At 53.9% G+C, this 68,914-nt stretch overlaps 4 protein-coding genes across 11 annotated transcripts in view; 2 read left to right on the forward strand and 2 right to left on the reverse strand.

The window, feature by feature from the left end:
* ADPRHL2 (ADP-ribosylhydrolase like 2) overlaps window positions 1-317 on the forward strand; it is a 5,643-nt gene extending 5,326 nt beyond the window's left edge. The window contains exon 6 of the mRNA XM_025405620.1: window positions 1-317. This exon is cut by the window's left edge and continues 515 nt beyond it. The gene's annotated coding sequence lies outside the window, so the exon portion shown is untranslated.
* A 1,326-nt stretch (window positions 318-1,643) lies between these two features.
* On the reverse strand, window positions 1,644-34,529 carry COL8A2 (collagen type VIII alpha 2 chain). Of its 2 annotated transcripts, none has more exons than XM_025363860.1 (4): window positions 34,243-34,529; window positions 23,229-23,273; window positions 6,562-6,625; window positions 1,644-5,874 (listed from the first exon to the last, which is right to left on the reverse strand). In XM_025363860.1, the coding sequence occupies exon 4, from the start codon at window positions 5,870-5,872 to the stop codon at window positions 3,956-3,958; it is 1,917 nt and encodes a 638-aa protein (XP_025219645.1). In that variant the 5' UTR covers window positions 5,873-5,874; window positions 6,562-6,625; window positions 23,229-23,273; window positions 34,243-34,529; the 3' UTR covers window positions 1,644-3,955. The 2 variants fall into 2 exon arrangements, with proteins under 2 accessions (XP_025219645.1, XP_025219637.1); XM_025363852.1 differs by having other exon boundaries at window positions 6,423-6,625; window positions 34,243-34,527.
* An 11,664-nt stretch (window positions 34,530-46,193) lies between these two features.
* Window positions 46,194-62,393, reverse strand: TRAPPC3 (trafficking protein particle complex 3). 5 transcript variants are annotated; one of them, XM_025380306.1, is made up of 5 exons: window positions 62,232-62,393; window positions 49,659-49,756; window positions 49,310-49,409; window positions 47,411-47,593; window positions 46,194-46,944 (listed from the first exon to the last, which is right to left on the reverse strand). In XM_025380306.1, coding segments are annotated over exons 2-5 (405 nt in total). In that variant the 5' UTR covers window positions 49,661-49,756; window positions 62,232-62,393; the 3' UTR covers window positions 46,194-46,824. The 5 variants fall into 5 exon arrangements, with proteins under 5 accessions (XP_025236091.1, XP_025236082.1, XP_025236074.1 ...); XM_025380297.1 differs by lacking the exon at window positions 62,232-62,393 and adding an exon at window positions 55,450-55,627; XM_025380289.1 differs by lacking the exon at window positions 62,232-62,393 and adding an exon at window positions 55,450-55,627 and having other exon boundaries at window positions 49,310-49,433.
* MAP7D1 (MAP7 domain containing 1) overlaps window positions 62,314-68,914 on the forward strand; it is a 26,609-nt gene continuing 20,008 nt past the window's right edge. For all 3 annotated transcript variants that reach the window (XM_025380259.1, XM_025380276.1, XM_025380283.1), the window contains exon 1: window positions 62,314-62,793. In XM_025380259.1, the coding sequence (XP_025236044.1) occupies window positions 62,748-62,793 (46 nt within the window). In that variant the 5' untranslated portion in view covers window positions 62,314-62,747. The remainder of the gene's footprint in view (window positions 62,794-68,914) is intronic.

Genomic DNA, 68,914 nt, shown 5'->3' on the forward strand with positions numbered 1-68,914 from the left:
GGCACTCCCAGCTCCTCAGCAGGACGGAGGGACCCAGGCGGGTTTATTTTGGGGTACTTGTGCCATTTTCCTGTATTGTCTTGGACATGGGATGTGGGGAGGTGGAAATGATGAGCAGTAGCATCATTCCTCCCTGTTGGGTTTTAGCCAGTTTGCCAGCAAGCACATCCTAGCAGGGCCCCCGAGCAGCAGGTTGTGTGGATGAAGGGACAGCACTTGCATCCAGCTGATCTAGGTCACACCTGGCTCTTGGCTGCCATGTGGCTTATTAACAGCTTCCAGTGGAAGTCGCAATAAACAGTTTCTGGTAAATCTCACCATTGTTTCCTGTTTCTCCTGCCCTGAATGGACTCTCCCCTGGCAGCCTGATCTCTGAAGACTAGTGACTCTGGTGCGCTGTACCATCGTAGGAGCTGGGGCCCCACGGCCATGAGCTGCTGTGTTGCCAGACACTCCAGCTGGCTTCGTGTTCAGCCAGGAAGGGCACAGGCATGGTTTGGTGGCTTTTCCTGTTGGAGATCACTCAGAGGGGCCCAGGCTGCTGGGCTGAGTGCTTTGCCAGAGTCAGCGGGTAGGAACAAGCCAGATTTTTCTGTTCTCAGAGCCTGACTTCCCCCAAACAGGAGCTAGGCCCAGCTGGGCCAGGAACAGGAACCCTGTAGAAGGATCCGGAGGGCCCTTCTGTCGTCAGACTACCAACCTTTGGGTGAGGAGGGCACCATCACAGGCCCCAGGTGGGTGAGTGCCGAGTGCCTCCTCCTGTGTCTTGGGACCAGTCAAAAGCCTTTCCCTGCAAGGAAGTTTCACACAGCATGTTTTTAGAGATGGGGTCTCACTCTATTGCACAGGCTGGTCTCAAACTCCTGGGCTCAGGCGATCCTCCCACCTTAGCCTCCCAAGTATCTGGGACTGGCATCCATTCTGAAGAAAAGAAAATTGAAAGGGAGAAGATGCCTCCCCTCAAATTCCAGGGACATTCTCTGAGCATCCAGCCTTAGTGGCTAGCCAAGCATGCGGAGTCTGCAGCTGGCCTGCGGTTTCAGCACTGTCGGGCACATCTGTTTCAGTGAAGATGGGGTTCTGACCAGGCTGAGGACTCTTCAAAACATGGATTGCTTCAGGTCCACCACCCAGAGCCCCAGCGCCAGGGACAGATCTTTCATGGCTGAGCGTGGCAGGCTGTGAGCAGGTGCTTTCCGCCCAGGACAGCTCCCCCAACCTGTCTTCGGCACTGGGCCTGGCACTAGCCCGGCCCTTAGGAGCAAAGATTCATGATTTCATTCATAATTTGTATCAGATGTTGAAACTTGGCCCTTGGACTATTGAGCCAGCTGTCATGCTCTACTACCCCTGAGCGCCTGCAAGAATATTCCAGTAAAGATTGAACCATCGCCCCCAGCTCCAGCCACTACCTGCCTTTGGTTTCTTAAAATGCCTCTTGGCATTTGCCTGGTCACGGCCTTGGCAGCTTATGCGCATCAGGCACTTCTGATGTGGTGGTGACAGAAATCCAGGTTAGGGAGCTGGTGAGGAGTGCACGATCCTTAAGAGCAGGCACATGAGCCCCAGAGAGCTTCCTGGACGCCTTACAGAACCCAGAGGCTTGAGATACCTCTGTGTCAGTACCAGTTTCAGCAAAGTGCTGTTTTATACAACAGGTTTTATTGAGGTTGTGTCAATATAGTTAACACGGTTGCTTGTCTTTTCAAAAAGAAGTTCCATTTTCTTTGATTCCCAAGTGCATTTTTCCTGAATCTTCTGTGATACAGGGCACATGATAGGTATATAGAGAGCTAAGCTTCCTATACCAAATTAGAAGTGAAATGACTAGTGGAAAACATTTAAACTTTAATCTTAAAAAAAAAATAGGAATCAGAATATAAAAATGCACAAGGTAATGTCGTTTTCATAGTTAAAATCTGACATTGTTTATCAAAGCTAGTCAGTTAAGTGGACACCTGCAACTCAAATCCCATAAACATTTTAGAAACGCCAACCACCCCTCCTGAAAGGCTTGAGGAATGAAATTCGGCAGAAGCTCAGCTCTGTGAAATAGCTCCCATTTTTTTTCTTGGGACCCTACTTAGTTCCCTGGGCTCCCATTGGGAGCTGATTAATTTCTGCCAATCAGAACCCATCCCTAACACATCAGATGATAGTGGCTTTGACCTAGGGAAGAAGAGGTTGAGCAAAGAACCTCCAACAGGTATGGTTTGAGAGTCCTTAGTTGGTTCTCTTGGGCGTTAGGTAGTAAGAAATCCACCAGGAACCCCAGACAAAACCTTTTCAAGTGTCACTTGGGCAGATTTGGGTTTTCATTTCTCCTTTTGAAGAAGTGAGCAGTCAAACAGCCTGCTTTGTTGGGAGAAATTGTGGGCAGGGGAGGAGGGGCGGCAAGGAGCCTGAGGGAACCCACTGCTCAGCCAGTCAGAAGTCAGCAGCCATCCTTCATTTCAACATGGACCGCCTGGACATGGCCAGACTTGGAGCAGTGCAACAAGATCACAGACCGAAAGACCCCAGGTCACACTTGGTACAGGGAGTGGGGCTGGCCTGGCGAGGGCCGAGCGCGAGGCCCTGAAGTTTCGGGGAAAGTGGCCATCTTTGCACGGGCAGGAATGTCTACCATGCCCAGCGCTAATCTCAGCTTTATCCACTCAGCTTGAACAAGGGACTGAGGGGTTGGGAGGGGCATCCTGCCTGTTTCCTGCAGAGGAGCTCCGATTGGGGAAAATGGCAGAAACGTCCAGAGCCAACTCATTCCAAAGCGACCTGTTGGCACCCTTTCTCTCCAAGCCTTAGCCTCCTGGGCCCTAGTCCTGCTTAGAACAGGAAATTGGAACCGGAGGGTGGAAGGAGAGGAAGCCCCCAAAGATGAACCCACCATATGGTTCTTATCAAGGAAAAGCAAGTGGGAGCTGCCCATCCCCCAGCTCGCACGCACTTGTTGAGAGGGCCAAACGAGGGCTCTGCCTTGGGGACACCTGGCTGGGGTGGCAAAGATCCTCTTAACGATGTTGTATGAGAAAACGAGCCCGGCCCGCAGCAGGTGGAAGGGGAGAAAGGGAGGAGTGCTCATGTTTGGTCGTGGTCGATTCCGCCTCTGCCACCATCTGTGCTAGACACTTCTAGACACTTCACAGAGGGTGATCTTTCTGGCCCGTAGGTGTCCCAGGGGCCTCTGTGCTGCCCTCAAGCTAAACAGCCAAAGCTGGTGGGGGCAGCCCAGGAGAAACGGGGATGGATGTGAAGAGCTGCCTCCTGCCCCAGGTCTGTGCCCCGAGCCCTCACAAACCGCCTTCCCCATGGCTGCCACTGGAGCAGTGAAAGGGGGTTGCCCTTTCCCAGGGCAACAGGCACTGTGCCCGCCACGGACATGTCTGATGCCACAGCATCACCATGGGGGCTGCAGTCCTGGCAGGGCGTCCACACTCATCACCTCAATGGTCCCCTCTTCTCCCTTTCCCTTGGAGGGAAACCCCACAGTCCTTAGTCCACTGTTATATGCTGGAGGTCCCACGGGGAGCTGGAGGAGTCCCAGCCAAGGGCTGTGAGGGAGGCCGTGCCCCATTCCTCCAGCAGGTGCCATCAGGGAGCCAGTGGGAAGGGCCATCTCCCCAGGTGGCGGGGTGGGGAGCTGAGCTCCCTCTCAGCTCGTTCAGGGCCCAGCAGAGGCCAGGACTCACAAGGGGCTGGGCTGTGTACCCCAGGGCCCATGGGGTGCAACCCTGACACTGCACAGACATTTGGGGGAAAGAAACTCAGGCCAGCCCCTTCCAGAAACAATCTCAACCTGCATGCAGGGAGAAAGCAAGTCACTCTCCTCGGGCCAAGGCCACGGCTGCCTCTGTTCAGCTTTTGTTTTTTTTTTTCTTTAAATGGAGGTTCTTTGTAACTGAAAAGGTCGCTCTACCACTAAAGAGGAGGAGGCCAGGGCAGCAGGGCCCCCCGCGGGTTATGTGGGGCAGAGCAAGAATCCTGAAAAGGAGGAGTGGATGTACTCTGTGGAGTAGAGGCCGTTGGCCTGGTCCGACGGCATCTGCACCCAGACCTGGTCGTTGGGCCGCAGCTGGAGCACGGCCCCGCCAGATGCCTGGTCCAGGTAGCCCTTCTTGTATTCATCGTAGGTATAGGTGGCCGGCACGTTGTTCTTGTACAGGGCCACCCACACGTTGGTGCCCTTGACGTGCACATGGTAAGCAAAGTAGTAGACGCCGCCCACAGGGCAGGTGAAGATGCCAGTGGCTGGGTTGTAGCCGCTGTGGCCATTGTAGAGAGTCCGGTCAAATTTCACAGGCATGCCCGAGGCGGGGAAGGGCGAGGTGAGCACTGCAGTGAAGGCCGGTGTGGCATGGGCAGACAGCTCGCCCAGCCCAAATTGTGGCTTGCCCCCCTTGCCCAGCACGGCGCCCTCCACACCGCCATTGGGCAGGTGCAAGCCTGCAATGCCAGTCTCATCGAAGGCCCCAGGGGCACCAGGGGGTCCCGGAGGCCCGGGAGGCCCAGGAGGGCCTGTGATTCCAGGGGAGCCAGGGAGCCCTGGGGGCCCCGTGGGCCCAGCCGTGCCAGGTTCCCCTGCTTTCCCCTCTCCAGGGGGCCCTGGCAGGCCTGGTTCACCCTTCAGGCCTGGCAGACCTTGAGGCCCAATAGGGCCAGCTGGACCCTGGAGTCCTGGGATTCCTGAGGGACCCCTCAGGCCAGGCTGCCCAGGGAGCCCCAAGTCACCTTTCTGCCCCAGGGCTCCTGCCACCCCTGGTCCTCCAGGGCGGCCTGTGAAACCCGGCTCACCCTTGGGCCCAGTTGGTCCAGGGGGTCCATGGGCCCCAGGAAGTCCCCTCTCACCTGGGAGCCCTGGTTTCCCAGCCAGGCCACTAGGCCCCTGGTCACCTCGAATGCCAGGCACTCCTGGGGGTCCTCCAGGCCCTGCCTCACCCTTAGGCCCAGGGGGGCCACGTCTGCCAGGAAGCCCTGCAGACCCAGGAAGTCCAGGGGGACCCCCAAGACCCTGTGGGCCCTGCTCCCCTGGCTCCCCATCCTCCCCTGGCTCACCCCTGTCCCCCAAGAGCCCTGGGACCCCAGCTGGGCCCCTGTCCCCCTTGGGGCCTGGCAGTCCTGGCATCCCATAGCCAGTGGGGCCTATCAGCCCAGGGGGGCCCCGGGTCCCTGGTTCCCCTTTGGCCCCTGATGGGCCCTGTGGCCCTGGCAACCCTGCTGCCCCTGGGACCCCCACACCATCTACTCCAGGGGGTCCTTTTGGGCCCACAGCCCCTGGCTCCCCCCTGGGGCCTGGAACTCCAGGAGGCCCAGACTCACCCTTGTCTCCTGGGGCCCCAGGAAGCCCATCCAAACCGGGTTTGCCTAGGCCAGCTGCACCAGGGAGGCCCGGGGGGCCAGGGGCACCCCCCTGCCCTGGGGCCCCAGGCAGCCCGGGCTGGCCCACTCCATGATCCCCCTTGAGGCCTCGATCACCTGGGGGCCCAGGCTCCCCCTGGGGCCCTGGCTCCCCCTGGAATCCTGGGGGCCCTGGCACCCCCTGGGCACCTGGTTTTCCAGGGATAGTAATGCCTGAGGGGCCCGGGAGGCCAGGGGGTCCTGGGGGCCCCCGGAGGCCCTGGTCCCCTCGTATTCCTGGCTCCCCCCGAAGCCCCGGCTGCCCTGGTGGTCCGACCTTGCCAGGGAGCCCTGGGGGACCAGCCTTGCCCATCCGGGAGAAGCCAGGGGGGCCAGCAGGGCCAGGCTGCCCATGGAGTCCTGGCTTTCCCGTGCCTGGTTTTCCTGGGAAGCCAGGGGGACCAGGGGGACCCCGAGGCCCAGGCTTCCCGGGGGGGCCAGGCTCTCCCTTCAGGTCCATTGGCAGCAGCGGTAGAGGCATTTCTGAAAAAGAAAGAGAAGGGGACAGTCAGGGGCCTGAACTGTGGGGACAGGGGACCCCATCTACCCCTTCCCCATTCCAGTATGAGGTACGCGGGAGAGGAAGAATGGGGCTGCCCCTCCTTGCTCTCATGGAAGACAGGCTTTGGGGGTGGTTGGGGGCGACAGGGTGTCCTCACCAAGGGCTCCTAACACCCAACCTACCCAGGCTGGGCCTCCTCCATGAGCCTGGCTGATTCTCACCTCTCATCCCTGCATGACCTGAAGGTGGAGTGGCCACCAGGTGGCACCAGCAGCCCACCTTAGAGCCGGTGGGAGCAGAGCCCCACCTCCCAACTTCCCAGTTCATCTGCCCCTGGGAAGACCACCTGTGCCAGCCAACTGCACCCGTTTCCAGGCCCTCTGGGGTATTAGGAAAAACAGTGGAGGTGGGAAGATTGGTGAGGAATGAGGGGCTGTGGGGGGCACCTGAGATCTGATGGCTGTCAGGGAGGCAGGGGATTCGGGGGTTGGGAGCGATTTGAGGCACTGTGGGGTGAGGAGGCTCTCACCCAGGTACTGGCCTTTGCCCTCACGGAAGGGCGGTCCCACAGGTCCTTTCTGCATGGGCTGGATGTACTTCACCGGGGCATAGCCTGCTGCCCCGCCGGCCCCGCCACCAGAGGACGTCCGCGGCCCACACCCCAGCACCAGTAGCAGCAGCAGCAGCGAAGACAGGGGTGTCAGAGTCCCCCGCATGGCGTCCGCGGACGTGCTGCAGAGAAGAACAGAGAAAGTCATCAAGCCAGCCCTCGGTGGTTTGGCACCAGACCCGGGGTCACCAAAAGATCAGAATTTAGAGATTACACTCCATAGTCAAAAGACTGAGAAGCAATTCCGAATTTAGATATTATTCACAAGCAATTTCCAAAGTCGTGGGGGTCTCCCTAAGCCACCTCCTAAACTTCTTCAGACCATGCCTGTGGCTGTGCATCTCCCCAACCATCTCCGAGGGCCCAGCCTCCCCAGGACAGCGCCTCCTCAAAACCAGCCAGTCACTCTGCAGCCAGGCGTGCCTTCTAGAGCAGTCTGACCTCCCCTGCTAAAAGCTCTTGGATGTCAACACCCATTTCCATTGCTGGGCCAGCTGTCTGCCAGGCACTAGGCTGAGCTCTTAGGGACATGAACTCACTTAATGCTCAAAACACTTTAACAAAGTATTATTATTGTCATCTCCATTTTCCAGATGATAAAACTAAAGCAAAGGCCTTGAGGAAGCAGAGCTAGGATTTGTCTTAGGTCTGTCTGACTCTACCTTCTGCTGATGCTCTTCTGGACTGCCTGCCACACACCTTTGGGATCAAGTCTATGGTGCTTACTATAGCATTCAAGGCTTTTTTTTTTTTTTCTGAGACATAATTTTGCTCTCCCAGTGCAATGTGCAATGGCACCATCCTGGCTCACTGCAACATCCGCCTCCCAGGTTCAAGTGATTCTCATGCCTTAGCCTCCCAAGTAGCTGGAATTATAGGCGTGTGCCACCACGCCTGGCTTTTTTTTTTTTTTTTTTTTTTTTTTGAGATGGAATCTCACTCTGTCACCCAGACTGGAGTGCAGTGGCGCCATCTCGGCTCACTGCAAGTTCCGCCTCCCAGGTTCACGCCATTCTCCTGCCTCAGCCTCCTGAGTAGCTGGGACTACAGGCGCCCGCCACCACGCCCGTCTCCTTTCTTTTGTATTTTTAGTAGAGACGGGGTTTCACCGTGTTAGCCAGGATGGTCTCCATCTTCTGACCTTGTGATCCACCCGCCTCGGCCTCCCAAACTGCTGGGATTACAGGCGTGAGCCACCGTGCCCGGCCAATTTTTGTATTCTTAATAGAGATGGGGTTTCGCCATGTTGTCCAGGCTGGTCTCGAACTCCTGACCTCAGGTGATCTGGTTGCCTCAGCCTCCCAAAGTGTTAGGGTTACAGGCATGAGCCACCGCGCCCAGCCTGCATTCAAGGCCTTTCTAACCTACTCTGTGCCTGTGTCTCCAACTCTATTGCCTGCTATCCCTTTCTTTACCCCTCACCTCCCCACACCTCCACCCAGTAAACCAGAACTTGAAGTTCCCAGGCACCGGGCACCTTAATAGTTCTGGCCTTTGCGCCTGCTATTTCTCTGCCTGCGATGTTATCTTCCTCCCCTACTCATCTTTTATGGCCCTAGGAAGCTGTCATCCCTTCCTCTATAAAGCCTCGCTTCTTTGTGCCCTGACCTATGCTTGTCACAGCATTTGGCTCAACTCAGAGAACAAAGCTTGGGTGGGGAAGAAGCACAGACTCCGGAACCGGCCAGGCAGTCTTCCCCTTCCCCTTCCCAGCTGCGGGAGCCTGGGCAGGAGGTCTCCTCATCCGTGAAATGAGAGAGGATGTCCACACAATAACCTGTATGTGAATGTGCATAAGAGCCATATTCACAGCAGCCAAAAGTAGAGACAATGCAAATGTCCATGGACAAAGAAAATGTGGTACTGCCATACAATGGAATATTACTCAGCAATGAAAATGAATGAAGTACAGGCTGGGCATGGTGGTGTGCACCTGCAGTAGTCCCAGCTACTCGGGAGGCTGAGGTGGGAGGATTGCTTGAGCCCTGAATTTAAAACCAGCCTAGGCAACATAGCAAGACCCCAGATTTAAAAATATATCTATAAATAGGCTAAGCACAGTAGCTCATGCCTGTAATCCCAGTATGTTAGGAGGCAGAGGCGGGTGAATTGCTTAAGCCCAGGAGTTTGAGACTAGTCTGGGCAACCTGGTGAAACCCCATCTCTACAAAAAACAAACAAAAAATTAGCCAAGTGTGGGCGTGCTGTGGTCCCAGCTACTCAGGGGCTGAAGAGGGAGGATCACTTGAACCCAGGAGGTGGAGATTGCAGTGAGCTGCACTCCAGCCTGGGCGACAGAGTGAGACCTCGTCTCAAAAAATATATATATAAGAGGAAGGAAGTCTTGACACCTGCTACAACACAGATGAGTCTTGAAAACAGTGAAAAGTGAGATATGGAATGCACATGTTGTGTGATTCCATCTCTATGAAATGGCCAGAATAGGCAAATCCATAGAGACAGGAATTGGATCAGTGGCTGCCTAAGGCCGGGGGAGGAGGAGATGGGAAGTGACGACTAATGGGCCCAGGGTTTCTTTTAGGGGAGATGAAAATGTTCAAAAAATCATTGTGGTGATAGTTGCACAGCTCTATGAACACAGTAAAAAAAACACTGCAGTGTACACTGAATGGGCCAATTGTATGATGTGTGAATTGTATCTCTATAAAGCTGGGGTTTTTTTGTTTTGTTTTTTTGTTGTTGTTGTTGTTGTTTTTGAGATGGAGTCTTGTTCTGTCGCCTAGGCTGGAGTGCAGTGGTGCCATCTCTGCTCACTGTAAGCTCTCCCTCCTGGGTTCAAGAGATTCTCCTGCCTCAGCTTCCTGAGTAGCTGGGATTACAGGGGTACAAAGGCCTGCCACCATGCCCAGCTAATTTTTTGTATTTATAGTAGAGATAGAGTTTCACTGTGGTCTCGATCTCCTGACCCTGTGATCCGCCCACCTCGGCCTCCCAAAGTGCTGGGATTACAGGCGTGAGCCACCATGCCCGGCCTGTTGGATCTTTATATACATTTACTTATTGATTCCTCACAATAACCCTATGAGGTATGTGCCTTCACTCTTGCCATTTTACAGATGAGGGAACAAAAGGTTGTATGCAGGTGGGGTGCAGTGGCTAATGCCTGTAATCCCAGGCAGTGTCTTGGACAACATAAGACCAAAAAACAGTTGTGTGAGGTAATCAAAGCTACACAGTTACTAAGTGCCAGAGCCAAGGTTTCAACTCCAGTAATCCAGCTCTGGATCTATGCTCTTAAATACACCACACAGCCTCTCACCGAGGCAGTAATTTAAGTCCTCAGAATTGATGTGATTTATTTCAGAATTGTGAGTCAGAAGGGCAAATGATCATCCTCAGGAATACCAGCATCTAGCCCGGTGTGGTGGCTCACACCTGTAATCCCAACACTTTGGGTGGCTGAGGTGGGTGAATCACTTGAGGTCAGGAGTTTGTGACCAGCCTGGTCAACATGGTGGAAACCCAGTCTCTACTAAAAATACAAAAATTAGCCGGGCGTGGTGGCGTGAACCTATAATCCCAGCTACTTGGGAGGCTGAGGCAGGAAAATTGCTTGAACCCAGGAGGCAGAAGCTGCAGTGAGCCGAGATTGTCCCACTGCACTCCAGCCTGGGGGACAGAGTGAGATCCGTCTCAGGAAAAAAAAAAAAAGGGGGCATCTAAAGCCAAGGTGGCAAACAGGTGGCTCAGGGGGTGAATTCTGCTCTCTTTTTCTTTTTTGAGATGGAGTCTCAGTCTTTCGTGCAGTCTAGAGCACAGTGGCGTGATCTCAGTTCACAGCAACCTCCACCTCCCGGGTTCAAATGATTCTCCTGCCTCAGCCTCCGGAGTAGCTGGAATTATAGGCATGTGCCACCACGCCTGGTTAATTTTTGTATTTTTTAGTAGAGACAGGGTCTTACCATGTTGGCCAGGCTGGTCTTGAACTCCTGACCTCTAGTGATCAGCTTGCCTCAGCCTCCCAAAGAGCAGGAATTACAGGCGTGAGCCACTGCACCTGGCCTAAAGCTGTTATTTTATTTCGTTTTTGGATACGCAGTGTCACTCTGTTGCCCAGACTGGAATACAGTTGGCACAATCATGGCTCACTGCAGCCACCGCCTCCCAGGCTCAAGCAATCTTCCCACCTCAGCCTCCCAAGTAGCTGGGACCACAGGCACGTGCCACCATGCCTGGCTAATTTTTTCTATTTTACGTAAAGACAGGGTCTCACTGTGTTGCCCAGGCTGGTCTCAATCCCCTGGGCTCAAGCAGTTCTCCCACTTTGGCCTCCAAAATTTCTGGGATTATAAGCATGAGCCACCATGCCCAGCCAGAAAGTTTTTTTGATTTTGTTTTCTGAGACAGGGTCTTGCTCTGTTGCCCAGGCTGGAGTACAGAGGCAGAATCACAGTTCACTGAATCCTCGACTTCCTGGGCTCAAGCGATCCTCTCATCTCAGCCTCCAGAGGAGCCGGAACTACAGGCATACGCCACCAGGTTCAGCTATAAAAAGAAATTTTTTTGTACAGACGAGGTCTCACTTTGTTGCCCAGGCTGGTCTCAACCTCCCAGGCTCAAGTGCTCCTCCCGCCTCAGCCTCCAGAGTAGCTGGGGCCACAGGCATGTGCCACCATACCTGGCTAATTTTTTCTATTTTTCGTAGAGACAGGGTTTCACCATGTTGTCCAAGCTGGTCTCGAACTCCTGGGCTCAAGCGATCCTCTCACCTCAACCTCCCAAAGTGTTGGGATTACAGGCGTGAGCCACAGCAACACACCTGGTTTTTGTTTGTTTGTTTGTTTGTTTTTGAGATGGAGTCTCGCTCTGTTGCCCAGGCTGGAGTGCAGTGATGTGATCTTGGCTCACTGCAAGCTCTGCCTCCCGGGTTCACGCCATTCTCCTGCCTCAGCCTCCCAAGTAGCTGAGACTACAGGTGCCCACCACCACACCCAACTAACTTTTTGTATTTTTAGTAGAGATGGGGTTTCAACGTGTTAGCCAGGATGGTCCTGATCTCCTGACCTTGTGATCCGCCCGCCTCAGCCTCCCAAAGTGCTGAGATTACAGGTATGGACCACCACACCAGACCCGCATCTGTTTTTTTTTTTTCTTTTCTTTTCTTTTTTTTTTTTGAGACAGAGTTTCGCTGCTGTCACCCAGGCTGGAATGCAATGGCACAATCTCGGCTCACTGCAACCTCTGCCTCCTGGGCTCAAGCTATTCTCCTGCCTCTGCCTCCAGAGTAGCTGGGATTACAGGCGCACACCACCACGCCGGGCTAATTTTTGTACTTTTAGTAGAGAGGGGGTTTCACTGTGTTGGCCAGGCTGGTCTCAAACTCCTGACCTCAGGTAATCCACCCACCTCAGCCTCCCAAAATGCTGGGATTACAGGCGTGAGCCACCACACCCAGGTCCCACCTGTTATTTTTTCAAAGTGGGTTAACCAGGCACTGTGGCTCATGACTGTAATCCCAGCACTTTGGGAGGCTGAGGCAGGCAGATCACCTGAGGTCAGGAGTTCAGGACCAGCCTGGCCAACATGATGAAACTCCATCTCCACTAAAAATACAAAAAATGGCCCGGCAGGGCAGCAGGCACCTGTAATCCCAGTTTCTTGGGAGGCTGCAGCAGGAGAATTGCTTGAACCCGGGAGGCGGAGCTTGAGGTGAACCGAGATTGTGCCATTGTACTCCAACCTGGGTGACAAGAGCAAAACTCCGCCTCAAAAAATAAAAAATAGGCCGGGCACAGTGGCTCATGCCTGTAAATCTCAGCACTTTGGGAGGCTGAGGTGAGTGGATCACCTGAGGTCAGGAGATCGAGACCATCCTGGCCAACATGGTGAACCCTCATCTCTACTAAAAATACAAAAATTAGCTGGACGTGGTGGCATGCACCTGTAGTCCCAGCTACTCAGGAGGCTGAGGCAGAAGAATCGCTTGAACCAGGGAGGTGGAGTTTGCAATGAGCCGAGATCGTGCCACTGCACTCCAGCCTGGTAACAGAATGAGACTCTGCCTCAAAATAAATAAATAAATACATTAATTAATTAATTAAAAATAAAGTGGGTTAAAACCTGCTTCTTGGAACTGCTGTGACAGGTAGAGATTTCACGCCTGGCTCAGAGTGGGCTCCCATTATTCGAAGGCGGTTCCATTTGGTGTTTTTCACACCCGAGGAAAGTCCCACTTCCCCTCCAATTCCTGCTCTGGGTTCCCCTCACCCTCTGCAGGGACCTCTCTGCACCTGTGCCTGGCAACAAGCGGAGTTCGAGGGTGGGTTGTGCGCGTCTGGGGATGTGTGCGGGGAGAAGGCCTCCCTCGGGCCAGGCTGGGTCTGGGCTTGAGGTCCCTGTTCCTCCGAGACCAGGATCACATGGAGCTTTGCGGGAATGAATGCAGGGCTCCAGAGAAGATCCACGGACCTGTCAGCTCTCATGTTCGAATCCCAGTTCTACCACCAACCCACTCTGTAACCTCAGGTGAGTCATTTAACCTTCCTGAGCTTCGGCATCATAGTAATACCTGACACATCTGTCCCTGTGTGCCAAGGAGTGATCCAGGCCTCAAAGGCCACAGCTCACTTTAATCCCCTCAACGAACCCATGAAGATCCTGCAGTTATTACCCCCATTTTACAGAGGAAGGAATGGAAGCTCCAACTATAAGAGTCTAAGTGTCAGCTGAGGCCTCGCCCAGAGCCTCCCCTCAGCATAGGCCGCCCACCTCACCTTGCTCTGATTGATGGCAGAACCCATCAAGGCCATGTTACACAGGCCTGACCCACTGGGGAATGCTGCTGGGGCACCTTGCCAGGCACTGGCCTCATGCTTTACATGGAATCCTCATACAAGCCTGTGAGATATGTTATCCCTGTTTTAGAGATGAGGAAACTGGTCAGGCATGGTGGCTCACACTTGTAATCCTAACACTTTGGGAGGTCTAGGCAGGAAGATCACTTGAGCCCAAGACTTTGAGATCACTCTGGGCACATAGTGAAACCCTGTCTCTACCAAAAAAATTAAAAAGTTAGCCAGACATGGTGGCGCGGGTCTGTAGTCCTGGCTACTCAGGAGGCTGAGGCAGGAAGATCACTTGAGCCCAGGAGGTAGAGGCTGCAGTGAGCCATGTTTGTGCCACTGCACTCCAGCCTGAGCAGCAGCAAGACCCTGTCTCACAAAAAAAAAAAAAAAATAGAGACAGAGAGAGATGAGGAGGCAGGGCGCAGTGGCTCACCTGTAATCCCAGCACGTTGGGAAGCCGAGGCAGGCGGATCACCTGAGGTCAGGAGTTCAAGACCAGCCTGGCCAACATTGTGAAACTCCGTCTCTACTAAAAATACAAAAAATTAGCCAGGCATGGTGGACAGACGCCTGTAGTCCCAGCTACTCGGGAGGCTGAGGCAGGAGAATGGCGTGAACCTGGGAGGCAGAGCTTGCAGTGACCCGAGATCACGCCACTGCACTCCAGCCTGGGCGACAGAGCGAGACTCCATCTCAAACACAAAAAACAAAAAACAAAAACAATATAAGCCAAGCATGGTGGCTGTAATTCCAGCTACTCGGGAGGCTGAGGCTGGAGAATCACTTGAACCCAGGAGGCAGAGGTTGCAGTGAGCTGAGATGGCACCGCTGCACTCCAGCTTGGGTGACAGAGAGAGACTCTGTCTCAAAAAATAAAAAATAAATTACAAAATAAAAAAAAAACAAGAGATGAGGAAACCGCCTGAGGGGGCCACTCGCCAAAAGCATCACAGTGAGAGCCTAAGGTCAGGCAGTCCGAGTCCTGAGTTCCAGCCCCTAACCACCACACCATGCCCACTCTCCTGTGCAGGGGAAGGCCCTCCTGCACTGGCCACCCGAGCTCGGGGGCTTCCCACATGTGCACAGAACCAGAATGATGTTCTTGGCACGTGGGCAGGGGGATGGGGGAGCAGATGGAAGGGGCAGAGTGTGTGGCAGGAAGTTGACGGAGGGGAGGGGCTGCTCTGGCCTGGTTAGCCCATGGTCAAGGTCATGACACCACCACAAGAGGATCCAGAACAACCCTGACCTCTGGGGGTCAGGAGTGATGGAGGGCGCAGCCGGGAGGGTGCTCAGGGCAAAGAGGGCTTCGAGGAGCTCAGGCAGCGGGTCGCCAAAAGAACAACCCCAAGTGCAGCCAGGAGCCCAGGTGGCCCTCCCACAAGCTGCCCACCTTTCCTCCCTCCTTGGTAATGTGGGTCCTCCAGCAAGTGTCCTTGACCCACCCTCTTGGCTCCCTGAATTTGCCGCATCCCAGACCCTTCCATTCTGCACTGTGTTCCTCTCGCTGAGGTCAGGTCTGATGCCAGGACTCCAAAGAGGTGTCGTCATGAGTGAGGAGGGTCCGAGTGAGGACTGCAGCTGGAAGACCAAGTGTCAGGAACCGCCATGAGGCTTTACACGCAACAGTGTCCCTGGGCAGGAGGTGCTAGTCCACAAATGAGGAGACTCAGGGATTTCCGAAGAGGCCCATTAAGAACCTGAGCTCAGCTGGACGCAGTGGCTCACACCTGTAATGCCAGCACTTTTGGGAGGCTGAGATGGGAGGATCACTTGAGTTCAGGAGTTCAAGACCAGCCTGGGCAATGTAGTGAGACCTTATCTCCACTAAAAATTTAAAAAATTACCCAGGCATGGTGGTGCACCTGTAGTCCCAGCGACTTGGAAGGCTGAGGTGGGAGGATCGCTTGAGCCTGGGAGTTGGAGGCTGCAGTGAGCCTTGATTGCACCACTGCACTCCAGCCTGGGTGACAGAGTGAGACCCTGTCTCAAAATAAAAATAAAAATAAAAATAAAAAACCCGAGCTCCTAGCCACTCTGATGTAGTGCCATGGAGGGAGAGCAAGGCAGAGAGCAACAGCAGAGAAAGACGCAAACAGAAGAGTCTCTCTTCCAACTCCAAGCGCCTGTGGGCTTGAGGGGAGGCTCACCCTAGCTCTTAGAGCTGGAACCTGGCATGCACCCATCTGGGTGGGGCTGGGGAGTGCGCACTGGCCCACAGCGGTGAGAAGGGTGTGTGTAGCCTATTCAAGGGACTACAAAAGAAACGATCCCCGCTGGAATGGTGCAACCGGCAGCCCAGGGACGACGGTTTGCCTCCACCTCAGCACCACCAGAGCCACAGGGGCCTGGACACCTCTGACCCCACTGCCCACCTGCCTCCTTTTCACTGCAGTCCATGCCCCCTGACCTCCCCGGCTTCCTGCACACAGGCTGGCCTTCCTGGGGCTCTCTGGCCTCGGTACATTCTGCCCTCTCGACACTTGGGAAACTGGCTGGACGCCTCCCTTGAGGCCTGCCGATACCCAAAGGTCCCCGTCATCGCTCTTGTTTCCTCCCCTAGCTCTCCAACTCTCTTCCCGCCACACTCCCCCACTCTGCCCTGTACAGGGCTTGGCTGGCACACAGAGATGCTCCACAGTGTTTGATGAACTTAATTCACCATCAGATTTAAAGGGCACACCAAAAACACACTCAGTCCTTTCCTCGGCTTTGCACAGATACATGTCACATTCGCCCAGGGAGTCCACTCCTCAGGTCCAAGGGGCTCATCTGGGCTAGAACGGGAAGAGCGAGGAACACTCACATGGCCTCAATCATAGGACCTCAACTAAGAACCATCTGCTCTGGGATTAGAGGTGTGCAGGGGAGGACACTTCATCTGTGTGTTCTTTGCTCTCCCCATGGGGAACAGTGGCCAAGCAGGGCTGTCAGCGGTCAGAGGCAGGGCTCTGAGGCTCAAGCCTGGCTCTGCCTGTGACTGACTGTGTGACCCTGTGACCCTGGGTAAGCCATCACCCTCTCTGGTGACCTCTTGGGAAATGAAGGCAGGAAGAAGGCAGGGCTGGCAGGGGCACGGAGCCCGAGGTGGGACGCACACAGGAGACGCTGATTCAGAGGATGGCGCGGTGGCGGCCTCGGGTAGACGCGGTGTTTGGACAGCTGCAAGTCCTTAACGGGGATTTCCCCCCTTTTCAGCAAATCCCCATAAAACAGCATTTCGTCCAAGTCAGCATTTTGTGGCAGCCTGGGCCTCCTCCCAGGGAGGCCAAGGAGACCGGCTGGGAGTGGGGAGTGCTCCGGGGTCTTTCAGACCAATGGTGGCAGGGTGGCGGTGGTGTGCAGCAAATGGGCCCCAACAGAAATAATTGGCAAGAAGCAGACCCCTTCACTTCAGGCCCCCAGCAATGCCTGAAGAGGTGAAAGGACATCAGCTAGCAGGGACCCTCCCAGCAGTCCTGGTCTCCGAAACAGTCCTGTCCTAGGGGCGACCAGCAGAGGAGGGCTAGGTGGTAGCATGGAATTGAAAGACCTGCCCACTCTCCCATCCCAGTTCACAGGTGAGTGATCAGAGGTCTCAATAAAAAGGGGGGCCTGAGAGTTGCTGCCTCGGGACCCCAGGCACCCGCTAGATTCCCAGCGGACCGGCAGACCCCCACAGTGTGGGTGGACGAAACGCAGCCCTGAGCAGGCCCCTGCTGCTCCAAGCCCCCCACCCACCCCAGACGGAGCAGCTGCAGCTGAGGGAGCAGTGGGGGCACTCAGGCAGCCCCAGGGCCTGGCCAAACCACAGGTATGTTATGAGACGCTTCCTGTTGTGGAGACATTGCTACGGGATCCGGCTGCCCTGCTTGCTCACCCGCCCCGCGCTGCTGTCTCCCTGCTCCCCAGCCTTGCTCTCTGCACTCTTGCTGGGTCTCTACCCCTGACTCCTCTCTCCCCTCCTCCTTCTGGCTCTGTCTCTGTCATCACAACAGGTGAGCGGCACTTCTGGCTCAGGCCCTCCCTATCAGGGACCCAGCCCTGAGACCTCTAAGGCCCTCCTAGGTCCAGGCAGCCCCTGGACTCCCATTTCAGCACAGCTACTTACCAGCTGGGTGATCTTGGATGGGTGACTTAAACCCTCTGAACCTCAGTGTCCTCATCTGCAAAAAGGATTAACTGAGGGGCTGCTCTGCCTATGGAGTAACCACACTTTTTTTTTCTTTTGAGATGGAGTCAGGCTGGAGTGCAGTGGCACGATCTCAGCTCACTGCAACCTCCGCCTTCCAGGTTCAAGTGATTCTCCTGCCTCAGCCTCCCGAATAGCTGGGACTACAGGCGCCCGCCACCACACCCAGCTAATTTTTGAATTTTTAGTAGAGATGGGGTTTCACCATGTTGTCCAGGATGGTCTCGATCTCTTGACCTTGTGATCTGCCCACCTCGGCCTCCCAAAGTGCTGGGATTACAGGTGTGAGCCACCGCGCCAGGCCTTAGAGTAACCACTCTTTTTATTCCTTTACTTTTTTTTTTTTTTTTTTTGTGAGATGGAGTCTCGCTCTGTTGCCCAGACTGGAGTGCAGTGCTGTGATCTCGACTCCCTGCAAGCTCCACCTCCTGGGTTCATGCCATTCTCCTGCCTCAGCCCCTCGAGTAGCTGGGACTATAGGCGCCTGCCACCATGCCCAGCTAATTTCTTTTTGTATTTTTAGTAGAGATGGGGTTTCACCGGGTTAGCCAGGATAGTCTCGATCTCCTGACCTCAAGATCTGCCCGCCTCGGTCTTCCAAAGTGCTGGGATTACAGGCATAAGCCGTCACACCAGGCCTATTCCTTTACTTTCTTAATAAGCTTGTTCTCATTTAAAAGAAGAAAAAAAAGGATTAACTGAGATGATCTAAGCCATCAGCCCCTCCATGTGTGCTGCCCTATCTTGCTACCCTGATGGCCTGGAAGTCCTCTCTTTACTCTAACTTCAATTCATCCTGCTGCAAAGCAACTTCTTTCCTTCATCTCTTCAAAAGCTCAGGTTACTTGCTGCCAAAGGTCAGGATCTTGTAAAATGAACTTTTTTTTTTTTTTTGAGATGGAGTCTCACTCTGTCACCCAGGCTGGAGTACAGCAATGAGATCTTGGCTCACTGGAGCCTCCATCTCCTGAGTTTAAGCATTTCTCCTGCATCAGCCTCCTGAGTAGCTGGGATTACAGCTGGGTGCACCACCATACTCAGCTAATTTTTGTATGTTTAGTAGAGATGGGGTTTCACCATGTTGGTCAGGCTGGTCTTGAACTCCTGACCTCAAGTGATTCGCCTGCCTCAGCCTTCCACAGTGCTGGGATTATAGGCGTGAGCCGCCATGCCTGGCCTGTAAAATAAACTTCTAAAGTCAATTTTCTGGCTTTCTTGACCTTTTCCCGGACCATTCCTGAGATGAAACTGACCAGGGGCCACAAAGCCTGCTCAGGACTAGGACTAAGTTATGGACCTCGGGGAGGAGCAGAGGAACCCTCCTCACCCACTGGGCATGACACCCACCCCAACTGCCCAGCTGGGCAGCTCCAGACTTCTCCAGGGTTCCTGAGCCCCACTACTCTCCCAGCTGGTAGAAACTGGGGAGCCCTTTCCCATCCTCCTTTCCTGAATCTCGGAAGAAAGAGCAAGGCCCAGGTCCTCCCACACCTCTTCCTCAGGGGCCTCTCACTGTGTGCCATTGCCTGCCCTCACCCCCTAGTCTCCAGCCTCTCCATCCACATGTTCACACAGGCCTGACCCCTCCCCAGCCACCTTCATCACTCCCCAGCCCTTCTCAGCCACGCCTCCTGCAAGAACGTTCTCCACCTCAGGCCCCACTCACTCCCCTCCACCTCTCACCTCCGGGTGCTCCACCTTGTCACCCTGCTCTTCTCCTTCTTTGAAAAGCTCCTCCTCAGAGTCTTATCTGCCCACTCTGCAGACCCAGGCTTGCCCAAGGAGCTGGCTCAGGCTTCATCTCTTCTCTCTGGATGTTTCTCCTATAGTGTCCAGCTCCCACCAGCTCCCACAGCGCCAACTCCATCACCGAGGACTCCCACATCTGTCTCCAGCTACTATGATGTCTCCCCTAAGCCTTTTTTTTTTTTTTTTTTTTTTTTTTTGGAAACAGTCTGCTCTGTCGCCCAGGCTGGAGTGCAGTGGTGCAACCACAGCTCACTGCAGCCTCAGACTCTTGGGTTCAAGCCATCCTCTTGTCTCAGCCTCCCAAGTAGCTGGGACTACAGGTGTAAGCTACCACACTGGACTAATTTTTAAGATTTTTAAGAGACAGGGTCTTGCCATGTTGCCCAGGCTGCTCGAGAACTCCTGGGCTCAAGTGATACTCCCACCTCGGCTTCCTGAGTCTCAGACTCTTGTGTTCAACTATCAGCCGAGCATGTCCGCTGGCTGTCCCTCAGAGATCCCACCCAAACTGCTGTCATTATCTTCTCCCTCATTACCTGCTTCTCCCCAACCCAAGTGCCCTGTACCACCAGGTGCCAAGACCAAAAATCTGAGCATCACTTCTGTTGTTGTTTATTTTTGTTTTAAGAGTAAACATCACTTCTGACCCTCCTTCCTTACAGGAAACCCTCTATGCCTTGGTGTACTCTTCTTTTCAGCCAACTCAACCCCTACTCATCACCTTTCTTGAGTGCCCTTGTACAGTAGCCAACCTGCACAACTGTACGTGACATCTCTCTTCCTTTCCCCCAAACTTCCAACCTTATCCTGTGGACTCTGCCTCCTCTATTTCTCTCACTTCTGTTCCTTCCCCTCCTTTCCCACAGTCTCACCCTAATGCAGACCTTGTATTCTGCCAAAACTCAGCCCAGTGCCTGGCACATCCCTGTCACTAAGTAAAAGTGTGTTAAATTAAGTGGCCACATTCTCTCCTGGATGATCATAAAAGTCTCTTGCCCAGTCCCCCAGCCCCAGCTTCTCTCTGTTTTCTCAACATAGCCTATGGAGACTCCCACAAGGCTTCTAACACCTTGGGCTGCATCTGGATGACTGGGACAGCCTATCACCATGCAGGCCCCATCCAGATTCGGTAGGCGTGGGATAGGGCCCAACATCTGCCTCTCTAACGAGCTCCCAGGGGATGCTGACGCTGCCTGTGAGCCACACGTTGGCACGGTTCTGCCCATGGCTCTCCCCTGCTCTGGATTTTCCAGTGGCTTCCTGGTACCAGCAGGATAAAGTCCATGTTATTCTGCAATTCACATGGCTTCCTGGAGGAGGAGGCATGCTTTAGACTCAGTAGAACGTGGACCAGTTAGGAAGGAGCGGGTAGAGAGATGGATGTTGAGCCCAGCAAAGCCCTGAGGTCACGTTTGGAGGCACACACTCTGGGTCTAAGAGTCATGTGGGTAAGGAGAGGGCCAGGGACCAGCTCAATGCAGGAGCCACCAGAGTGTGTGCTGCGCTCTCTGTGTCCCTCCTTCCATGGCTCTGTGTCACTGAACCCAGGCCTTTGCCTCCTGTGTGTCTCTGGCATCTCTCTCTGTGTGTCTCTCTCCTGTCTCTGTATCACTATCCCATCTCTGTCATTGTTTGTCCTTTTCTGTCCTCTACCATGTCCTGTGCCTAGGTCCCTTTCTGAGTTCCAGGCTCTGTAAATCTCTAGCTGTTGGTCACTGGGCAGGACCCTTGGGAAGGCCAGCACTGACAGTCCACACCTGCTCGTGTTAATGTCAGGTCTGGGTCTGACCTCCCTGGACAATGCCTGAGCAGCTCCACGAGATCTGGGAAGGGACTTGGGGGCGTCCAGCCCATGAGCTGAGCTCTCTGTCTGCTGTGCAGATGAGGACTGCCCCAAAGCCAAAGAGGAGCCTGGAATCTGGGAGCTGGAGGATGGAGGGAGGTGGCCAGATCAGGGCAGGGCTCCCTGCGGGCCACCTTCTCACCCAGGTTGAAGGCAGGAGAGGAGTGCTGCCTTCTGCCCACCTGGTTTGCCCTACCAGACTTCAGTTCCACCTAACAGTCCCAACATCCGTCATCCCTGCAATGAGGCTCCCAGACCACAAGTGGCCTCAGTTTCAGAAGTAGCATAAGGAGGCTTGAAGGAGAAATCAGAGTTCAACAGGCCCATGCGGGCAGGTGGCGGTGGGACAGTCCAAGCCGAAATCAGAGCAAATGACTGGATGAGGAAGACTTCCAGGGTAGGGGGGCATCCAAGGAGCAGTGAACCTGGGGCTCTGGAACTCGGGAGAGAGACATGGGCTAGAGGTAAAAATACAGGTTTGTGGCCGGGCGCGGTGGCTCACGCCTGTAATCCCAGCACTTTGGAAGGCTGAGGCGGGCGGATCACGAGGTTAGGAGATCGAGACCATCCTGGCTAACACAGTGAAACCCTGTCTCTACTAAAAATACAAAAAGTTAGCCGGGTATGGTGGCAGGCGCCTGTATTCCCAGCAACCCGGGAGGCTGAGGCAGGAGAATGGCATGAACCTGGGAGGCAGAGCTTGCAGTGAGACGAGATTGCGCCACTGCACTCCAGCCTGGGCGACAGAGCGAGACTCCGTCTCAAAAAAAAAAAAAACAAAACTACAGGTTAATTGGTGGGGTTGCTGCAGCCTGGAGGAGGCCCATGGACTCCCCCTTGGGGAACATGCCTACATTTAGGGAGTGAAAGGAGCCCACCACAGCCCTGGGCTCCTCCCCCAACACCCTAGGATCCAGACACCCCAGATGTCTCACTGCCTCCCTGTCCCTGCCTTTTCCTGCGTGATCCTCTCTGCTGGGTTGCTCTTTCTACCTTTTGCCTCCATGGAAACATATTAGTCCTCATTTAAGACCCAGTTCAAATGCCTCCTCCTCCAAGCAGCCTTCCCTGCCTCCCTCAGGCAGAACAGCTCCTTCTCTTGGGCACCCACCTGCATGAAAGCACCTCTTCCCCACCCCCACCTCCCTCCTGCCTGAGGCGGGCACAGGGCATGTGTTCAATGAAGCCTGTAGCCCAGGGACTCCAGGTCCAGGCATCTGAAAACCCACCTCCCTCATCCAGCCAAGCCCTCGGGTGGCTTCTGGCAGGGCCACTTTCTCTTTGTTGCTCTTCCTGAGTCCTTCTTGGTTCTGGGCTGGAGGGGTCTTGAACCGAACCTCCCTCCTGCAGGCGACCAAGCCCCTGGCCTCTGCCCATCTCTGAGTCTAGGTTCTCTGCTGCTCCCCTAGGGAGGAGCATCTCGGGACAACAAAGTGCCCAGGAAGGTAAGAACAGTAGGGCAGGGGCAGAGGTAATAGAAGAGGCCTGGCAGTGGGCAGGCCCGAGGGCAACCATGTACCCTCAGGCAGGTAGCCAGGCAGCTGGTCCTTCCCCACCCAGGGACTCAGGCCTCAGCCGGGGCCGTCGCTTGCCTCCCGGCAGAGGCCTTGAGCTTCTGATGGGAACTGGACATCCGAGGGCCCCTACAGACCCAGCCACCCCCAGGCCTCAGGCAGGGGCAGGCGGGGCCTCCTCAGCCTCCAATCCCTCACCTTCTGGTTCACATTTGCAGCCTTTTCCGGAGCGCCACCCGCCGCCCGCTGCCTCCCCACGCCTGCCAAGATTCCTGGGCCTCTGCGGCTACCCTGCGTGGTGGCGGCGGCAGCAGCAGCAGGAGGGGCTGGGCTGGGCAGGGAGGGGGCCCGGCGGGAGCACAGCCAGGCCACTGCACCCAGGCTGGGCCAAGCAAACACGGCCCCGCCAAGGAGCCAGGCGAAATAGTTCACAAATGAGAAAAAGCTGCTTCCGAGTTGGGCCAGGGTTTTAAAGCCCAGGCTGCAGGGAGCTGAGGTCACCTGCAAAAAGGGTGGCTCACCGGACACCCTGGGCCTGGGAGGGCTTCCGGTGAAGCAGGAGGGAGTGAGGTTAGACAGCAATGAACACAGGCCTCATCCGGCCTGGGATATCAGAAAACCCCATCCCCAAACCTAGCTTACCTTTCAGGTCGGAGGGGCCTGGGAAGGTCCCAGCAGAGGCAGGGCCTGAGGATGAACAAGAGAAACAGTGAGGCTACAGGGCAGTGGCTCACGCTTATAATCCCAGTACTTTGGGAGGCCAAGGTGGGAAGACTGCTTGAGTCAGGAGTTTGAGACCAGCCTGGGCAATATAGGGACACATTGTCTCTACTAAAAATTTTTTAAAAATTAGCTGGGCATGATGGTGCACACCTCTAGTCCCAGACACTTGGGAGGCTGAGGGGGGTGGTATTGCTTGAGCCCAGGAGTTCAAGACTGCAGTAAGCTATGATTGTACCACTGCACTCTTGAGACAGGGCAAGACTCTGTTTAGGAAAAAAAAAAAAACAAAAAGGGAGGAACAGTGTGAGACAATGACATCAGGAGCCTGGGAAGCCTCCTGCCCTAACCCACAGCCACACCAGTGCCTGCCCCGGGCTTCTTACCAGAACCCCCTGCTGGAAACCGGGCCCCAACCTCAGTCTCTTCTCAGTTCCCTCCTCCCCTGAGGGAAGCAGGGTTTGTGCCCTCATACTCCACGACTCCATTCATTCAGTGCACACTTAGCAATACCCACGGGGTGCCTGGCCCTGGATTCACGGAGTTCCTCCTGTCTTAGGGCCCAGGCTGAGGATGCCCCTTCTGTGTCCCAGGTTCCCATGCTGGAGAAGTCCCTCTCATATGTCAGTTCTGGTTTGGGGTGGCCCCTACTTTGGGTTAGGATCCCTGCTGGGGAAGCTTCTACTATATGGAGGACCCAAGCCTGGGCCATGGACCACAGAAGTGGTTCAACCCCATACCCTGCCCTGCCTTGTCCTGAAGGGCTGGGGGCATCAGACAAGCGGTCATCACACAATTGGCAAAGATCTCTGGGCTGTGGGAGCATGAAGCAGGGAACACTGCCGCCTTAAGCTTCCCCTGAAGGCTTCATGGAGAAAGGGACACTGGAGCTGGGTCCTGAAGGATGAATCAGAGTCTGAAAGGCAGACGAGGTGGCAGAAGGAATTTCAGGTAGTAATATACAGGGAAGGTCCAGAAGTGCTGTGGGACAGGGAGGCTGGGGCAACATGGTGAGGAAATCTGAATGCCATGCTTGCATTTCTCTGGAGAGCAATGGGGACCCATCGAAGGTTATTTAGTTGGGGAAGTGATGTGGTCAGAGCCCTGGATGGCTGGGTCCCCATTTCTGCCTTAATCAGGCGTGGTGCCAGGATCTAATAAAAGCCCTACTCCAGGTCACATAGCTATACGCAAAGGATCCGGGGCTAAAGTCCAGACCCAGACATGACTCCGGGGTAGATGGGGAGGGGACGCCCAGCCAGCCCACCTGGCAGGGAGGCCTGTGGGCCGCGTCACTCTCTCCCACAGCTGCTTGCTTGCCTCTGCCTGCTCCCATGGAAACTCTGACATCCAGTCCTGTCTGTAGCTGCACAAGCAGCCAGATGCCAGAGCCAGCAGCTCCTAGGCCTCCTCTCCAACTCAGCTGAGCCCTGCCTCCATCCTGCCACTCTGAACACTATGACCCTGGAGCTGGGTCATGGGGCCACAGCCTGGATGATGGAGCCCAGGTAGGAGGACCCTCCAGCTCAGCTTAGCCCCAGCTTCTCTGGCCCCAGCCCCCTCCCCACACCATGAGACTCTGGGAGAAGAAATGACTTATGTTGGCTCTGGGCTTTGAAGGATGAACATGGATTTAACTGGTTGGTGGTGAGGAGAGGTGATCAGTCCTGGGCCAAGGGAACAGCATGTGTGAGAGTGTAAAAGCCCTGAATATATTCAGGGGATGGAGAGAATCCAAATAAAATAAGCAAACACATGAACTAACTAATCAGAGCTAATATTGTGTACCTACTGTGTGCCAGGTACCATTCTGGGTGTTCTCATGAATTATCTCATTTAATCCTCACAACAACCCAGTGACAAAAGTATTTCATCTTGCCTTTTTACAGATGAGAAACCTAAGGGCCAGAGAGGTTAAGTAACTGGCCCAACGTCACACAGCTCATGAAAAGCAGAGCCTGGAGCTGGGCACGGTGGCTCACGCCTGTAATCCCAGCACTTTGAGAGGCCAAGGCAGGAGAATCACTTGAGCTCAGGAGTCTGAGTCCAGCCTGGGCAACATAGTGATACCCCTGTCTCTTAAAAAAAAAAAAAAGTAGAACCTGAATTAGAACCCTGGCTATGGGCTCCAAAGCCTAGGCTCTTCACCATACAGATGATTTGAGGAGAGGAGACCTGGCTGGGGTCAGACTGAGAAACGCCTTGAATATCAGGATCAGAGATGCAGGTCCTACCTAAAGCTGCTTCCCCATTCCCTTCCCCCCTGTTAATGGTCAATAACAATGGTGTCTGCATCCCAAGTTCATTGTATGCACTGGACATAGCACTAGGCACGCTCATCAGCACTACTGACTCCCGTAACCCTGGAAGGCTGGAACTGCTGTCCCATTTCACTGAGGAGGAGCACTAGGTGCCAGAGAGGTCACATCCATTCTCTAAGGAAACCAGGCTAGGAAGTGAAGGAGGTGGGATCCGAACCCAGCTCTGCCTGGTCCCCAGGTGGTTAAAAGCCCTGTACACCTGGGCTCCCTGAAGACCTCAGCCATGGGCCCTGCCCCCTACTCCTGCTCTACCCCACCTGTGCTGCCTCAACCTAGATGGCACCAGGGACAGGCAAGGCTGGGAGCAGAGTGGGCAGCTACTATCAGGTGCCTCAGGAGTCTGCTCCAGTGGGCCAAGGCCCCCTTGGTCTTACAAATAGGAAGTGGGGGTGAGTGGGTAAGCCAGGGCGGTGCCTGAGCCGACTTCAATAGGACTCTGTTCTTAACCTCCACCCCCAGCTGCCTTCCCTAATCCCCTCCTGGAGCCCCTCCCCTGGCGACATCTCCCCTTTGCACAGAGCCTGCTGCTGTTGGCTAAATCCCAGACCAGATGTGGGTGGGACAGTCTGCACCCCCCACCCCCCACGCCCCACCAGCTTCTGAGAGCTGCAGGGTTCCAGGGAGGCTGGCCAGGGCCTCAGGCCCGCTTCCCCATTCCAACTTTCCAGACTGAGGTGCTGATGGCCATGAGGTGAACAATTGGCTCCTGCCAGCAATGGGGCTCATGGGAGAGGTTCCTATTTCTGAGCGCCTACTACAGGCAGGCTCTGGGCTAAAAATCTTTCTTTAAAAATCATGTCGGATTAAGAGGACCTCTCTGCATGCATCCTTATCTCAGCGCTAGCTCTTACTAGCATGAGACCTCCATCTGGACCTCAGCTTCTTCATCAGTGAAATGGGAACTCCAGGAATTATTTACTCCCGTAACCCTGGAAGGCTGGAACTGCTGTCCCATTTTACTGAGGAAGAGCGCTAGGTCCCAGAGAGGTCACATCCATTCTCCAAGGTAACCAGACTAGGAAGTGAAGGGGGTGGAATCTGAACCCAGCTCTGCCCAGCCCATATAAAGCTGCCAAGCCCAGCTTCACAGAGCATTTGTGAGGATTAAACAAGTTAATTTTGTATAATGGACTCAGAGCAGTGCTTGGCATATATGAACGCTAAATAAATATGCCCTATTATAAATATAATCACTGGCCAGGCGCAGTGGCTCATGCCTGTAATCCCAGCACTTTGGGAGGCCAAGGTGGGCAGATCACCTGAGGTCAGGAGTTCGAGACCAGTCTGACCAACATGGAGAAACTCCGTCTCTGCTAAAAATACAAAAATTAGCCGGGCATGGTAGCGGGTGCCTGTAATCCCAGCTACTTAAGAGGCTGAGGCAAGAGAATCGCTTGAACCTGGGAGGTAGAGGTTACAACGAGCTGAGATCATACCATTGCACTCCAGCCTAGGCAACAAGAGCAAAACTCCATCTCAAAAAAATAATAATAAATAAATAAAATCACCATGACACCTCTCAACAGCCCTGTGAGGTTAGTATTATAAACTTGATTTTACAGATCAGAAACCGAGCCTCAGAGAGACGTCATTTGCCCAAGTTCCCCTAGCCAGGGAAGGACAGTCCCAGAGCTTGGCCCCAAGCTGAGCAAGTCCAAAGATGAGGACAGCCTCCTGGCTCACCCGAGCTGAGGCATGGTGTGTACTGGGGTGGAGGTCGGTCCTCCGCACCCCCTCAGTCCCTCCTGCCTGACCCCCAGGGGTTCCACCCACAATCCAGCCCCTGCTGCCGCTGCAGGAGGGGGCTCTGCATTCCTGGCTAAGCAGCCGGATTTGCTGTGCTCCAGGAACTATGAAAAGAATGCTTGCCATGAGCAGAGCCGTGGTTGCCTGTCAGGGAGCGTGGCCTGGAGTGCCCACGCAGAGCTTGGTGGCAGCCAGCACAGTGGGAAAGAAGGAGGCTAGCCAGAAAGGAGAACTTCCGGGTGGTGGGGGCTGTGGACACTGGACGGGTGTGGAGACCAAAGTGTTGGCCACCTGGGATCTTTCAGGAGAGAAGTGACCCCTCTACCCTGCAATCTAGGTTTCTCCTCACCATAAGCTGTAAGCAGAGGCAGGCTGGCACTGCTGACCCAGCTCATGGATGGGGTTACAGAGACTCAGAGGAAAACTCTCCTGAGGTCACACAGCAGCCAGTGGCAGAATTGAGACCAGAGGCCAGGACCCCCGGCTCAGACCCCGCTACCTCCCAGAGGCTTCCCTTCCTCACAGGACCCACCAGGGACCACCAAGGGTTCCTAGATAATAGAAAATACCATCCCAGCCCTCACGGTTCTGGGCTCTCTCTGGGCCTGACCTTCTCATGCCTGCTATTCCTCCTTTCCCCCTCCACAAAAAAAACCCCTGTGCTACGAAAATGCCCCACACACTGTAGACGTACGACAATTAAGATTCCATTCCTTTTGGGAGGCTCAGGCGGGCGGATCACTTGAGGTCAGGAGTTCAAGACCAGCCTGACCAACATGGCAAAACCTCGTCTCTACTAAAGATACAAAAATTAGGCCAGGCGCGGTGGCTCAAGCCTGTAATCCCAGCACTTTGGGAGGCCGAGACGGGCGGACCACGAGGTCAGGAGATCGAGACCATCCTGGCTAACACGGTGAAACCCCGTCTCTACTAAAAAATACAAAAAACTAGCCGGGCGAGGCGGCGGGCGCCTGTAGTCCCAGCTACTCGGGAGGCTGAGGCAGGAGAATGGCGTGAACCTAGGAGGCGGAGCTTGCAGTGAGCTGAGATCCGGCCACTGCACTCCAGCCTGGGCGACAGAGTGAGACTCCGTCTCAAAAAAAAAAAAAAAAGATACAAAAATTAGCGGGCATGATGGTGCGCACTTGTAATCCCAGCTACTTGGGAGGCTGAGGCAGGAGAATTACTTGAACCCGGAAGACAGAGGTTGCAGTGAACCGCAACTGCGCCACTACACTCCAACCTGGGTGACAGAGAGAGACTCCATCTCAAAAAAATAAATAAATAAAGAGAGGCCGGGTGCAATGGCTCATGCCTGTAACCCCAGCACTTCGGGAGGCCGAGGCGGGCAGACCACAAGATCAGGAGTTCAAGACCAGCCTGACCAACATGGTGAAACCCAGTCTCTACTAAAAATGCAAAAACTAGCCAGGCTTGGTGGCACATGCCTGTAATCGCAGCTACTCAGGAGGCTGAGGCAAGAGAATCGCTTGAACCCGGGAGGCAGAGAGTACAATGAGCCGAGATGGCAAGAGAATTGCTTGAACCCGGCAGGCAGAGTGCAGTGAGCCGAGATGGTGCCATTGCACTCCAGCCTGGGTGACAGAGTGAGACTCCATCTCAAAAAAAAAAAAGAAAGAAAAAAGAAAGAGAGAGAGGAAGGAAGGAAGGAAGAAAGAAAGGCCAGGCATGGTGGCTAACACCTATAATCCCAGCACTTTGGAAGGCCAAGGTGGGTGGATCACTTGAAGTCAGGAGTTCAAGACCAGCCTGGTCAACATGGTGAAACCTTGTCTCTACCAAAAATACAAAATGTAGCCGGGCCTGGTGGCACATACTTGTAATCCCAGTTATTTGGGAGGGTGAGACAGGAGAATCGCTTGAATCCAGGAGGTGGAGATTGCAGTGAGCCAAGATCGCGCCACTGCACTCCAGCCTGGGCAACAGAGCGAGACTCCGTCAAAAAAAAAAGACCAGGCATGGCACAGTGGCTCACTCCTGTAATCCCAGCACTTTGGGAGGCCAAGGTGGGTGGATCATGAGGTCAGGAGTTTGAGACCAGCCTGGCCAATGTGGTGAAACCCCGTCTCTACTAAAAATACAAAAATTAGCCAGGCATGGTGGTGCTCACCTGTAGTCCCACCTACTACGGAGTCTGAGGCAGAAGAATGGCTAGAACCTGGGAGGTGGAGGTTGCAGTGAGCCGAGATCATGTCATTACACTCCAGCCTGCGTGACAGAGCGAGACTCTGTCAAAAAAAAAAAAAAAAAAAAAGTTGCTGTTCTGCCTTCTTATTGGCTAGGCACAGCGACTCACCCCTGTAATCACAGCACTTTGGGACGCCAAGGCAGGCGGATCACCTGAGGTCAAGTGTGCAAGACCAGCCTGGCCAACATGGTAAAACCCTGTCTCTACTAAAAATACAAAAAATTAGCCGGGCGTGGTGGTGGACGCCTGTAATCCCAGCTACTTGGGAGGCTGAGGCAGGAGAATCGTTTCAACCTGGGAGGTGGAGGTTGCAGTGAGCCAAGATTGCGCCACTGCATTCCAGCCTGGGCAACAAGAGCCAGACAAGAAAGAAAAGAAAGAAAAGAAAAGAAAAGAAAAGAGGCCGGGCGCGGTGGCTCAAGCCTGTAATCCCAGCACTTTGGGAGGCCGAGACGGGCGGATCACGAGGTCAAGAGATCGAGACCATCCTGGTTAACACGGTGAAACCCCATCTCTACTAAAAAAATACAGAAAACTAGCCGGGCGAGGTGGCGGGCGCCTGTAGTCCCAGCTACTCGGAGGCTGAGGCAGGAGAATGGCGTGAACCCAGGAGGCGGAGCTTGTGGTGAGCCGAGATCATGCCACTGCACTCCAGCCTGGGCGACAGAGCGAGACTCCGTCTCAAAAAAAAAAAAAAAAAGAAAAGAAAAGAAAGAAAAAAAAGAAAAGAAAAGAGAAAAGAAAAGAAAAGAGAGAGAGAGAAAAGAAAGAGAAAGAAAGAAAGAAAGAAAGAAAGAAAGAAAGAAAGAAAGAAAGAAAGAAAGAAAGAAAGAAAGAAAGAAAGAAAGAAAGAGGGAGGGAGGAAGGAAGGAAGGAGAAAGGAAGGAAGGAGAAAGAAAGGAAGGAAGGAGCAAGGAAGGAAGGAAGGAAGGGAGGGAGGGAGGGAGGAAGAGAAAGAAAGGGAAAGGAAAGAAAAGAAAGGGAAGGGAGGGAAGGGAAGGAAGGGAAGGAAGGGAAAGAAGGGAAGGAAGGGAAAGAAAGAAAAGAAAGAAATCACAGAACCTCAAGTGACAAGGTTCCCTCTGCTCCATGTCCTTTGAGGGAGGGCAGCCTTTGTGAGGAAGGGGACCTGGGCCTGGGATCCTGGCCTCGTTTTGATTCTGCCGCTGGCTGCCATGTGACCTCAGGTGAGTTCCCCTCTGAGTCTCCATAACCCCATCCATGAGCTGGGCCAGCATTTGCCGCCTGGCTCTCCCTATGAGGCACTAACCCTCTGCCACCCCCACATGTGACCTCTTCCCCTTCAAGAGCCAGGAGGGCTGGGCGCGGTGGCTCATGCCTGTAATCCTAGCACTTTGGGAGGCCAAGGCGGGTGGATCATGAGGTCAGGAGATCCAGACCATGGTGAAACCCCATCTCTACTAAAAATACAAAAAATTAGCTGGGCGTGGTGGCGGGCACCTGTAGTCCCAGCTACTCAGGAGGCTGAGGCAGGAGAATGGCGTGAACCTGGGAGGCAGAGCTTGCAGTAAGCTGACATCGCACCACTGCACTCCAGCCTGGGTGACAGAGCGAGACTCCATCTCAAAAAAAAAAAAAGAGCCAGGAATCCCAGCCCATCCAGGCTGCATGGGGACAGTCAGCCTCCAATTCAGAACTTTCCAAGAATCTGAATGGAAGCAGGGCCAGTCCTCCCCAGTCCACTTCTAGGATCCAACCAGAAAGGCGGAATGGACACTGATCAGACAATCTAGGTGCTACGCCCCCATCACACATGTGACCTGGGACTATTCCTCACCCCTCTGCAGGCAAAACAACTCTGGAGACAAGTACAGCATTCCCATTTTAGAGATGTCAAACTGAGGCTCAGAGATGGGAAGTCCTAGGTCTGTCTGACTCCCAATGTGAGCTCCTCTCCACACAACACATGCTGCCTCACTCAAGATCTGCTGTCCACACTCCACCCACTCTGGAAATGCCCTCAGAACAAAGTGGGCCTGGAATTCTCTTTTTGGGAGCCAGACTTCCATGACTGGTACTTGGGCACATGTGTGTCCACATATGGCCTCACAAACCCACCCAGGCTTCAGGGCTACACTCAGTCCCCAGCTCCCAGTCATCTCAACTTATCAGACCTCAGGGCCAAACCCACATCTCCCGTGCACCTGCCTTCTCTGGGGACAGGCCACAGCCATCTAGTGCAAGGCTCCTGGCCCCACTGCCAACCGGCTTACTCCTTTCCATCTACTTCTTCCTCTCATCCCCATGGCAACCGCCCACTTCATCCCCTGTCACCTTTCCCCTTAAACTCTGCCCAGCCTCCTCCATGATCTCCCTTGCCTTGAAGATCCCCCCTTCATCCTTGTTCCCCAGAGCAGCCAGAGTGATCTCCAGACTGTATCATTTGCAGCTCACAGCCTTTCTCTGGACAGGGCCCTTAGAAATCTGACCTCAAAGTCATGAGTCCCTCCTGCTCCCCAGTGTGATCCAACAGTGCCCATTACTCACTGTCCCTGAGAGAACCTTGAAGCCTCCCCCTCCACACCTCTGCACGAACTGTGCCCTCAGCCGGGAACGCCCTCCCATTCACCCTTTCCATCCCCTACACCTGTCAAAATTATCATCCTTGAAAGCCCTGGCCAGATCATCTCTTAGGTGCCACCTTCCCTGATCTGCACTTCAGCTTGCATGGTGCCCCTCCTCGGTACCTAGTAGGGCACCGTGGAACCACAGCCACACCCCATAGGAGAGGCCGCTGTGTCTCTCTCGTTCCTTCGTCCCGACACTGTAAGTTCCTCCTGCCACGGATGGGATCAGCTCATCTGAGGCCCCACTTCCCTATAAGAGGCGTCCCATCCCTGCCACTGAGAGTTCTGGAGCGGGCTGGGGGGCCAGCAGGGCAATGAAGCTGGGACTGTGCATCCTTTGTTCCAGCTCAGGCAGGAGCAGAGAAGGTAGTGGAGTACAGGGGCTCAGGCTGACAGCCCTGCTTAGTATCTTTCTCCTCCTTCTTGCTAACAGACACATTCACTTCCATATTTTCTTTCCCCTTCCTCTGAGCCAAAGAGCGGAAATTCTCATTTTCACTGCGGTAGACAAGTGAAACCGGAGAAAGAGACCCTGGTGAGCGTGTCTGGGTGTGAGCGTATATGTGTGTGTGTGCCGTCCTGTCTGAGTATGTCTGGCTGGGGCACGTGGGGCCTGCCATGTGTCTGTAGGAGTTTGGGTGTGTGTGCACGCGTCTGCCTGTGTCTTGTGGTGGTGTATGTTTCAGTGGAGGAGTGTGTCCGCATGAATCTAATGAATGTTTGGGTCGGTGTGTGACATGCGTGGCTCTCAGAAGGGTGCAAGGCTGTGTGTGGCTAGGTGAATGTGTCTGTGGTTTCTCCTCACTATCCTCTGGGGTCATTGTGTGTCCAAGCGTTTGTAGGTGTTCACCAGTCCAGTGGGAAGCCAGTGAGGGCGCCTATGCCCTGACCGAGACCACCAACCACGGTGTCTCTCCAGAGATCAACAATTCCTGCCCTGAGGCCCCATCAGCTTGGGGCAGTAAAAAGATCAGTCGATCTTAGCTCAGTCCCCAGAGAGGGACCTCAGGCTGCCTGACCCTCCAGCCATCCAGCTCCATGGCCCCCAGACCTTTCAAATGCCCAGTACAGCTGCTGGGAAGTTGTCCTTGCTAAAGGGACTCTGCTAAGAGGAGTGGATGGGCCCCTGCTGCCAGCCTGAGCAAAAGGTGCTGACAGCAGACAGGAGGGATGACTTCTGGTTGCTCGGGCATCCCTAAGGAGGTCAGCCGCATGTCTGTGTCAGGAACCCAGCATGGCCTCACACAGGCACACACACGTGTGTGCACACATACAACCAGCAAAGTTTTCCCCATGGCAATGGCGTTCCTGGGCCCCTCTGGCTGAATAGCATTTCTCTACCTGGAGGATTTCTGGGGCTAGGGTGGCTCCAGACCCAGGGCAGAGACACTGGGAGGTTGTTCTGGGGCCCTGGGACCCCAGTTCCTCTTGGCCAGGCAGTGGCTCTCACCCCCTGCAAGTCTCGGTCTGGAGCTAGGGGGATGCTGAGCCCCTGACAGGGACATTCCTGGGAACCTGTCTCCAGTTTGGGGCGAGGGGACTAACAGGGCACCTAGAATAGGAGGAACTTGGGGGCTAAGGCGGAAAACCTTATAACTGGGAGGTCTCCAGCAAATCAGCAATGGCAGAGAGATGGGGGCAGGAGTGAGAGCGGGGAGGATGCTAAGGCCCCTCACTCCCTCCTCTCTCCTCCATCACCCTGCGAAGGCAGCCTTGTTATCCCCACTTTACAGGTAGGACGGGAGACCGGGAGGTGGTGACGCGCCCAGAGCCACCTCGTCGGGGAGGGGGGTTCCTCGCGGCACTGTCTGATGCTGGAGCCCTCACTTCTGGGAGAGGAAGGGAGGAGGGGGCTTTCCTGGGATCCTGCCTGGGAGGGAACGGAGTGCAGGGAACGGGATGGGCTCCCCCATCCTAAGGCGACCCCCTGGCCCAAGTCCCCCACCGCGTCCCCATCCCAGAGTCCGAGGCGCCGGCCCTGCCGTCCCGCATGGTGCTGGGGGAAGCCCAGCCCAGGTCCTGCCCTCGGATTCCCCCAACCCGAGCCCCAGTGCCCGCCTCCCTGCCTTTACCTGCGGGCGCGGCCGCCGGGCGCCGCTCCCGGCCCTCGAGGGCGGCCCGGGCGGCGCGGGCTCCGCACAGGGGCGTCCGCGGCTGGGCGGGCGGCGTCGGGGTCCGGGGTCCGCGCCGGCGGGGTTCCGCGTCGCTCTGCCGGCCGCCCCTCGCGGCTGCCGGAGTGGGCGGGCAGCGGGAGGGGCGCGTCGGGGCGGGGCCTCCGCCCTCTTCTTTCCACAGCCACGGCCAAGGCCCGCGCCCCGCCCGGCCCAGCGCGGCCTCGGACGGCTGCCTCCCTCCCCGACACCCACGCAGAGCCCCCGCCACACACGCGCTCCTGGACGGCCCGCCCCCACCCCTCCCCGTCCACCTGACCCGCGGCTCGGCCACCAGGGAGTCCGCGCAGCCCCTGCCCTCGAGAGGCCACCCGCCTGGCTGGACGGACGCGGCTGCTGAGAAGGATGGCCAGGCGCGGTCCTGCAGGGAAGGGGCAGCTCGGGCTGGCGGCCCCCCACTAAGGAGTCCCCAGAAGGCTGCCTGCAGACGTGACCTCGGTAGGCTGAGCCCGGAGGACTCACAGGGGCCAGTCGTGGTCCGCACATTCAGGCTTTAGGGCATTGAACCGGGGTCACAGAGGCAGGCGGAGCAGGCCGAGGCTGGCCAGACCTAGTGCCCGGGAAATGGGGAGTCACGGAAGGCTCTGGAACGGGGCAGTCATGTGGTCAGATTTGTGTTTTGGAAAGAGCCGCCCAAAGCTGTGTGGAGGAAGATAGAGGCAGGACACCGAGGAGGCTACGGGAATACCCTGGCATGGTCCCATGAGGTGGACAGTGAGGGGGAAGGGAAGGGAGGTCCCAGTGTGAGGGGAGTGAGCAGGTGAATTAGGCAGAGTTTGGGCGAGGGGCCTAGGAAGAGGCAGTGTCAAGGACAGTGCGCAGGCTTTGGGCTAGGCCTGGGGGCGGTGGGGTCTAGCAGAAGGAGGAGGGCGGATGCAATGAGTTGGATGAGCCTGTGGGACTTCCACGGATCCAGAAGGGAGGTGAGAGTTCTGGGAGAGCGAGGAGGAGTCCACAGTTTGCAGATGGCGACTGATGCCATAGAGTAAGGAGCGGGCCCAGGGAGGCGGGCAGGGCACGGCCAGGACACTCATCAGCATTCACGGGGCTGCAGAGGAAGAGGGGTCGGCAAAGGAGACTGAGAAGGTGGCAGGGACCGGGAGAGCAGTGGCCCAGCAGGCGAAGGCAGAGTGCTTCTAGAAGTCCAGGGAGGCTCGCAGGATGGGCTGTCACAGAAGGACATCCTTAGGGACAGCAATTAAGGGTTGGAGGTTGAGGTGGGGGTAGGGGCAGTAGCCAGGCAGCAGGGGAGGAAGGGGGAGGCAGCAAGGGCAGGGGGAAGGGGAGATGAGGTCAGGAGAGGACTCTGGGGTGTGGGTGTGTGTGTGCGTGTTTGTGTGCGTGTATGCATGTAGGTTGGTGTGGGCGTGGGTGTGTGCGCATGTAGGTGGGTGTGTACATGTGTGTATGTGTGTGTGCGTGCCTGTGTGTGTGTGTGCACACGTGCATGTAGGTGGGTGTGGGCATAAGTGGAAGTATGTGTGCTTGGGGGTGTGTGTGTGTGCGTGCCTGTGTGTGTGCACACGTGCATGTAGGTGGTTGTGGGCATATGTGGAGGTATGTATGCTTGGGTGTGTGTGTGCGTGTGTGTGCATGGGTGTGGGGGAGTTTGCATGTGTGTGGGTGTGTGGAGGTGTGGGGGATGTATTCCTGTGTGTGCATGTGGGGAGGTATGTGTGCATGGGGGGGTGTGGGGGGGTGGCTGTGTGTGGGGTTGGGAGTGTGGGTGGCTATATGTGGGTGTGTGGATGTGGCTATGTGGCTTTGTGTGGGTGTGTGTGGCTGTGGGGGGGTGTGTGTGGCTATGTGGGTGTATGTACATGTGACTTTGTGTGTGTGACTGTGGGGTGGGGGGTGTGTGGCTGTGTGAGTGGGAGTGTGTGTATGTGTGCGGCTGTGTGTGACTGTGTGTGGGTGTGTGGGTGTGGCTGTGGGTGTGGATGTGCATGTGGCTGTGTGTGGGAGGTGGGAGTGTGTGTGTGGCTTGGTGTGGGTGTGTGTGGTTGCGTGGGTGTGGGTGTGGGTGGGTGTGTGTCTGTGTAGGGGGATGTGGGTGGCTGTGTGTGTGGGTGTGTGAGTGTGGCTGTATGTGTGTGTGTTTTCTAAGCAGGAAAGAGCAGAGCCTACACCAGGTCCAGGAAAGGAGCAGGGAGGGCCCCAGGCTGTCCCGGGTCAGGGCCCACCCCCCTCAACCTTCCCCCTCCTGCTGCCTGCCCTCTGAGGGCCTCCCACTTTTCTGTCCCCCTGCCAAGGTACACAGCAGCCCCGCCACTCCACAACGGGGCCTCTCACCCTCACCTACCGTCAGAGCCTGGCCTACTCCATCCCACCCGTCAGAATTGGGGGTCATTGCCAGGGGTCTTTGGGTGTGGCCTCCTGGCCTGAACTACAGGGGACCCAGACTAGGGCGCTGCCCAGAGAAGGGAGGGGTCCTGGCTGGCAGGGTGCCAAGGAGGACACCGACTGAGGGGGGATTACTGAAGCCTGACCCCGAAGCCGGTGTGGAAACTGGACCCTGCATGGGGGTCTGATGGGGGTTGAGTGTGCCTGGGGATAGACTTGGGAAGGGGTGGGAGCTAGGCAGCAGGGACTAAAGGTTGACAGCAAAGACCCTGGAGTTAGACTGCCTGGGTTCAAATCCAAGTGCCACCACCCAGCAGCCACATGCCACTGGGCAAACAACCCCTGGTGCCTCAGTTTCTCCATCTGGGAAGCTCTCATAGGCATGTTGTGAAGATGACAGTCAATCCATGCAGAGCACTTTACTCTGAGTGTGAGCTGTTCAGAGAGAAGGGAGGGAGGGCTGCATGAAGTGGGGCCTGGTGACACAAGTGGGCAAGGGAGAGACACGCTGTGTGGGGAAGGGGCTCCCACGGGCTTCACACCCACACTCGGACACAAATTCAGCTGGTCTCCCACTCAGATCCCACCCCTGGTCTCCTGACTCACTCCTTATACTTTTCCTGGGGTCCTCAGGCCTGATTCTATGAGGTACACACCTGTCCCAGTCCCCTCCCTTTCCCCCCAACCCCTGCTCCACCTGCCCCTGCCCAGTGCCTTGCAGGGAGGGAGGGCTGCAGCTCCTTCTCCTTTCAACCAGCCCTGGACGCCAAGTCTGGGCCCTGTCTCGTGGCCAGATCCTGTGGCCCTGGTGTTCACTGGCCATCAGGGGCCTCCCCAACCCCGAGAGGTGCCTCAGCTCCCCATCCCCCAGTAGAGGCTGACAGCTGTGCCATGACCTTGTGGCCGCTGTCTCCTTATCCACCAGCTATTTGCTCAGAGGTCGTGGACTCTCACACCAAGGCTCATCTCTTGACTAGACAAGGCCAAACTCCCAGCCAGACTCCTCACCCGCCCCTACCAGGGGCTTCCACCTTGGCCTGTCTCTGGTGGTGTCTGGATATCAGTGGGTCAGCTCTGCCTGTGATCACCTGCTGTGTGGCCTTGGGCAAGTTGCTACCCCTCTCTGGGCTTCAGTTCCCTCAGCCACAACAATCAGAAGCTGGCCAGCAAGGCTTCAAGGACTGCTCTAGGCCTGGGCAGGGGTATCAAATGGGGTGGGTGGTTAAACTGAACCAGACGCAACATGTAACTTGCTTAGCACGGCCCCTGGCAGAGTCAGCTCTGGCACCAGCCTGGTGGTTCAGACAGTGGGCTGAGGAGTCCAGCAGACCTGGGTTTGGATCCCAGTGCTGCCTGTCTGTAGCTGTGGGCAAGTGACCTCATTTCTCTAAAACCTCAAATTCCTCCTTTATGAAAGGGAGATAACAGCCCCTGATGACGAACAGCAAACACTCAGGGCTCTTGCCCCATGCCAGGCACTGTTCTGAGCGCTTTATGTGGATTAACTCATTTAATCCTTACAACAGCTCTTTGAGGTTGGTCTCTTTATTGTCCCCACTTTGTAGATGGGAAAACTGAGGCACAGAGGGCTTAACTCACTCACTCATGGCCACACAGCTGGGAAGAGAGAGCTGGGATGTGGCTCCAGGCAAGCTGGCTCATCATCTTCCACTTTACCATTGTGCTATCCCGTCTCTTAGAAGAGAGAGTGAGCTCCGCCTGTAATCCTAGCACTTTGGGAGGCCTAGGCAGGCAGATCACAAGGTCGAGAGATCAAGACTATCCTGGCCAATATAGTGAAACCCCGACTCTACTAAAAATACAAAAATTAGCCGGGAGTGGTGGCAGGTGCCTGTAGTCCCAGCTACTCAGGAGGCTGAGACAGGAGAATTGCTTGAACCTGGGAGGCAGAGGCTGCAGTGAGCTGAGATCGTGCCACTGCACTCCAGACGGGCAACAGAGCAAGACTCCATCTAAAAAAAAAAAAAGAGAGAGAGATAATGAGCTCTCTCCACCAGGTGAGGATACAAGAAGACACACATCTATAAACCATGAAGGGGCTTTCGTCAAAAACCTGACCATGCTGGCACACCGATCTCAGACTTTCAGGCTCTAGAATGATGAGAAATAAATGTTTAAACCAAAAGAGAGAGAGAGAGAATAATAAAGGGCTTAATACAAGCCTGGCACATAGTAATGGGTCAATAATAGTTGGGCATTTAATAATAATAAATGCAGTCACAGAACTTTGGGAGGCTGGAGCGGGAGGATCACTGGAGCCCAGGAATTTGAGACTGCCCTGGGCAACATAGTGAGACCTTGTCTCTCAATAAATAAATTAGCTGGGCTGGCCAGACGCAGTGGCTTACGCCTGTAATCCCAGCACTTTGGGAGGCCAAGGCGGGCAGATCACCTGAGGTTAGGAGTTTGAGACCAGCCTGACCAATACGGAGAAACCTCATCTCTACTAAAATACAAAATTAGCCAGGCGTGGTGGCGCACGCCTGTAATCCCAGCTACTCAGGAGGCTGAGGCAGGAGAATCACTTAAACCTCGGAGGCAGAGGTTGAGGTGAGCAGAGGTTGCGCCACTGCACTCCAGCCTGGGCAGCAAGAGTGAAATTGTGTCTCAAATAAATAAATAAACAAGCAGGATGTGGTGGCACACATCTGGAATCCCAGCTACTCAGGAGGCTGAGGTGGGAGAATTGCTTGAGCCCAGAAATTTGAGGCTACAGTGACCTTTGATCATGTCACTGAACTCCAGACAGGGTAATAAAGTGAGACCCTGTCTCTAATAATAATAATAATAATAATAATAATAATAATAATGATGTTAGTAATCCAGCCAGGTGCGGTGGCTCACACCTGTAATCCCAGCGCTTTGGGAAGCCAAAGTGGGTAGATTGCTTGAGGTAAGAAGTGTGAGATCAGCCTGGCCAACATGGTGAAACCCTGTCTCTACTAAAAATACAGAAATTAGCTGGGCGTGGTTGTGGGCGCCTGTAATCCCAGCTACTCGGGAGGCTGAGGCAGGAAAATCGCTTGAACCGGGGAGGCAGAGGTTGCAGTGACCTGAGTTAGCGCCATTGCACTCCAGCCTCGGTGACACAGCGAAACTTCGTCTCCAATAATAATAATAATAATAATAATAATAATGTTAGTTATCCTGATTACTATTACCTTATTTTCCTTTTCCTTCTAAATTTCTATTGATCTGCCAATAAGAAAACCCTCTGAGCCCCAACCGCCCCAGGTTGGAGCCTGGGAGGTCCTGGATGGGACCCTCCTTTGGCCCTCCTTTCTGTCTGTCTGGCAACCTGAAGGGAGGAGTGTGTGCACAGATGTGTGGCCCAGGATGTGCAGATAGTCTGGGGAAGAGGTGTGGTGCTCTGTATTCCTATTCCACCAAGGCCGGCCCTTCACTCCCCACATCTGCTGGAGGGCTGAACTCGTGCTTCTAAGATTCCTGGGAAGTCCTTCCCTCTGTCTAGCTCTCCTTCCTTCTTTTGAGTTGCCAACAGCCTCTCCTCCCAGGCAGGGTTGATGGAGACCCCTCCTGCAGCCCCCACCATTCTCCCTACTTCCACCCCAGGGGATCTCTTGGCCTCATCCTCAAAAATCCCAGCAATGCAGTGGAAATTAAAGTTACCTTAAATATTCTAATCTTATAACAGTTTTGCTTCAATCAACATCTAAATGTGACCACATGTGTCTAGACCACCCAGCGGCCTGGTTGGTGTGGGGGAACAGAAGACAGAGGGCTGCTCTCAGACATGGGCCTGGCTCTGGGGGGCTTCCTGGGGAGAGGTCTGCTGGTCTTTGGGTCCTTCCCTCGGCTTTCTCCAGGCCTTCCCACACTGAGCTATCCTTCCCCTCTTCGCCTTCCCTCAGATAGCCCAGGGAGCCCCAGGCCTTATACTCTCTCCCTAACAACTTGGCTGGGGGAGGCTGGGGGGCAGAGGGGCTCCATAGGCAAGCGGAGGTCAGAGGTGGTTTCATGGGAGTCACACAGGGCTCCTCACTCCCGAGGGCCTGACTTAACGCTCTCCTGGGTTGTCTTGGAGTTCATAATAATTTCTGAACTAAGGGCTTCATGTTCATTTTGTGCTGAGCCCCATAAAGTATATCCTGGTGGAGGGCTCCCCTGCACTCACACCTCTCTCTCTCTGTGATCTCCCCACTCTATACTCACAGTCCATACCCAGTCAAGGCTGGGTTCAGTGGCTCACATCTGTAATCCCAGCACTTGGGGAAGCGAAGGTGGAAGGATTGCTTGAGTCCAGGAGTTTGAGACCAGCCTGGGCAACAAAGTGAGACTGTCTCTACAAAACATTAGTCCCAGCTAGGGGGCAGGAGGACCACTTGAGCCTGGAAGAGTGAGGCTGCGATGAGCTGGGATCACACCACTGCCCTCCAGCCTGGGTAACAGAGTGAGACTCTGTCTGTAAAAAAATAATAAAATAAAAATTAAAAACATGTATTTATTTATTTTTGAGACGGAGTTTCACTCTTGTCACCCAGGCCAGAGTGCAATGGCGCGATCGCAGCTCACTGCAACCTCTGCCTCCCAGGTTCAAGTGATTCTCCTGCCTCAGCCTCCCGAGTAACTGGGATTACAGGTGCATCCATGATTACAGGTTGCACCATCCCAGGTGCAACCATGCCCAGCAAATTTTTGTATTTTTAGTAGAGACAGGGTTACGCCATGTTGGCCCAGATGGTCTCAAACTCCTGACCTCAGGTGATCCACCCGCCTTGCCCTCCCAAAGTGCTGGGATTACAGGCATGAGCCACCGCACCCAGCCAATAAACATTTATTGAGCACCTACTTTGTGCTGACAAGCTGTGCTAGATGCTTGGGGCTACAGTGGGGAACAACATAGACATGCCCTGATTTCACAAACTTACCCTCCTCACACATTCAGACATTCATATATCCATCCATGCAGTGGTTTTGCAAGATGTTCCCCAATAACAATCAAGCTCGTCATAACTGCCAGTTAGGGAATACTCAGCATAGGCCATGACATTTATATATATCATCTTGTGTCATCCTTAAAACAGCCAGCAAGGGAGGCATTATAAGTCCCATTTTCCAGATGAAAAAAACTGAGGCTCAAAGGTCAAATCATTTGTCCAGTGTCACATGGCTAATAACTAGCAGAGCCAGGACTTATCCTATTTCCTCATTTTCAATCTCTCTCCCTGACCCCACATTGCATTCAGCTGCTTCCCCATGGGCAGAAGCTCCCGGCAGGTTGGGCTAAAGTCTAGGTCAGCTCCACATCCCCAGCCCCTAACACAGAGCTACATTTTTGTTAAATGAAAGAATTCAGGCCGGCTGAGGTGGCTCACGCCTGTAATCCCAGCACTTTGGGAGGCTGAGGAGGGTGGATCACGAGGTCAGGAGTTCAAGACCAGCCTGGCCAAGATGGTGAAACCCCATCTCTACTGAAAATACAAAAATTAGCCAGGTGCCTGGCCAAGATGGTGAAACCCTGTCTCTACTAAAAATACAAAAATTAGCCGGGCATGGTGGCAGGCGCCTGTACAGCTACTTGGGGGGCCTGAGGCAGAGAATTGCTTGAACCCAGGAGGCGGAGGTTGCAGTGAGCTGAGATCACACCACTGCACTCCAGCCTGAGTAAGAGTGAGACTCTGTCTTTAAAAAAAAAAAAAAAGGAAAAAGAAAAAGAAAGAAAAGAAAAGAAAAGGAAGAATTTGGCCAGGCACGGTGGCTCATGCCTGTAATCCCAGCACTTTGGGAGGCCAAGGCGGGCGGATCACTTGAGGTCAGGAGTTCAAGACTAGCCTGGTCAACATGGTGAAACCCCATCTCTAAAAAAAAAAATACAAAAATTGAGGTGGGGCACGGTGGCTCATGCCTGTAATCCCAGCACTTTAGGAGGCGTAGGCAAGCGAATCACGAGGTCAGGAGTTCGAGACCTGGCCTGGCCAATATGGTGAAACCCCCATCTACACTAAAAATACAAAAATTAGCCAGGCATGGTGGCACACGCCTGTAGTCTCAGCTACTCAGGAGGCTGACACAGAAGAATCGCTTGAACCCGGGAGGCGGAGTTTGCAGTGAGCCGAGATCATGCCACAGCACTCCAACCTGGGCAACAGAGCAAGACTCTGTTTCAAAAAACAAAAAACAAAAAAAATTACCTTGGTGTGGTGGCATATGCCTGTAGTCCCATCTACTCAGGAAGCTGAGGTAGGAGAATTGCTTGGACCTGGGAGGCAGAGGTTGCAGTGAGTTGAGATTGTGGCACTGCAGCACTTCAGCAGCGTGGGTGACAGAGCCAGACTCTGTCTCAAAAAAAAAAAAAAAAGGATTTCACACCAGACACAGTGCCCAAGGAACACCAGGAAACAGACACTGAAACCCAAAAATGTAAATATATAACATGTAATGTACTGGATAAGAGCTTTGTGTTCAAGTCCTGATTATCTGGGTTCAAGTGCTGAATCCACCGTATACTAGCTATGCTCCTCAGTCTCCTCATCTGCAGATAGTGGTAGGGCTGTGGTGAATGCTAAATGAGAAATACATGTGAAGTACTGGCCTATCACCTGACTAGCGCTGGCACATGGCCACTCTGCAATAAAGATTAGCTATTGCTATGACTAACATTCATCCACACTCACTGGCAAATGTCCTCCCGCCCATGCGCACCACCCTCCCAATCCCTCCTCTAGCCTAGCTCAGTCATAGATGCCCTCATGATTGACAGTCCAGGCTCCCAGAGCCAAGAGGAAAGAGCAGCTGCTTCTCTGCATCCCCTGGGCTGTACCTGGGCCAGCCCATGTGAGCTCCTCACCAGCTCTGGGTTCCATCAGAGATGGCTTCCTGGAGGAGGCCTGGACCCAACGTGGGTGAGGGAGCCAGGGTGAAGCAGGAGAGTGCTACTCTGTGTCCTGGCTCCCTCCATTGTTCTTCACAACACCCTCTCCCCCAGCCTCTGCTGCAGCGGCCTCCCTCCACCCCCTTCCCCCTTCCCACAGTAGAAATTTTCCTCTCTCCTCCTGCCAGAGTGTAAATTGCCCCCAGGAATGCACTGAGTCCCACTGCTCCCCTGGCAGTGGCCGGCGGCTGTCCTGGGGTCAGGCCTGGCCCTACATCAAAGGCTGGGGATCAGTAACAGCAGCTCCTTGCCTGCTACCACCCTCCCCTCCTCTCTCCTACCCTCCCACCGGCCCTTTGGCTTCCAAAACACAGCACATGGTAGCACTTAAGCTCTGGGAGGACATTTTTCCTGCACCCCCACCCCCTACTAGCCACAATGAACTACTTGTTAGGAGACTATTTTAATTTTACTGAATGCAATTTCTGCTCCTGAGGCTTCTGTTGCCACCCGCTTCTTGGCCTTGGATGCCCAGTACAAACGTAGGGGAGGCCAACCCTCCAGGAGAAGATGAAACCTGAATGTGGAAATTTCACTGGTGTTGGAGGTCTGAGGCAGGAATGGGACAGTGTTACATCAGGGGAATGGGGCTGGTGCTCTGGCCTCCACTCAGGAAGTAAGGGGGGTTGATTAGGGGAGGGCTCAGAGCTAGCTTGTACAACTCAGGAGGCCAGCATGAGAGTTTGAAGTACGTATGTGACCAGACATCCTTGGTCAATGCTCTCTTCCAATGCCCTGGCTCCAGTAGGCAGGCGCTTAGCCTGGCAGCTATATGTGAGCTTTGCTTTCAGGTCCTGTAGGGCTGATTGGAGTGGGAGCACTTCCAGTCTCCGGTCAGCCTCTAAGATTTGCTCCATCAGGTGCATCTTCTAGCAAATTCTGAAAACCAGGGGTCCAATGGTCACTTTCTGGGACAGTACAGTGGTGGTTTGGAGACCCCTGGTGGCCAAAGGCTGAAGATGGAGACCTTTCCTTAGAGCTCCACCCAGCCAGCCCCAGGCCCGAAGGCCACCAGCATCAACCACCCAGCTCCAGAACTCCCCCAAAATCCTCGTCAGTCAGCCTCTCCCATATAGCCAGGCTCACCTGCCCCATCTTGCTGGGAGGGAATGGCCTAGCCTAGGGGGCTGTCTCAGCCTCATAGTCATAGTAAGAGAGGGATGTGTAATCTACAACCAATCAACGACATGGGTGGGGACCAGGAAGTTAGTTTGCTGGGGATTGCATGCTCCAAATACTTCTGCAGTCTCCAGCTCTTTCCTTCCCTCAGCCCCAGTCGTGGGGCTGTAACTGGGAAAAGTCACTAAGGGAGCTTTGTTTCCACAGCTCCCTAATCCTGTAATGTTGCCCAAGTTTAACGTTGGGAAAGGAAATATCTAAAACCTCACAGCATACAAACCGCTGCTCAAAAGTAGGCTGTGGTACCCAGAGGAGAGGAAGGGCGAGGGTCCCCCTGGAGAAGGGAAAGGGCGGTGCGGCTGACTTTTTTTGGCAGGGTCCAGACACTACATAAAGCTTTCCACATCTGGGCCCCAACATTCATTCCCTTAATCTCTTTCATTCATTCAGACTCCATTGTGACCGGACTGAGACCCACACCGAGTGCTGACACAGTTGACCAAAATTGAGTCACTGCCCTGGGACCCCAAATTATAATATGGAGGGGGACATAAAGAGGCTCAGAGGATGTCCCTATATTTGGAGACATGAAACTGACCATCCCTCCTTGGTGGCCTAATCCAGCTAGAGCAGGTAAGTCCTGTGCAAACTGCCCCTCTCAGTGGTTCTGAAAACCCTGGTCCTTCCCTTGCACAACCAAACCACATCTCAAGCACAATGCATCAAAAACTGGCTCCCCCCATCTCAGGCCTGCACACAGACTTCAGGCAAGGCCTGGGACCCCATTTCCCTCCAACAACCTGAGTGTCTAAACCTCAGGGCCTTAGGCTATCCCTAAGCAGTGCTACCAAATACAGCCTGACACAATCTCTTGCTTCCTCCCTTTAAAAGCTATTTCAAGCTCTCTAAGCCTGGGAGAGGGAGCTGTGGGCCTGTTCCCTTTTCCCCCACAGTGCTAACCTGGCAGTAAAAGAGAATCTTCATTAAGAGCATGGGTTTTGCCCTTTGGCCCAGCTTTGAACCCTAGCTTTTCCACTTACTCACTGTATGACCTGGGCAACTTGTGGCCTCCACTCTAAAAATGGAATTCTTGTGAGCTGGCTAATGCATGCAAACTGTTCAGTAGTGTATTTCAAGTGGTAAGCACTCAATAAATGGCACCCCAACAACAGGGTCTACATGGCCTTTCTAGCCAAACCTTCCAACTTGGTGGCCAAGTGCCCTGGACAGTTCATTTTAGGTGCGTCTGGAATAATGGTCTGCTTCTAGATTTTGCTGCACACACTAGAACCAAAAGCGACTCTGAAGGGGCTTCAGTTGCTTATACTGGCTCCCAGGTTTCCCAGACTCTCTCATCTCTGGAGAGAAGCCACTGCTAAACCAAGTCAAACACAGACAGGGCCCATGAACCTACCTGGTCGCCTCACACCATTGTAACAAAACACCTGAGGATGAGCAGAAAGAAAACAGGACATGATTGGGATTTCACTCAAGAATGTGTCTTTATTGAAGAATTTGTAAGAAAAAAGGATGTGCCCTCTGTAAAAACGAGGAGATGTTGCCTCCGAACAGCAGGGAGGAATGAGAGCTGGGTGGCTTCCCAGAAGTCAGTGTTTCCGGCATGACTGGCTCCTTTCCTGCAAGCACTACAGTGTGTCACACTACAGCTAGCAGCCCCTCCCCACTCCCTCCCAGCCCTTCCTCCCTCCACCCCACAACCCTACAGCCATTTGAGGCAAATGGCTTTTTAAAGGCCCAGGGATAGCTGTGCCAGGCTTGCCTCTTAATGGGGTCAAAGTGGGTTTTGCTTTGGAAAAATTCAAACAGGAATGTAAAAGGTTTGAGCTCTTTCTAGTCCAACAAAGGGTGATTACATCTGGCCCCTCTCAAGGGAAAGGGAGCAGAGACTGTCGCTCCTGAATGTGCACACATGGGGTAAATGGACTGTACCACAGTCTGCTCTTTATTTGAATGGAGAATGGAAACAGGTTATAAGAATATGTAACATCCATGTTCAAGAGTCACTGAGTTCTGGAGGGCAGAGGGAGCACAGAGGCCTGCTGATTCCAACAGTGCTTCTGCTGGCTATCCTCGAGTCCTAGGGATGGTTACTCCTCTCCAGCTGGAAGATTGTCCTCAATCCGCCTGATGAATCTCATCCGGATTTCTGTCACACCGTCTCCTTTCAGGGTGTCCTGGACAAACTTTGCCTCCACAGCCATCTGGACCTGGGGGATAGGGAGAAAATGAAGGGGTAACTGCCTGGCCACGGCCTCTAGGGAACCAGTGGGGATGGGGCATAACTGACTCATCCACGGCAGCCAAAAAAGCGGGGCTGGTTTCCCACAAGGACAGGATTGACAGCGCCAATGTTCTGTTGCATAAGACAATGGCTCCAACCCTTAAGGAGAAACTTAGCAAAGAATACCCAAGAAAGAGACTGTCACCAAATAAGCCTATCTGAGAATGGATGTTCCTGGGCTTTGGGGACTGACAGCACCACCTTCCAGCCTGGTATGGAGGAGCATCACCATGTAAAGATGTCCAACTTGGATCCTACCTCAGCAGACTCACCATCTTAGACAGTAAAGTGCTGGGGTGAGCCAAAGCCCTGAATTTTCTCTCTTTCATTCATTCACTTATCAAGTCCCTATTGCATTTCAGGTGTCCCAGAAGATAAAGAGCTGCACTCACCATCTCCAAAGCTCCCCGCAATACCCCACACAAGAGATTGGAATAAATAAGGGATGAGTGGTTATCAGGAAGTTCCACAAAGTCCACCAAGGGGTTATTTTCCAAAATGAGGGAGAATTCATCACCAGCTGGGCTCCAATTAGTAATGCTTGGAGTGATGCCCAAGTACATCTTGAACGCCACCTGTCAGGGGACACAAAACAGCGCTTTAGGGAAGACCAGCAGGAACTGTACCACTGGGAAGGTGACAGAACTGGAAAAGGGGAAGTGGCTCAGGAACAAACCTGTGGCCTCCGCAAGATGACGCTTTGGACACTCAGGGCAACAAAGGAGAAGCATCTTACGTGATGCTGCACGCCTCTCCTTCACGGCATCATACAATTTTGGCTGTCGCTTTATTTTGTTTTCCCAAAAATATTTTTCTTTCTTAGGCATCATACAAGTAAGCAACAACTCACTCACTGTCTGCCTGTACTTCTCAGTGGAAGGGAGCACTAGTCTTCCGACACCGTGGCTGCCTGAGTGCAGAGGCCCCTAACCCACTTCCCTGTCCTCTGTCTGTGCTCCCTGAATGTACCTTCTTAAAAGTGAAAACACATTACTGGGCAGAGAAAAAGTCCTACCCTATCCGCCCTCCTAATTCCAAACTCTCACAAAGCTCTCTCCACTGTCAATCCTCTTTAGGATTTGGGTATGGCCAGCAAGCTTACAACAGAAAGACCACCTTCAGGTAACTGACACCACAAAGTTATGGGTGCTATGTCATTTATTAATACTGTAACAGACAGCACTAACACTAGTAATAGTAAACATTTACTATATGCACAACACTATGCTAAACACTAGCATTTAACCTAAATGTTCATGTCCATTATTGACTTACGCCTTAAAACAGCCCTGTGGGTAGCTCTTATTTTCTTCACGTTAAAGATTAGGTAACTGGTGCCAGGTGCGGTGGTTCATGCCTGTAATCCCAGTACTCTGGGAGGCCAAGGTGGGCAGATCACCTGAGGCTGGAAGTTCGACACCAGCCTGACCAACACGGCGAAACCCTGTCTCTACCCAAAATACAAAATTAAAATTAGCCAGGCATGGTGGTGCATGCCTGTAATCCCAGCTACTCGGGAGGCTGAGCCAGGAGAATTGCTTGAACCCAGGGGGCGGAGGTTGCGGTGAGCCGAGATCATGCCATTGCACTCTAGTCCAGGCAACAAGAGCAAGACTCAGTAAAAAAAAAAAAAAAAAAGATGAGGTCACTGGTAATTAAAGAAATTTAAAATAACTTACCTAAAAACACATAACTAGTAAGTACTGAAGCCAGGTTTGTGAGTCTGTATTCTTTTTTTTTTTTTTTTTTGAGACGGAGTCTCGCTCTGTCACCCAGACTTGAGTGCAGTGACCTGATTTTGGCTCACTACAACCTCCACCTCCTGGGTTCAAGCAATTCTCTGCCTCAGCCTCCCGAGTAGCTGGGATTACAGGCACCTGCCACCACGCCCAGCAAATTTTTGTATTTTTAGTAGAGACGGGGTTTCACCATTTTGGCCAGACTGGTCTTGAACTCCTGACCTCATGAACCACCCGCCTTGGCCTCCCAAAGTGCTGGGATTACAGGCATGAGCTACCATGCCCGATCAAGTCTGTATTCTTTGCCCCCATGCTACTCTGCTACACCTTCACAGTGGAAAAGCTCAGGCTTTTATTTCAGTGGGGCTTTAATCCATGGGGATTAAATAATCTATGCTATTCCTTAATGACCTGGAACGCTTTTTTGACCCAAAGAGCTGCCTAGCCAGTCTTTTGGGAGATTAAAGGCTCTCTAAGGGAGCTAGAAAGAGTGGTAAGCAGTGCCTTCCAGCAGCAATTCTTCAGCATGGACAGGTGGCCCAGAATAATGACCTTGGCAATGACATCCGCAGTTTCCCGAAAGTCATGGCACCTCCCGACATTTGACCGAGCCAAGAAATCTTCAATCAGCCGGACTCCAATGTTAAAGCCCCTGGGAAGGAAGTTAGAGAAGAGACTATGATGGAGTCTAAATGTCTTTTGTTTGAACATAAGGTTGTTGGTAGTAAAGGGAAAATGGGGATAATCTCAAAAACATCCCAGTAAATGAGTTTAGTGAGAAATGTACCCAAAATGTTGGCTGAGAAAGACAGAGAACCCTGTTTTAAGCTCTAAAGGACAATGTAGACTCAATGTGCTGGGAGGCCCCATTTCTGTCTCTCCTGTGAAGGAGCTCACTCACATTTTGTCCAGCTGTTTATTCACATCTTCATCATTTTCATAGTCCTTGCATAGCTGGGTGACCAGAGCACCATAGGTCAGGGTGAAGAGCTCAGAGCTCTAAAAGAGATTCAAAAGGCAGTTGGGACCAAGTAGCACAAAAGAGAAAGTGTGGTGAGAGTCTGTATCAGCCTTGATGCAACTGTCAGGATTCCCTCTAAGTGTGTCTAGAGGAAAAGAACATCATCCCAACGGAGGAGCCAGAAAATCTGGCCCACAAGGTCAAAGTGGCAGGGCTGCAGCCAGAACTACTGCAAAATGGGCTGTAAAAGGCACCTCACGCACTAAGCAATCACTCTTCCAACACACCAAGGTAGGCTTCAGTCAACCCAAGTCTCCACCACAGCTGTCAAACCTCAGGTCAGGTCACCAGAATCTGGTATGGGAGCAACAGTCATTCACTAGAAGCTGTGAAACACTGAAACAGACATTTACAAACTCATCTCTGTGGCTGGCAGATGTGACCAATGGCTTCCACATGTCTTAGAATGTCCTGGCCTAGAGTAAACTGCACTCCCAAGGCCCCTCCCAGGAGAAACAGAGGACCCGGGGCCCAGTCTATGGGGAAGGAAGGAAGTCCCAGATCAAGTTCATCACCCTGATGACAACCCCTTTCCAAAGTCACCAGCATGGGAGAAAAGAATGTTCCTCTTAACGCACAGCCAAAATATTTCCAGGAAAAGAGGTGACTCTTCAGAATCAACTGGTTCCTATTACAATAGCAGCTAAAATCACAGAAACCCTTTCTCAGATGAAGAATTCTGGGGCTGGGAGCAGTGGCTCATGCTTGCAATACCAGCACTTTGGGAGGCCGAGGCGGGTAGATGACAAGGTCAGGAGACTGAGACCATCCTGGCTAACACGCTGAAACCCCGTCTCTACTAAAAATACAAAAAATTAGCTGGGCGTGGTGGCGGGCACCTGTAGTTCCAGCTACTCGGGAGGCTGAGGCAGGAGAATGGCGTGAACCCGGGAGGCAGAGCTTGCAGTGAGCCGAAATCGCACCACTGCACTGCAGCCTGGGCGACAGAGCGAGACTCTGTCTCAAAAAAAAAAAAAAAAAATTCTGTCACCTATCTACCAAGAAATCAATGTAGAAGGTGAAATGAGTGACAAATACCAAGACCACAGAATGAAAGCAGCAGGCAGGGTGAAAGGTATTATCAGGGTTAAAGCAAGAAACATATTAACAGCACATCTGGACCAATGGATTAACTCAGAAATAAGGCTGAAAAATCAGGATAACCACCCACTGACTTCCTTCTGAATGGAGGCTTGTCAGATTTGAAGCAAAGAACCTTGTCAGATTCGAAGCAAAGAAGCTTCCTCTCTTCAAGTTTTCTGGGGAAGAAAGTGTAAGAAATATAAAAGCCCAGGCTCTCAGAACCCAATGCTCCTCATGCCATCCCCATGACCTGATGATGGGGGCATTACAAGAATAACAATTTGAATGCCTTTTGCTTAAATACTGCATTCTACTTGTATCTCATTATCTATCCCATGATAACACAGTAATCTAGGAAAGGCAAGAATTAATCCCACTTTAGAGATGAGGAAACTGAGACCCAGAATGGTTAAAGAATGTGCCCAAGGGCTGGGCACGGTGGCTCAAGCCTGTAATCCCAGAACTTTGGGAGGTTGAGACAGGTGGATCACGAGGTCAGGAGATCGAGACCATCCTGGCTAACACAGTGAAACCCCGTCTCTACTAAAAAATACAAAAAACTAGCCAGGCGAGGTAGCAGGTGCCTGTAGTCCAGCTACTCGGGAGGCTGAGGCAGGAGAATGGCGTAAACCCGGGAGGCGGAGCTTGCAGTGAGCTGAGATCACAGCACTGCACTCCAGCCCGGGCAACAGAGCGAGACTCTGTCTCCAAAAAAACAAAACAAGGGCCGGGCGCGGTGGCTTAAGCCTGTAATCCCAGCACTTTGGGAGGCCGAGACGGGCGGATCACGAGGTCAGGAGATCGAGACCATCCTGACTAACACAGTGAAACCCCGTCTCTACTAAAAAATACAAAAAAATAGCCGGGCGAGGTGGTGGGCGCCTGTCGTCCCAGCTACTCGGGAGGCTGAGGCAGGAGAATGGCGCAAACCCGGGAGGCGGAGCTTGCAGTGAGCTGAGATCCGGCCACAGCACTCCAGCCTGGGCGACAGCGCAAGACTCCCTCTCAAAAAAAAAAAAAAAAAAAAAAATAGAACAAATTAGCTGGATGTGGTGGCCCATGCCTGTAGTCCCAGCTACTCAGGAGGCTGAGGTGAGAGGATGGCTTGAGCCTAAGAAGTCAAGGCTGCAGTGAACTGTGATTACACCACTGCATTCCAGCCTGGACGACACAGCAAGATCCTGAAAGCCTGATTCGGAGTCTGGACTTGCTGCTTAACAGCTGTGAATACTTAGGTAAATCAATTCACTGGGCTAAGCCTCAATCTTCTAACTCAAAAAAAGTAACAGTAAAACAGTAAAATCTGCCATGCCATTCACAGGGCTGTTGGTAGGATCTAGTAAGATAATGGACTTGAATGTGCTTTGCAGACAAGAAACCACAGGATTTATAGCAGCTATGCTAACATGATCTCCAACTACTTCAGGTACAACATGAACAAAGTAAATGAAACCAGCTCTACACTCAGGTGAGACACCACTTGACAGTTTTCAGGAGGCCTTTCTTCCAGTCAGTGCCCCAAACAAAATGTCAAATCTCCTTAAGGAGGTTGTTTTTTTTTTGGAGACAGAGTCTCGCTCTGTTGCCCAGGCTGGAGTGCAGTGGCGCCATCTTGGCTCCCTGCGAGCTCCACCTCCCAGGTTCACACCATTCTCCTTCCTCAGCCTCCCGAGTAGCTGGAACTACAGGTGTGTGCCACCACACCCAGCTAATTTGTCTATTTTTAGTAGAGACAGTGTTTCACCATGTTGGCCAGGATGGTCTCGAGTCTCTTGACCTCGTGATCCACACGCCTCAGCCTCCCAAAGTGCTGGGTTACAGGCGTGAGCCACCGCACCCGGCCTACTTCCTTTATTTAAAAAAAAAAAAAAAAAAAGATGACGAAGCTGATGCTAGAATAATGAACAAACTTGCCCAAGGTAACACAGCAAGTAAGTGGTGAAACTAGAACTCAGGTGCAGCCGGTACTATACCTCTGTATGGCATACATTTCTTTTCATTTTTCCACTGCTAGAAGATACACAGTATATATGGTATACATTTCTGTCTCCCTCACAGAGTATGTGCTTCTCAAAGTTAGGGACTAGGACTTCATCCTTGCATCTCCCACAGCATCTAGCACAGAGCTCTGCATATAGTTGGGGCTGAGGAAAAGTTTATTGGACAAAAGGGCTGTTTCTGTTTGCACAGACTAAAATCTAGTTACTTGGGCATATTAACAATTTAGGTGGCTCTTGAGCCGTTTGCTCAATCCTGCTCCTGCTTCGTGGAGTGTACTTTCATTTTAATAAATCAATGCTAAAAAAGAAGGCTGGGTGCAGTGGCTCAGACCTGTAATCCCAGCAATTTGAGAGGCTGAGGTGGGCAGATCACTTGAGGTCAGGAGTTTGAGACCAACCTAGGAATACAAAAATCAGCCAGGCGTAGTGGTGGGTGCCTGTAATCCTAGCTATCTGGGAGGCTGAGGCAGGAGAATCTTTTGAACCTGGGAGGTGGAGGTTGCAGTGAGCTGAGATCGGGCCACTGCACTCCAGCCTAGGTGACAGAGCAAGACTGCCTCAAAACACAAAACAAAACAATTTAGGTCTTGGAAAGCTTAAATGGAACACAAATGCAATCCCAGTAATTTGTGAGGCGGAGCTGGAGGGATTGCTTGAACCTAGAAGTTTGAGACCTCGAGACCAACCAGAGCAACACAGGGAGACCCCTAGCTAAAAAAAAAAAAAAACAAAAAACATTAGCCAGGCATGGTGGTGCACACCTATAGTACCAGCTACTTGGGAGGCTGAGGTGGGAGGATTGCTTGAACTCTGGAGGTCAGGCTGGATGAGCCCCGATCATGCCACTGCACTCCAGCCTGGGTAAATCATATTAAAATTTAAAATTAAACAGTGCTATGAAGACAATCAGCATAGAGTTAGAGGTTAGAGAATTAGGTAACCAGGAGGAAAGGTCTCTCAAAGGAGGTGACATGTAAGTAACTATGAATGAAGCCAGGAGTGGGCCAGGTGACTATCTAGAGGAAGGGAGTTCCAAGAGCCTTGAGGGCAGGAGTATGCTGCTGCCCCTCCCTAATTACCTTACTTCACTGAAACGAAGAATACTGGGAGTTGGGGGTAGAGTCTGCAGGTTTTTGTTAAAAGATTTCAATATTGATTTCAGGTTTAAAAAATGGATAAAATGAGAGCAAACTACGAAAACTAACCAGGAAGACCTCTGCTCATCTCACAGGAAAAGGAGAAGGAAACATTTACCACACCCCTCACATTTTACACCACCCCATGTAATATTAGGTAGACGTTACTATCCCCATTTTATAGATAAAGAAATTGAAGATCTATCAAGTCAGAATTCCAATCAAGGTCCATGTGTTTCCCCTAACCTGACATTGTTTCCTAACAAAATATTCTCATCTTTTGGCCGGCGCGGGCGGTGGCTCACCCTGTAATCCCAGCACTCTGGGAGTCCGAACAGGCAGGCAGATCACCACGAGTTCGAGACCAGGCTGGCCAATATGGTGAAACCCCATCTCAACTAAAAATACAAAAATTGGCTGGGCGAGGTGGCTCACGCCTGTAATCCCAGCACTTTGGGAGGCCGAGGAAGGCGGATCACCTGAGGTCAGGAGTTCGAGACCAGCCTGGCCAACATGGTGAAACCCCATCTCTACTAAAAATACAAAAATTAACCAGGCGTGGTCGTGGGCACCTGTAATCCCAGCTACTCGGGAGGCTGAGGCAGGAGAACTGCTTGAACCTGGCAGGTTGCAGTGAGCCAAGTTAGTGCCACCGCACTACAGCCTGGGTGACAGAGAGAGACTTCGTCTGGGGATGGGACGGGGGAGAAAAAATGAAAAATGACCTAAGTCTGCAGCCCCAGCCCCTAGTCCAACTTTATAGGACCATATGGTGTCCAACTATTCCCCGGGAAAGAAGGGAGCCACCCACTCCATAAAGCGCACCACTCACTGCTTACTCTGGCCCATCTCTTATTTCATTGAATAAAACGTTCCTTTCTGGCATGACCAGTAACTGAACATCTCTCACAATACCCACGCCACAGTGCGAGTCACTATAGCCTAAGAGTATAGCCTAACAGTATGAAGCACTAGCTTTGGAGTTAAACACGGGTCCAAGTCCTAACTTTCCAGGTGTAAATGTGAGCAAATTACGTAAGCTCTCCAAGCTGTAAAAACGGCAATCATGTTATCCATCTGATACGGGCTACTCTGCAGATTAACTGAGATACTGGAATGCATGTAACGTGCGTGGCCCGGTGCCTAACACACAGTAAGAGAACAGTAAGTGGCAGTTACTGGTATTTATTACCGTCGTCGTTGTTGGCTTAGGACACAGCGGCACTCAGGCCTTGGGGGCGGGGTCTCCACGGGAAAGAGGTCTCCTCCGCGGAACTTCTCCGACGGTCCCCTAACCTGCCTGGGACGCCCTGGAGAGATCCAGCAAGAGGCTTCCCCCGCCAGAGCTCACAAAAAGGCCCTTTTCCAAACGCGCCTCGCGCTCGGGGCCGGGCCCCTTCCCTGTATGCCTCAATTTCGCCCCGCCCGCCGAGGTCACGCGCTCCAAGTTACCATTTTCTTGCTCTCGGTGCCACGGTTCGCCTGCCTGGACATGGTGCCGGCCGCCCCGCCCCACTCTCCTAGCCAAGGGTTAGCTCGGCGACCCCTGCAGACTCCTCCCGCCTAACCGCTGCCCCTCAGCCCAAGGGACTGACCGGCACTGACTCACTGCGCCTGCGCGGCCTGCCGCGGGGCACCACGGGACTCGTGGTCCGGCCGACGAGGGTAACTCCCGCCCAACAAACGTCGGACTACAACACCCAATAGCCTCTTTGGCAGCACCGCCTCTTAACGCAGTCAACTACCACTCCCGGAGTGCTCCGCGCGCGCCTGCCTGGTAGAGCTCAGCTCGCCCTGGACAGCATCCCAGCCACTGGGTGGCGTCCGCAGCCTTCGGTAATCCTGGGCAATCCACACGGTTCCCCCGGACTCCCTCCCCCCGCGCCCGGCTCAGAGATGATGCTCCGCAAATTCCGCTCTCGCCAGGGTTGGTCTTGGAAAGTCCCTCTTTCGAGCTAGCTTCTTCCGCTGTTGCGATTCAGCTCCAGAAGCTCCCAAGATGTCCCAGAAAACTAGCAATGACTCACACAGAATTGGCTTCTTCATTAGAAAAATATTTAATGACCTACTATGTGCCAAGCATTTCGCTAGTGCCGTTCTCTTCAGACTGCCATCTGTTCCCAAACCCCAAATGCTGCCAGCATCTGCATTCTACCACCTGTGGCTTCGTGATGGAATATCCAGTCTTTTAGATAAAGTTCAAGTCACTTTCTCCCCCTCCATCCCCCTAGAACAGCTACACTGCCTGGTTCCCAGGAAACAAAGATCACTAACTGTCGTGGCCGTCAGTTCTGAGTTCTAATCCCAGCTTTGCCATTTTAGGCAAGTTGCTGAATCTTTCTCAGTTGTTGTAAAGATTGGTGAGCCACGCATGCCCAGCACTTGGGCGCATAAAAGGCATAAAATAAACGTGTATTCCCTTCCAGCCACCCTCTAAAAACAAGCCAACAAACAGGCCCCAGAAACACGAAGGGAATGTGCTGGCTGAACCCTCACCCATCACCAAGGGGAAGTCTACAGTCCTTGACCACAGCTCTTTGGTTTCAGCTCCAGCGGTCTCTCAGCTGATCAACTCTGAGAAAGCTGGGCTGGGGGGTCCCTGAGCACTCTCTGTTCACTTAGGCCTGGTAGCCTGACTGTAGCAGCTGCATTCTGGCCCCTAGCCCTCACCGCGACAACCAGCCTGTCCAGACATGAGCCAGCCAGGCTAGGGAGGGCTGGGGGGGCTGCTCAGGCTGCAAGCTGGTGCCCAGGGTTCCCCCAGTCCCTCCCTCAGGTTGCAGGACCAATCATTATTATACCCCTTTCCCCAGACATTCTGTTTTCTCCCTAGAGGCAGTGACCCCTCACTCTCCATCCTGTGTAATGCCACAGGGGAAGGAGCCAAGGGCCGAGGTCTCTGGGAAGGAACTTGAGGGTTGGTTGGGGTTGGGGGAGGAAAGCAGGGGTCAACTAGCCCCCAAGGGCCAGCTCATCTTGAGAAGAGGCCTCTGCATTCCCAGGAGAGAGGACAGCTGAGGTGAAAGCTGCAGTTGGCCAGCCTGTCTGTCGGTCTGGGCTCCTCCCTGCCGGCTGCCCTTGGCTGCCCACAGAAACCTGAGTCATACTCACGGCCAGCCACCCGACCCCACCCTGCCTGCTGTCAAGCAGGGCGGTTCTAGAGAGACTGGAGGTGGAGCCTTTCCCTGCCTGTCCAACAGCCTCTGAGATTTTGCCTCTCTCTGCCTGGGATTCCTCCACTTGGCGTCTCTTCCTCTTTGGGACTTGCAATGTCATTAGTCCTGAATTAACAGTGGGGGTGGGGGCCATCTCAGGTTGATCTATATGATCCCCTCCTCACTCAGATGGGTTCTTAAAGGCTTCTTAGGCTGAGCACAGTGGCTCATGCCAGTAACCCCAGCATACTGGGAGGCAAAGGCAGGAGGAACACTGTAGCCCAGGAGTTTGAGACCAGCCTGGGCAACATAGTGAGACCCCCATCTCCATAAAAAATAATTTTTAAAAAGGCTGTTCGTTATGAAATAGTCACTCTTTTGTTTCTTTACTAACAAAAATAAATAAAAATTATTAAAAAAAAAAAAAAAAAAAACGAGCTGAGCATTGTGGCGTGCACCTGTGGTCCCCAGCTACTAGGAAGGCTAAGGTGGGAAGACTGCTTGAACCCAGGAGGTGGAGGCTGCAGTGAGCCATGTTTGCACTACTGCATTCCAGCCTGGGTGACAGAACTGAAACCTTGTCTTAAAAAAAAAAAAAAAAAGCCGGGCGCGGTGGCTCACGCCTGTAATCCCAGCACTTTGGGAGGCCGAGGCGGGCGGATCACAAGGTCAGGAGATCGAGACCACAGTGAAACCCCGTCTCTACTAAAAATACAAAAAATTAGCCGGGCGCGGTGGCGGGCGCCTGTACTCCCAGCTACTCGGGAGGCTGAGGCAGGAGAATGGCGTGAACCCGGGAGGCGGAGCTTGCAGTGAGCCGAGATCGCGCCACTGCACTCCAGCCTGGGCGACAGCGCGAGACTCCGTCTCAAAAAAAAAAAAAAAAAAAAAAAAAAAACTCCTTAGACAGCTGTTCCAAGGATTCTCCCTACGGTTTCCATCATTCCCAAATCCCAAACCCTCCCTACAACCTCTAGAGGCCAGGACATTGAGGAACACCAGATGTCCCCTGGCCACCCTCTTCTCCTTCTCCCTAGAAAACAACACAAGGGATAGCTTTCTGTTCCTATCAGGGGCTCTAGACAAAGACTCTCTCCTAGGAACCCAAAGGGTTGAACCTATTTAGTCCTGTATCTGAGTTCCCCGCCTCCCCAAGAGCTGGAGGGAGAGGGGCAGTTGGCATCACCAGCCCCAGGGAGTGGGCCCCGGAGGCTGTGGCCCCCCAGGAAGGCCGGTGCTGGTTAGAGACCCCTTGTTGCTGCAGTCCCTTGAGGCTGGGGCAGTGCCTTGAGGCTGGGGTGGGAGTGAGAATGTGATGCCTATTCTCTCTGCCCCCACTGTGAGGCCCCTCCCACTTCCTGCAGTACTCTGTGGGTGTGGGAGCAGCATCCAGGGCCTCAGTCATGAGATTTGTAACTTTGTTAACTCCCCCTGTGATTTCCTTCACCTCTCCATCAGGTTCATCCTGGATCCTGCCCCACCAAACCTAGGAGGCTGAAAATGCCCTTGCCTTTCTTCCCCTAGGGGAAACAGGATGGAAACATATTTCTTTTTCTTTTTTTTTTTTCTCCTTTTTTTTTTTTTTGGAGAGAGTCTTGCTCTGTTGCCCAGGCTGGAGTGCAGTGGTAGTGGTGTGATCTTGGCTCACTGCAACCTCCGCCTCCCAAGTTCAAGTGATTCTCCTGCCTCAGCCTCCTGAGCAGCTGGGACTACAGGCATGTGCCACCACGCTTGGCTAATGTTTTTGTATTTTTGGTAGAGACTGGGTTTCGACATGTTGGCCAGGTTGGTCATAAACTCCTGACCTCAGGTCATCTGCCCACCTTCACCTCCTAAGGTGCTGGGATTACAGGCATGAGCCACGCCGCCTGGCCAAAAATTTTTCTATTATACTCTTTTTTTTAATATTTTTTTTTCTCTCTCTTTTTTCAGACAAGGTCTCTGTCATCCAGGCTGGAGTGCAGTGGTACAAACATGGCTTATTGCAGCCTTGATCTCCTGGGCTCAAGTGATCCTCCCACCTCAGCCTCCTGAGTAGTTCAGACTACAGGCACGCACCACCATGCCTGGTTAATTTTTTGTATTTTTGATGGAGACTTTTTTATATTTTTGATGGATTTCACCACGTTGCCCAGGCTGGTCTCGAACTCCTGAGCTCAAGCAATCCGCCTGCGTCGGCCTTCCAAAGGGAAAGGAACAGCTCACTCATGCCTGTTTCCATGCAGAAGGAGGAGACTGCCCTGGGCCACAATCTCCTCCTGCCCTGAGGAGACTGCCCTGGTCCAGAGGTCCCTGTCCCTCGCGCAAAGACTGCAGAGAATGCTGTTGGGACTTCAGCCTCTTATGTTAGGGTTTCAACAAGTACCCAACTTGCTCCTTCTCTGGGATGTCTAATATTTGTGGTGCCCCATGCAGCGTCACCTAGCCCCAAACTCAGAGAGACGTCCACTCTTAACCCTCTTGGTTGCTGGGGCCTGGGATCCACCAGGGATCCTGGCCAGTGAGGAGGAGAATGGAGAGGAGTCCACTTTCTCTGTCCACCGACTGTCTCAATCACGGAAAATGGGTGCTCTCCAGACACCCCCTCAGCCATCCTTCCCGCACTCCCCATGGACTTGTCAGCAGTGCAGGAAGTCTTCCGGTCTGGCCAGGAGAACTGTCATTTAAGCTGCCAAACTCCCAGATGCTCTGCTGGTCTCCAGAATCAACATATTATGAGTGCCTCACCCTCAGGCTAGGGAAGGGTTCCTCAACCTTAGCACTACTGACATTTTGCACCTGAGAATTCCTTATTGTGAGGATGGTCCTACACAATGTAGGATGGTAAGCAGTATCCCTGGCTTCTACGCAGTAGCTGCCATGTTTACAGACACACCCTCCCCACACCGCCATGTGTCTCTAAACATGGCTAAATGTCTCCTGGGGGGCAAAATTACCCTTGGTTGAGAACCCCTGACGTAGGCTAATACCACGCGCTGTCTCTTTTTAGTGAGCTCCCCACAGTCAATCTCGAAGACAATAGATTTCCAGTTCTAAAGTCTGCTCTCCCTTCCTCTACTGAAAACCCTCATGATCTTCAATAGCTCCCCATGCTCATTTCCAAGCCATTTGGCATTCAAGTCCTCCTGCGTGGGCTGTCCCTGACCTATCTGTTCATTTTTAGCTGCCATTTCCGCCTCCACTATTCTTTTTGTTTGTTTGGCTGTTTGTTTGTTTTGTTGTGGCAGGGTCTCATTCTGTTGCCCAGGCTGGAGCGCAGTGGCACGATCTTGGCTCACTGCAACCTCCGCCTCCGAGGTTCAAGCGATTCTCCTGCCTCAGCCTCTGGAGTAGCTGGGATTACAGGTGCACACCACCACACCTGGCTAACTTTTGTATTTTAGGTAGAGACAGGGTTTCACCATGTTGGCCAGCCTGATCTCGAACTCCTGACTTCAAGCAATCCTCTCACCTTGGCTTCCCAAATTGCTGGGATTACAGTGTGAGCCACCACAGCCAGACACTATTCTTGAACCGTAGCCAATGGTGGGTATCTCACTACTCCCATCCATCCATCCATCCATCTATCTTCATCCCTGCAGTAATCTCAAGACAAGGGGTGGGAGGTGGGAGAAGAACCATCCCAGAGGGCTCTCCCCATACGTGTTCCTGAATTCTGCTGTCTGGCCACTGCCTGGGTCAGGTCTGGCCTGTCCAGCTTTGGAAGAGGCAGGCTGTGAGGCCTCTGACCTCACAAAGGACTGTCATGAACTCCAACATCCCCGCAGTCCCTCCACCCTGCAGATAAGATGACTGACACAAAGATGCGGGATCTGCTTCTCGTCCTTCCACTTTTACTCATCAATGCCTTCATCACCATTATACTTATTTACTGAGCACTTCCTAGATGCCAGGTTCTGTGCTCAGCACTTCATTTCCATTGCCTTATTTAATCTTTACAAAGACCCCCAAGATACCTCATGGCACTATTATTTTTCTGATTTTGTAGGAAAGCAAATTAGATTTTAGAAAAGTTAAGTCACTAGCTCAAGGTTGCCGGCTCCAGTTGCCGCCCTTCTATCATCATCCTTTTCTAATGTTTTTGGGCCAGAAGGGACACTATTCCCTTCCCAGACCTTCCCAAGAGTGTCCAAGCCCCCGGGTATGCACACATCCCAGGACAGGCTGCTCCCAGGTTGCCTGAGCTGGTGACGCTTTTGTTTCCCACTCTATCCCTCCAAATGGCCGCTTTCTGGAGCTGCTAAAAGGAAGGAGGCACTGGCGGGAAGGGGGGCAAGGGGGACAGTATCTCACTGGGCCTAATCTCTGGACAATGAAGAACTAGAGAACTGACCTTCTAGAAGTCAGGACAAAGGGCAGGGCCAGGGTGCGCAGGGCCCAGCTGCCCCTCCTCCTCCCCACCAACCCAAGTCCCTGCAGCAGCACCATCATCCATCCACCTTCCCAGCAAGCTCCCCACTCTGCCCCGGGCTGGGCCTGGCTTGGCTTGAAGCCCTCACCTCAGCTGGCACCAACAAGGGGGCTGGGAGTCCACTCTGGAGGGCTGGGAAGAAGGGCTACTTTAGGGAGTGGATTCTGGAGGGGGTCGCCACCCCCTCATCGACAGACCACGGGGAGAAAATCCTTCTGGGGTGATTGGCGGGGTCGTCTGGTGGGGGTGGGGGAGGTTCAGGGCTAGGACCACCCAGTTTGGAGCCGGGAGGGACCCAGCAGATTAGAGACCTGGGTAAGGCAGCTGCGCAGGGCTGTAATTACCCCAGAGGAGCAGGGAAGACACAAGCCCAGGATGCCGGAGCAAGGGCGGCAGCAAGGCTCCAGGACCTCTCCCCAGCCCAGCCATCAGCAGGCGAGAGAAAGCGAAGCCCTTTCAGGGGCCTCCTTGTGACTCTCCTTCATGCCTCCCGACGTCCCCCGGGCCGCTTTGGTTTAGGTGGGTTTGAGAAAGAATTTGGACTCGAAGCTGCCCTCTCAGCCCCAGCGCCAGAGCCCCCAAACTCCAGGGTGGGAAAGGGGAGTCCCAGCCCTGCTCCCCCTCTCCCCCAGTCCCCGCGGCGGGTGAGTCACCCGAGCGCTCCCTACATAGTCCTCTGGCGCTGCGGCGCGTACCAAGGCGCGGACGCAGGGGGAGGCATCTGGCGCGGCGAACTCCTGGAGCCGTGGCGCCCGCTCGGCCGTGGCCGTGGAAGAGGCGCCGGAAGGCTGCGGGCGCGGGGCTCCGGGGCGGGGGCGGCGCGGACGGCGCGGGCGCGAGGGGCTGGGTCCCGGGGCGCTGCTGGGGCGGACTCCCCCGCGTCGAACTTGGTACGCGCCAGCGAGAGGCCAGGCCCAGCCCGGGCGGTACAATAGGGTTGGACCGAGGCCGGGACTGGGCCGGCGCCGGGCAGGGAACGGGATCGCGGCCGCAGCCGAGAGACCCTGGGCAACCGGCACCTCCGAGCCTCGCGGGCCACCTGCCTCGACCTTCCCCGGAGCGCCCCCGCCTCCGAGTTGTTGCTTGCCGGGTCGGGCGTGATGCGCCGCGGGACCCCTGTCCTGGCCGCTGGCCGCCGCCGCCGCCGCCGCTGAGACCCCGAGACCCCCAGTGACGCCGCAGCCATGGAGAGCGGCCCGCGTGCGGAGCTGGGGGCGGGCGCACCCCCAGGTATGCCGGGAGCCACGCGGAGGCGAGATGGGGGTAGATGGAGGGGCTGCGGGGCGGCCGAGGATGAGGCCGGCCGGCTGGGCGGGGACCCCTCTGCCGCCGCGCCCTCTGACCACTTGGTAGTTTAAAAATAAAGGCTGCGGCAGCGGCGGCTCCCGATGCATCCTCTGACAGCTGCCCCCTCCCCCACCCCGGGTGCCGGACGCATCGGGCGTCGGGAACCGCGGGGACCCCGCGCAGGAGTTGCTGGGGTGACCCTTCTGCCCCAGCTTAGTGCCATCTCAGCTTCCCCGCCCCCACATCCCTTCCCGATCCACCCCGGGCCCTGAAGATCCTCTTCTACCGAGCTAGGGCTTCCGTCCCCTTCCCCATCCCCCGTGGCACATGTGACCCCAGCCTGAGTGTGTCGGGGGTCCAGATTCTCAGGCCTGGGCCCTGCATACCGACGCCTCGGCCTTAGTGCCCGTACCCTCACGCCCTGGCCCAGACCTCGCCCCCACCCCATCCGTCCAGCTGCCGCGCAAAGGGCCTGTTGCTGCTGCGGGCCGGCGGGGAGGGGAAAGCAGGGAGGGGAGGGGAGAGGGAGGTCTCTAGCCGCGGCTGCCAAGTAACCCGCCGGATAAAGGCGAGGGGGAGGGGGAGGCGGCATTGTTTGGGGCGAGGGCGGGAGCTGGGGAGTGGGCCGCCTCCCCTGCAGCCCTGCCCACTCTGGAGCCCACCCAGCCCGATTCGGGGAGGAGGGGGACAGAAGTAAATCTGCTTCTCCTGCCTGCCCTCCTTCCCAGCCTCTCTGGGCCGGAATCTCTCACTAGAGAATGAGGTAAAGGCTCCAAGCCGGCACTCCCTGGACCTGCCACATCATTCCCCAACCTGAGGCTTTGAGACCTCCCCGCTTACTCTTTTTCTCTTTCTGCCCACACCTCAGACCACCAAAGCTCCCCCCCGCACCGCTCACCCCACCAACCACCAGTGCTCAGGACTTCTGCAAATCCCATTCGGATCTGGGAGCAGCTGATGAGGGGGTGGGGACAGGTTTCTGGTTGGGCTTGGTTTTGGAAGGAGGCGATTTCTCTTTCTTCCTGGAAGGGGAGGGAAGAACATGATTACTGAGGACCCAAGTCCTGTTCCCATTGACTCAGGGGGGAGGTGGCTCCATCCCCACACCTCCATGGAGTCCTGAGCCTAATCCTGTCACCTCCCTGCCCCTTGGGGTGTGGGCCCAGGATGAAACAGTGTGTGGGTGCCGAGGGAGCCCAGGATAAGGTAGGGCTGATGGGCTGTGGATGGGCTCCTCCCCATGCCAGCAAGGATGCTTCTAGGGGACTGTCTGGGTGTGGAATCTAGGAGAATGCGGAGGGGAGGCTACCATCAGACTGGTGGGTTTCAGGAGGCTTGTAGGCTGGGCTGGAAACAAGGGTGGCTGGGTCTGTCCCGGTTTGGCTGAGCCTGAGAGGGGACACCCAGGGAGGCCCAGCCTGAGTCCAACCTCAGCTTACTGGCCCTCTGCACCTGAGGGCCTCTGGCACTGGTGTATAGTTGGGGGCCTGAATGGGGGTGGTGACTGGGATACAGAGAGCCTGAGCTGTGGCTACTTTATAATTAGGATACTTGGGTAGGATGCCTAGACTGAATATGAGAGCATGGGTGAGATGCTTGGCTCTACGGGGGCAGTGGGGAGGCTGGGTTGAGGGGGAGGGCTGGGTCAGGGGCCGGTGGGGGGACTGCATATAGGCTTCATGCATTGGGAGGACTCTTCTATACACAGGGATCTAGATGGAGTCACATGAGAACCTGGATCAGGATAGTGGCGGTTCCCCACACAGAATAGTCAAAGGTGACAGGAGTCCTCTATGGGGCTTTGTGGGAGTAAATGTGCTCACAGCATGTGCCCTGTGATAGTCTGAGGCATGGGCCTGACACTCCGAGAGCATGTGACACGATCCCTGCTCCCTTTGAGTTCCTTTTTACACTTGGACACTGAGCAGTAACAGAGGGTGGCATGGGGTAGAGGACAAGTGTGGGGCCCACTTTCAGGTCAGAAAACCTGGATGGAAATCCCAGTTAGCCATGTACCGGCTACTGGACTGGAGCAAGTGACTTACCTCCTGGAGCCACGGTTTCTGCCCCTGGAAAATAGGGGCAGTATTGTCAATCTTGTGGGGTTAATGTGAGGGTTAGAGATGATGTAACTCAAGGAATCTGGCACGCAGACACCAGACACCTGCAGTAAAGTGTTATTACCATTATTGTGGTTATGCTCCGGCAACCGGTGCCAGCAGGGAGGTATGAAATATAGAGGAGGGTGGGAGCAGGAATTGGGAGTCAATTTGTTTAAGAGCGTAGATTCTGGAATCAAACAGTTTAAGTCTCCACTTTGTAACTTACCTCTGCGTGATCTCAGTAAGTTGCTTAACCTAAGTCTTAAGTTTGCCCATCTGTAAAATGAGAATAATGCTAGAAATTATCTCATAGAGACATTGGCATCATTAAATTAGATGAACACAGAAAAACTTAGGCTAGGTCCTGGCACATAGTTAGTGCTCAGTAAGTGCTAGCTATTTGTTATTTATTTATTTATTTATTTTGAGACAGAGTCTTGCTCTTGTCACCCAGGCTGGAGTGCAGTGGCACGATCTCGGCTATCTGCAACCTCCGCCTCCCGGGTTCAAGCGATTCTCCTGCCTCAGCCTCCCGAGTAGCTGGGATTACAGGCACCTGCCTCCGCGCCCGGCTAATTTTTGTATTTTTACTAGAGATGGGGTTTCGCCATGTTGGCCAGGCTGGTCTCTAACTCCTGACCTCGTGATCTTCCCGCCTTGACCTCCCAAAGTGTGGGGATTACAGGCATGAGCCACCATGCCTGGCCTAGCTATTTGTTTTCTGTTGTTATTTTTAATTCCGTCAGAAGCCTGAGATGTGATTGATTAGAATTATAGGAGGTAAGTATAGGACAAGAAGGCAGGGGAGAGGGGAGTTCTAGGCAGACATGAGCTAGGGTGTATCCAGGGATCAGAGGGGCCCCATACCTGAAGTAGGACACTGGGAATAGGAGAGAAGACCCAAGAAACAGGTGCAGCCGGCTATCTAGCACACCCATGCTGATGCCCCACCGTATGCCAGCTCAGTGCAGTCTATGTGGATGGCAGAGAAGTGAATCAGATGGAGTTTTGACCCTTGGGGAGGTCTTAACCTGGCCAGGGAGGCAGATGTGTTCACTGCAGGGAACCAGGTATAATGGTGATAGGGTGCAGTGGGCTGTGCTTGTGGAAGGCTTCACGGAGGAGGCAGCATTTGAGGTGGATCTGAAAGGACGAATAGACATTGGTAAGACTGGCACGGGGGCTTTGGCCATACATCCAGCAGCCAGCTGGCTGGCACCTCCCAATGACAGCTTCCTAGTCCCTTCTTGGGCTGGTGGGCCCAATAATGAGGCCTCTAATGAGCCCCTAATGTGCAGTCATGCATATGCAAATGAGGTGGAAGGGACACTAGGCCAACGCAGGTCCCCTTTCCCAACAGGCTAGTGGGCAAGGGCTGAGGGAAGGGACTGAAAGCCGGGTCCAGACTAGAATGGCCATACTTGAGGGCCATCAGGTCAGGTCTCACGTCTGACCCAGGCTGGAAGTTAGGCCACAGGCAGCTAGGACCCACGTCCTTAGGTCCCTGCTGGGCCTTGGGGCTAGTAAGGGAGCCAACTAGCCAGGCCCAGATAATGCAGCTTTGTTGGCTGGTGGTAGCTCTGCCTGGCACCCAGGGGCACAGCCTTCAGTGTTTCCTCCACCACTTCTCAGCTGCAGCTCTGCCCTGAGGGGAGCAGAGAGCCTGGGAGGGTGTAGGGAACATGGTATTGCTGCCCTTACTAGCGCTCCTCAGCAGTTGTAAGAGATGATGTGAGCCAGCTAGAGACTCCCCGGTGAACCAAGTTATTTCCCATTAATTATCTCTGACTTATTATCTCCTACTCATTAAGGGCCTTCTCTGTGCCAGGCACAATGCTCAGCATGTCACGGGCATTGTCTCATTTGTTCCTCACCACAGTCCCATGAGTAGGGACTAGCATTATCCCCATTTTACAGATGAGACTCAGGAAGATGAAGTCACTTGCCTGAAGTCACTTGCCTAAATTCACACAGCTAGCAACTGGCAGAGGCAGGATTTGAACTCAAATCCATCTGACTCTGAAGTCTGTGCCCCAAACCTCTAAGCTGAATTATGGCTAAGCCAGCCAGTGACAAGGTCTGGCCTGCTTCCCTCCCATGACTGGCCTGTGTGGGCATCTTGATCTTGGGGACCCCATAATCTTTTCTCTGGCAGGCAGAGGTAGCCCCAGCAGAGCCCTGGGTCCTCTGGGAAGCCTGCCAGGTTGAAGCCTAAGCAGTTGAACCAGGAGGAAGGCCCTGGACCCAGGTAGTGGTAATAGTCCAGCTGAGGGGCATCTCCAGGCCTTGGCCTGAGGTTGGGCCTCTGTCTTCAGCGCCTCGGCAGCCCTGCTGGGGCTGAGGGAGGGATGTGGTGGGGCCCAGGCTGCGGGATGGGGTCATTTCCTGCCGCCTAAAATAACAGGAAGTGGGTGCTCCTGATTGGAGGCTGGGAACAATGGCCGCCAGCCGGGCCAGAGAGCTCCTTCAGATCTGTAGTCTCAGTTGGGTTCCCGGCTTTATCACCCCCAGAAGCCGGTGGCCTGGTCCCAGTGCCCCACTGCCCAACTGCTGGAGCAGGCTGCCCCCCGCCAGGGCACTCCCTCTCGGAACTGGCTTAGCTCTGTCCAGGCCAGGGATAATGCTGCCCCTAAGGGTACCTCCTCTCCCGGTCCCACAATTCGGCATTCCCCAGAGTTTGTCCTTTCTACCGACCTCCTATTCTCCCCGCCCAGATCTCTCCAGGAGAGGAAACCCAGGAGGCTGTCCCCACTGGGATGCAGGCAGAGTAAAGACAGTCACGCTGATCGGGTGCAAACCCCAGCTTTGCTACTCACTAGCTGTGGAGCTTAAGCAAGTGTCTTAATCTCTGAGTCTGTTTCCTCGTTTGTAAAATGGGGTAATAATATCTACCTCATAGGATTGTGGCAAAGATTAAATGAACTAATGAGTTTAACGTATTTAGCTGTGCCTGACAAAAGCATTAGCTGTTACTCTCGTTAATTGGACTTTCTCTGGGCCCAGGGAAATAATTTGCTCAGAAGGAGCAGAAGTGACCTGGATGATGCGGTATACATATTCCACGGACTTTGTGTCTCTGTGTGCTGTATGTGTCTCTGAGGCTTTGTCTGTGCCTTAGAGGAGGTACCTGGCCCTGTACTTGTGTGGGTATGTCTGTGTGTCTCAGATATGTGTAGAGTTTTTTGTTTGTTGTTGTTGTTGTTTGGTTTTTTGGTTTTTTTGCTTTTTTGTTTTTGAGATGGAGTCTCGCTCTGTCGCCCAGGCAGGGGTGCAGTGGCGCGATCTCCGCTTACTGCAAGCTCCGCCTCCCGGGTTCACGCCATTCTCCTGCCTCAGCCTCCCGAGTAGCTGGGACTACAGGCGCCCGCCACCACTCCCGGCTAATTTTTTGTATTTTTTAGTAGAGACGGGGTTTCACCGTGTTAGCCAGGATGGTCTTGATCTCCTGACCTCGTGATCCGTCCGCCTCAGCCTCCCAAAGTGCTGGGATTACAGGCGTGAGCCACCGCACCCGGCCTTACCTATGTAGAGTTTTGAATCCCAGTAAGTCTGTTTCCTCTGCATGTGTGTGTGTATGTATGTGTGTGTGAGTGTGTGTGTGTGAGAGTGTGTGTGTGAGAGAGAGAGAGAGAAGAATGTGTCTTGTCTCTTGCCATTGTGCAGGCCCTGTTTACATTGTCTGGTGTCTGTCTCTGTTGTGTGCACATGTCTGTCTCCCCGTGTGTCTCTGCCCTCTGCCTGCCTCTCTGTCTTCACCTGCTCTAGTGTTGTCACCTAGGAATCTGTGTGAGGGCCAGGAGGGCTCTTGCTAGAGGTGCTGATCTCTGTTCTGTCTTCTCTCGGCCTCATGCCTCTCCCATGCTTCCTGCCTGAGGTGCTGTCTGTGCACCCCCCACCCCACAACCAGCCCTCACCCAGGCACTCCCTTGCGCTGCCCTTGGAGGTGGGCTGCTCTCCCCCAC

Source organism: Theropithecus gelada, chromosome 1 (assembly GCF_003255815.1).
Source record: "Theropithecus gelada isolate Dixy chromosome 1, Tgel_1.0, whole genome shotgun sequence".
Classification (NCBI taxonomy): domain Eukaryota; kingdom Metazoa; phylum Chordata; class Mammalia; order Primates; family Cercopithecidae; genus Theropithecus; species Theropithecus gelada.

What these genes read in the sequence shown, in the direction of transcription:
- COL8A2 (XM_025363852.1), bottom strand. Translation starts at nt 6,609, where the DNA reads ATGCGGGGGACTCTGACACCCCTGTCTTCGCTGCTGCTGCTGCTACTG. An exon ending in GGGCAAAGGCCAGTACCTGG is followed by an intron (nt 5,875 to 6,422) that starts GTGAGAGCCTCC and finishes TTTCTTTTTCAG; the next exon opens with AAATGCCTCTACCGCTGCTG.
- TRAPPC3 (XM_025380289.1), bottom strand. Translation starts at nt 55,491, where the DNA reads ATGTCCAGGCAGGCGAACCGTGGCACCGAGAGCAAGAAAATG. An exon ending in AATAAACAGCTGGACAAAAT is followed by an intron (nt 49,434 to 49,658) that starts GTGAGTGAGCTC and finishes ACTCCATCATAG; the next exon opens with TCTCTTCTCTAACTTCCTTC. An exon ending in TGCGGGGAGCTTTGGAGATG is followed by an intron (nt 46,945 to 47,410) that starts GTGAGTGCAGCT and finishes CCTATCCCCCAG; the next exon opens with GTCCAGATGGCTGTGGAGGC.